The sequence below is a fragment of the Aricia agestis genome, chromosome 17 (genome assembly GCF_905147365.1).
Source record: "Aricia agestis chromosome 17, ilAriAges1.1, whole genome shotgun sequence".
NCBI lineage: Eukaryota > Metazoa > Arthropoda > Insecta > Lepidoptera > Lycaenidae > Aricia > Aricia agestis.
In genome coordinates, this window is record NC_056422.1 from 11,859,893 (window position 1) to 11,920,840 (window position 60,948).

At 35.8% G+C, this 60,948-nt stretch overlaps 1 protein-coding gene across 1 annotated transcript; it reads left to right on the plus strand.

The window, feature by feature from the left end:
• The first annotated feature begins 23,155 nt into the window (after nucleotides 1-23,155).
• On the plus strand, nucleotides 23,156-60,540 carry LOC121735351 (protein jim lovell). Its single transcript, XM_042126151.1, has 3 exons — nucleotides 23,156-24,128; nucleotides 55,511-55,639; nucleotides 57,244-60,540. Exons 1-3 carry the CDS (start codon nucleotides 23,408-23,410, stop codon nucleotides 57,879-57,881), a joined length of 1,488 nt encoding a protein of 495 aa, XP_041982085.1. The 5' UTR covers nucleotides 23,156-23,407; the 3' UTR covers nucleotides 57,882-60,540.
• The last annotated feature ends 408 nt before the right edge of the window (nucleotides 60,541-60,948 follow it).

Sequence of the window (60,948 nt, forward strand, 5' to 3'; positions counted from 1 at the left end):
CGTTTTGTCTCTACAGCTATTCGATTAACATGACTATAGTAATATTTTAAACAGAAAAAAATTAAACGCCAAAAGTATAACATTTATCGTAGCCGTATGTGCTACGTCGTAGCGCTACGGTCTACGTCACGTAGTCATATGTGAAAGACCTCAACGAGCTCACACATGTGCGGCTCGCGACAGAATCTTTGTCTATTTTTTTAACAGAAACTACGGAAAGCCTAAACAAAAATGAGCTGTAGTGCAATAGCTACGTTCACACTGTGCCTTTTTTGTTCATCAAGGCATGCATCATAGCGCAGTCAACAGTGCACGTAAGGCATGCCCGCGACGCATGCGCTCTGACAGTTCAAATCGTTGCGCTCGCTACAGCTCGACGAGGCTTTAAATGAACGTGCCGAAAAAAGGAACTAACGCTGCTATCATACAAAAACGTAATTTTTGACAGTTCTCCTTTACGAGCAGCGCCACCGCCTACGTTCATTGAAAGCCTTGTCGCACTGTTTGACTCTTTTTTCCAACGCGGGTGGATTAGACACATTTAATTATTGAATATTATAGAAAGTTGAATAAAAAGAAGATGACGAAAATTGAAGATGAAATTGCATAGTGTGGACTGTGGAGATAGCTAATACTCGTATTTGATGTTTTTGGCACCGCTGTCAAACAGCTGTTATTATTACATACAAGAGTAAACGTTTATCTTTTTCAATCATGACATGACTAATTATAATTAAATTGATAATTTTTATTTACGGCAACAACTGATTAATGAAAAACATTCAAATGCATTTTTCTACCATCCAATCATCACCATCAAATCATATTATTATTAAATCTTAACTTTTACTGTAATGTCCTTTTACAGAACCATAATAAATTATAAATAAATAAATATCTATGGACGCCTCACACCACGTCAGTCTGGCCCCGTGCTAAGTTCCTGAAGGACTTGTGTTACAGGTACCAGACAACGGAAATATAATTGTTTAATATGTACTATACATATATTTAAGATTTTATACTATACATATATTTAAGATTTTTTAATGTAACTAGAGATCGCCCTATGGTCGAAATTCGACCTTAGTTTCAATGACATTAGGAATACTACCTACCTATATTTTGTAAAAAAATATTGATTTTATCATTTTTTTTTCAACTCTTGTCTCTTGGACTCAACTGATCTGAGACTGGCCGTGTAAGCATTGTCTAATAGTATCTCAGATTCAAAAAAAAACTATAATCCATTTTCAATTTGTCGCCTAGTTGTCAACAGACTTTAATTCGTATGTATAGGCTTGTCACTCAAAAATCTGACATTTTTCTTAGTGTGTGTGTTGTAGAGTGTGTAATGTCTTATTTGTTAAAAAAATGTATGATAAAAGCATAATTTCAAAATAATATTAGCTCGATGCACTCCTTCACCATATAAACTATAACTGTGCGAAATTTCATTCACCTACGTTTCCCCATTTTTCGTAAAAAGGGATACAAAGTTTTTGGCTCACGTATTAATATATATATATATATATATATATGATACACATTACACATATTTAATGTTGTAATTTTATTTGTGTTATAGTTGTACATATTTATTTGTGTTAATTTTTATTATATCATACACAAAATATTTTGACGACCTCTGTGGCTCAGTTGGTGGGCTGTTGGTAGCTCAAGCCGGGGGTCGCGGGTTCGAATACCGTCGACGGAACAAACATTTTTCAAGTTCCTGGGTCATGGATGTGTATTAAATATGTGTAGCATGTAATAAAAATCTTAAATATATGTATAGTATAAAAGTATTAAATATATTTCCGTTGTCTGGTACCCGTAACACAAGTCCTTCAGGTACTTACTTACTACGGTGCCAGACTGACGTGGTGTGAAGCATCCATAGATATTATTATTATTAATAGACATCCAGACCCGGGAACATTGAAAACTTTTTGTTCCGTCGGCGGGATTCGAACCCGCGACCCCCGGCTTGAGCTGCCACACACTCAACCAATTGAGCCACAGAGGTCGTCAAAATTATAGAAAGTGCTAAGCCTTAATTAAACTAATGCCCAGTCTTCCACAATTAAAAAAAAAACTTACGTCAAACATATACACGTGCTACGTCGTAGCGCTACGGTCTACGTCACGTAGTCATATGTGAAAGACCTCAACGAGCTCAAACATGTGCGGCTCGTGAAATATTTTTTTACGTATTTCATTTTATTTGCCATGTTTTTTTATTCGATTTTCAAGGATGTTTGTTAATATATTTGCCCAAATTCATTCGCTAAAAACATGTTGTATTTAAATTACATAATATTGAATTTTTTGAAGTCAATTAAAACTAGGAATTCATATAAAATAGTACAGTAATGGTAGTTTATATATTACATTTTGTCGTTTATAATTAAAAGTATTTGAAAGTGTCCATTTTGGGTGACTAGATAGAATACTTTTTGTTTGCTATCGATCAGAGATTTCTAATCACCAAACATTGAGACACGGTGTCGAATTAATCTCAATGTTCCAACGAGAACGTTTTTTCCCACCCGCCACGTATGATCACTTTTTCCGTAGCATTACAACATAAATTATAAACAGTAGATCACTTTCTTACTGGACTGCTTGAGACAGATGCACGCAGACATAAATGGAATTTCAGATAACTTTAAATAGCAAAAGGTTGTAGGACGTCGCACGCGCAAAAAACTTATTTTATATTGAGCGCGTTCCTTTTTTAGGACGCATCTATGTTAGTCTACTATATGTTTATATTGTGGTACTACGGTCACAATAAGAGGCCAATGTCCACCGTGATCCATTGATTCGGCTTTCTTTAAGAAATCACGTCCTACGCCGGAAGACGATTCGACGCGCATCACGCAGAATAACTCCGAAACTACCCGCCAAGGGAATTTCAATCTTAAGTAATTGCAATAGAGATTAAAGTAATTTTAGTGAAAAAATCAACTTGACTTTCCATGATGATTTATTTTGAGCTTTATGCGGATGACATAAGGTTGAAAATGTATATATGTGTGTGAGTGTGTCTTTCTGTTTTTCACGCCCGAGTGATGGGGGTGTAAACGCCAAGTCACTGACAGATGACGTTCCGCCCTGATAGATGTGATTGCTTGTTTTTTTTTCTATCATCAAAATGTAATACACTCAAAAGACTTAAGCTTAAACTTCTTATCTTAAAGTCCATGGTTTTCTCGGTACCGAGACAATAAATAGAAAAGGGAAAAAGTAGAAAAGCTTTTACAAATTAATTATTTTTACGCATAAGAAACAGAGCAGTTTCTCACAGCAAAAGAAGTCATTCTTTTGATGGACGATGGTAAAAGCATTATTATAATGGAATAGCAACACACTAATTATTTTGCGTAAGCATTACATGTTATTTTTATCTCAGAAGCATCAAAAACATTATCAACAACATAACCTTAAAAAAACACTTCCGCACCACCTAAATTTCATAACCCCAAACAGCGTAATATAAAAAAATATACTGCCAAACCGTTCCCGCCAAATCTCGTGGGTGATTCCATTTTTAAAGTGCAAAGTGCCAGTAACCTCGGGAGTTCTTTTTAATTTCAATAGTGGGGTCGGGCTCAAGGTCGCCGCGGGGGGAGGGGGACAGTTTACGATCAGCTGATACCGTCGGACTCCGCTAAAAATACCTACGAGAAGTTTTTAAGAATCCCGGGAGTTTTTTTTTTCTATTTTCGGCCAGTGAATAACTGGTAAGTCGAGAGTCAAGTATTAAAAAGTAATTGATGTATTTAATATGGTATAGTTAAAATATGATTATTGAATCATAAAATCTGAAATATTTATTGTTTATTTATTTGAGGTAAAGAAGGCGTTGTTTGTATTTATGTAAAATTTAAATAAGTTTATCCTATTACTATAATAACATTATATTAATTTACAACAAAATATATCAAAATAAATCCGCAAATAAACGTATTTACTAAGTTACACTAAAGGCTTATTATCTACAAAATAGAAAAAAAACTAAAATTCTAAATTTAAATTTAAATACGTTCATCAATCATAGGATCTCGAGTGGGCAGCGGGCGGTCATCCCCCGCCCTATTTTTATCCCAAGCCAAGGGCGCGTAAGGCAGGTCTGGCTATTGACATTGTGCCGATGTCCGGAAACTTTTTAATGGCCAGGTCAATGAACTGGTCAGCTGACTTTTATTACTTTATATTTTTTGCGTAAAACGGTCTGTTCTATTTGGGTGCTCCTTAGAATTTATATTGATACACTTTAACTTTGTGGTATTTTATATTAGAACTATAGTTAACGGCAACACATCATGATAATAACGTACCTATTGTTTTTATCAATGTTTAAATCGCCTTGTATCTAATTGTATTCTTTTTTTCTTAAATAATAAAATAGAAAAAAATTGACTATCATGATATTATTATTATGTTAAACCAAATTTACAAAAATACTATGAAGTTTGGAGAATATTTAGCCTTAGTTTTTAGTTGGCTTTTCTACCAATGTTTCGTTTGTAAAAGTAAACTGAAATCGAGCAAACAACGCGGTGATGATGATGAGCCGTCAATATCAAGATCGACTGATATGATACAACTTAATACCAATATAATTATAATCGCCCGTCGCGGTGCAACCGTGAAATCAGACAATTTATAAACTTCCTGGTATTATATAATTTAATAGGCTTTTACGTAATCTGAATTAATATTGTGTACAAAACAATCGCTTTTAATGTTGGAAAGCAAATGAAGTGATTTTGATGCTAATAAATTAGAAACTTTAAAATAATAATTAACTTAGCAAATTCACAATACGGAATCAAATTTTTATTGAAATGTACAGTGTGTGTATTTGAAAAAATAATAGAAATATACAAGTTTCACGTACACATTCTAAGCAAGTTTACTACTTTTACATCAACTTTTATACACCTAGTATACAGGATCACCTAATTATAGATCATAACAAGTTGTGGTGAATAACGCGTCGCCGCGGGGACCGCTGGCCGGTTGTTACGGGCATGTGCATAATGGCGGACTGGCTGCACAATAAATATTGCCAATTTACATGGTATAACTAGACAAAATAAAAAATAATGTGAGAGTCTAGCATGTTACATTTAGTTTGATGTATGGTTACAAATTTTAATATACGACACGTCAACGTATTTGACCACATCGTAACGCAAGAATTTTTCATTTACAAAAAGAAATTATTTTACGATCGTCGATCATAGGCAAATATAGATAGTATGCATCTCTATGACTCTCTCTACAAATGTAATCGCCTATATTTGTCTATAGCCAACGTTGAGAAGCCACATAAGATACCAAAATAATAAAAATGACACAACAAAAATAACTTCTTCTAAACCGGACATAGCACACCTCAAACGTTTTCAAACACACCCACAACATACCCAATAAAAACCCCGAAATGTTTGAGTGACACGACCGCCGGACCATCGATATCGATGGTCGATAAGTCGACAAAGCGGCCGACCCATCTCTATCGACAGAGCGTGTGCTACGTGTGAATGTTATCGACTATCGACCATTACTGGTACAAAATATCATGAGGAACGGCGATGTAATCTACATTGTACTGTCTGACGGTTCGGCCGTCATCTCGCCGACATATGCCGCGCATTCCTGTTATTAATTCTGTTTCCTGAGTGTTGCGAAATACCTATAATCTATATCGATATAGACCGTCGTTTCGAGCACTACTTATGCAACTTGGCCTTTTTAACTTTCCAAAAAAGAGGTTCTATAGGGTGTAACAAAACAAAGTGATGATAATTTAGGCTGTGCAAGTATCCCTCGACTATAGGCTGATATGGTGATGATGATGATGAAGTATCCCTCACATGGAGTCCACCGCGAAAGTAGCAGAGTTAAATGACATGCTACGTTTCTATGGGGAAGGTCTGAACGACACGAATTTGTCCATACAAATTTAAAAAAAGTAATTTTGTTATCACTAATTTATGTATTATGTAAATAAATGTAAATGTTGGCTGTGGATTTTTTTGAGTATATTGTGTACACTTTATATTTCATAACATTCATGATAGAAGAAAATTATTATGATTTATGGTCGTGGCAAGAGGTGCTGATTCTGATTATAATGATGATAGTAACTTAAATTATTCATATCAAAATAAAATGTCTACCAAATGTTATGCCTGTGAACTACAATAAGTGTTTTTTTTTTTTTTTATATAGACCTCACACAAGCCTGTTTCATATTTGGAGCTTTGATGATGACGATGATGAATCCAAATATTGATAAAGCTTAGTTCTTGTTATTCCCCGCAACTAGGAGCACAACTTATCGAGTATTCCAGGTTGAGTCAATAGTTTTAAATTCTTTATGACCATCTACATTGTTCTATCCATTATTAAATCAATTTTCATTGGCCACTGTGATAATATTTAGGTAGTTATCATTTAGAATTCATAGTGGTTCCATGTAAAATGAGGTTCCATCTAGTACCCTATAGATATCCATATCCATAGTCCATACTAATATTATAAATGCTTAAGTAAGTCTGCATGTTACCATAGGCCGTAGCCAAAGTCCCTTTCGTTAAAAACGATGACGTAATTCGTTATCAAAATGTATGGGATTTGACATTTGTCTTCGCAAGCGAAATGTCATTTAGCGATGACTTATGTCAAACCGCATACATTTTGATAACGAATTTCATCGTCGTTTTTAACGAAAGATACTTAGTTTAAGGGGGCCGAAGAGGTAACAGACGTGATACAGATGAAGACGCTTAAACTACTGATTCGATTTTGCTAAAATTGATCATGCAGATACTTTGAATCCCGAGAAAGGACTCAGGATAGTTTTTGTAAGTACTGGAAAACTGTACGGTTCCCGCGCGATAAACTAATTGATCAATGGATCAACGGAGTTGCGGGCGTAATCTATTTGCGTAGCTAATTTACGTAATTTTAGTCAGGTAATATCAAACCCAGTCAGAAGACCATATATTGACTTGACATAAAAAAGACACTCGACATAACCCGGCAAAATAACGTAGGCTTGGTACAATCCACAAATAGATACATAATTAATGATTATGTTAATGTTATCACAAGATACAATATATAGATATAATATTATAACAAGGTACATTATCATATTTTATACATCCATCCTACACATCAAAATCTATTAGGATGCAAAATTCAGAAATCAAACAGCTCTTAGACTTAAATAGTCTAAGAGACACATAAATGTTAATATCGGGTTGAACGACCGCTCTCAAGAGCGGCGCGTGCGCAGCCCGATAGTCGTAGATCTATAGATCTGGATTATAGTCACTATAATTACTATAGTATTGCATTGATCATCATCATTTTTGTATAGAGATAATAAGTTTATTTTATCACGTAGTATAAAACAAAGCCGTCTGTCCCTATATGTTCCGGCGAAGAAATTGATTTATGGGCAAGTGGCGTCATTTGGTCGCATTATGTCAATTACAAGTTAGTCGTCATCTGTCGACTGGGTTTAAATAACACGACTAAATTACGTAGGTCCGCTATCTGCCTCTGAATCAACTTCTCCGATCGTTACTGCTTAGATCTTAAAAACTACACAACAGAGATTTATAAGTTTTTAATAAGAAAGCAACGATGAATGAAGAAAGCAAAAGTGGTAGAACATCACCTGCCGGGTCAACTAGCAATCCAACGCGGAAAATTTGCGAAAAACAAAGCGATTACATAGATCAAACAAAACATAAGGTCAACGAAACGAGACGTTCACTCCGTGATGTAACGGTAGGCGTGCATCAGAAAAAACATACTCCCAGTCATTACGCTAATGACCTCATTTTGAACCTTAATGCCTCGTAATAGAGGCGACACATCAGCACAACACCACGCCTCAACCCGTCATTGGCAGAAATAAAAACGGCGACCACGTTCGTCACGAGCCGATGGACGGAGAAATCGAGTGACAATGTGTCAAGTGACCAGCGTATGTTGACCCGCCCCGGCGCCCCCGCGCGCCCCCGCCCCGCCGAAACCCTTCTCCGGACAGAGGTCAGCGTACACTGGCCGATTATGAAATGACAATTGAAGCTTCAATGAACAAGCCGCAAGATTTCATCGATCACGGCGAATCGCCTACCGTTATGAAAAAATCGATTCCGAATCGATTAACCGCGACCGTCCCACGGTGTCACACGGTGTCACTGTGACACCGGCTCTAATGTGCACTACTGTATAATTAATTACCTGCAGGCTTTAGGCATACTTTAAGAATTAACAAAAACGCCACAATGTAAACAATAGTAAACCAAGTTGTTTCGAGACTTCCCGAATCGGGCACATTAGAGATTCTATGCTGGGCGAGTTTCATTTTAATGATACGACTAAACTCTACACGATATATAATATTATGCACCATTCACCACATTTTAATAAACTTTGCGAAGTTTTTCGAACGATCATTCAGACGCATTTATTAATACTAGAGATTGCCCAATGGTCGAAATTCGACCTTAAATTTAATTATGTTCTTATTTTGGCTCCCAGTTTAAAGTATTGACTATTTCAGATTTAATTTAAAAAACAACAATCCATTTTTTTTGACAACAGACTTCAACCATAAACAAAAGAGTATAATTCGATGTATATACATACATCTTTTTTAATGACAACCTAATTTTTTAATTAAATGGTTGTCATTAAAAAAGATGGTAGTGTGCAGTGTGCACATTGTAGTGTGTGTGTAATGTTTTATTTGTTAATTTTTTTTATCATAAAAGCATAATTTCAAAATAATAATATTAGCTCGATGCACTCCTTCACCATATAAACTATAACTATGCCAAATTTCATTCACCTACGTTTCCGCATTTTTCTTCAAAAGGGATCCAAAGTTTTTTGCTCGCGTATTAATATAATAATATTATCTTCTTTATATATTATTTTCTTTTTCCAGAACAAAGTTTAGTTTCCAGAACAAACACAGACTGCTAAAACACGGGTTCAATATATACCTTCTTTTGTAAAGTCGGTTAAAAACTCCTAATCTGTTTTGCCATAACCACTTAAAAATAATACAAGGATTAGCTGCTGATGATTTTTCAATCAGTGTCTAAATGGAGCGTTAAATAGTTTTCGTCAGTGTTGCCACACACTAATTGCACGATCTTGCGGAACATGTTTTTAGATATTACCTAAATAAGACGGATTTTACGCCAGGAGTTGTCAACCTACGGCATAAGTGCCACTAATGGCACACGACTCTAAATTTTGGACACGCCACTGAAGACAATAATATAAGTCGTAAAGTAATTCCATAAAGTTAATATACCTAGCGGAATAGAGCAACAATCTCGAGCTGTCAATCGTAACCGAAATTGGTTTCATCTGTGTGTAAAAATATGTGTACGTATACACTTACACAAGCATGATTGAAAATGATTTCTATGAGATTAAATTGTCAACGTGCGGCACGCGTGCCGACTGGACGTCAAAAAAGAGTGCTGCTGACATGTATCACACGCCTCTTTTTACCATGCAGTGTTACTGATAGTGACATCTCTCTTGCTCAGACCTTTGTTTCTCTATTCCGCTAGGTATTAACTTTATGAGTAATTCACAAAACATTTTTTAAAATGTCATTGATGTGTATGCACGATCGTATTAGCCCGTTATATAAAATCTTTAAAAAATAAGGTAAGACATTCTGATGGCACTTTAAAAAGAAAATCCTATCATTGGCAATTTATTCTTTTTTAAAACCGAAATATAGGGTAAGTACCAATATAAGAATTACTAAAAACTTTAGAGTAGTTTCTTCTACGCATCGCAATCAGGAAGACAAATAAATTGACATATCTTTAATCACAACGAAAATGGCACGTTGACGTAAAAAGGTTTGCGATCTCTGTTTTATGATAAACGCGAGTAAATCTCATGTAAAAAATCCATTACAGATATTAAATTGATATTATAACTTTCTACGATATTGTGGCGGTAGAAATAGTACCTATATTGAATACACTGTCATTTTATTTATTTTTTAATTCCTGAGACTTTGCAATTTAAAAGCAAGCTCATTTAATACATCTAATTCACCCTTGCTCAAAACTTCCGTGTACAAGCTAATAGCCAGTCAAAAAATAAAAAAATAAAACTAAACGAGGTATCAGTAATCATACACACATGGAAGACAAGCAATTATACAGGGTGGTGCCTGGTACGGCGGGCCCGAATTTGCGCTACCACTACACAGCGTGTGTTTTTTGGTGCTCATTAAAAAGTTACCACAGTTTGGAAATTTTGGGTTATGTGAAGCGTTAGTTGAGTGGTAAGATAGGTATGATTGCTAAGCTTTTATACACCGCTATGTATTGCGAAATAAGCTAATTCTTAGAACTGAAGATATTAATTTTTTTTTTTTTCTTTATTGAATACCAACAGCGTATTACAATTTGGAGCTTAACACTAAACATGTAACAATTAGTATGGCCAGTAACAGGTATTACATTGTTTGTCAAATTGTAGTGCTACGTATTTAACATTATAATAAAAACTATTTAATTAAAATTAGAAGACCGTCATCGTTATTATCGACACAATAAGGTCTTGACATGGTTACTATTTAATAAGCTAGTCAACTCCCAGTATTGTGGTTTTAATAAAATGTAAAATATTTTTGTCTTAGCTAATTAATTATATTAATATAATGTATGTGTGTGTGTTTGTGTGCAAGTAAGTGTGTATGTGTGTGTGCATGTGCGGCACCCTAGCCCTACGACACGAAGTCTTGGGATCAGTGAAAAATACCACTAGGGTACCGCATGTAAGGTTTGTACATACGAGTACAACATGTTTATGCAAATTCATTCCTCTTTTTTTTTCCTTAATTAAGTATCATTTTTTAATATTTTTATAACTTCACTCTTGAATTTCGTTTTAGTATTGTAAGCAAATAGGTCTACAGAATTAAAATTTTTTGTGTATGAGCGACTTATACGTGATATAACAGAGTTCTGTCCATAACTAGTGTTTGATGCAGGTATGTGCAGTAGGGGGGTGTTTCTAGTGCGGAATTTCGGCGTGCGGAAGGTAAGTTGTGACACGAGATCAGGGCAATCTATTTTACTATTAGCGATGTCGTACAGTAAACATAAGTCAAAAACAGTACGTCTCTGCTCCAGGGGCAAGAGATCAAACTCAGCGCAGCTTTCGGCGTAGGAATCAAATCTTTTACCACAGCGGTAAGTCAGGTAAGTTATAATTTTTTTCTGAATGCGTTCCAGGCGACTTTAATAACAATTAAGATTTATAAATTGTTATTAATATCGCATTCTTTAATTGACGTATATTTTGACACAACTCGATGATAGGTCAATAATCATGACCCAGGATGGATAGTAATGAATTTTATGATTGCGAAGACACTACACGTCAAACATAGACGAATGTTATGCCCTCAAACATTTGTTTAATCGCTTAAATTGGTCCATTGGCCTTTTCTCAGGTGTGGGATAATATAGGCTAACATAAAAAAAATAGTAAGTTATGGGCTAACGTGAAGATAACACATTATAAAGATAATAATAAAACCCACAAACTCTTTTCTGAAACACCCTGTACGTGGTGGAAAATTAAAGCTATTCATTTGCATTTGTCGTGGATAAGTCACGTGTGCTCGCGTGCGCGCGATGTATTATCAAAATCCGCTGAGAATAACTAGTGGGGTAGAGGCGACATTGTTTGTACCTACGTATTCAAAAAGAATAACTTGTAATACACAATACTTATAAAGATTAAGGTTATCTAGAAAATGCTAGTTTAGAGCCAGAATTATAACATATTTTTTGCATTTCTTGATTATCAACAACTGTATTCTCATATAATAAAAGCGAATACTGGTTAAAATTTAAAAAAGCAACGTATATTATGATTTTGAAGTTTTGGGGACTTACTATTTCAAGGGATAATTCTAAATGCAAGATTTTATTGAGGAATGCTTTTCTAATCTTTTTCTTATTCAAATGCAGATAATATGATGCGATAAGAATAACAAACAAAAGGCGCATACATTTTTACAGATACTATTTTGTTCAGTGTTTTCTCCTTAAATCCTTTCATTTAATTTTTCCAATGATGATTTCACGCTTTTCACCGCTAGAATCGGACGAACATCAAGCGTATCAGTAAGAATTTTTCTACACTTTCCTACCTACCACCAGGCGGAGCTACATAGTATACCATAGCGTCTTTCGTGCCAATCGTTGTGTCAAACATGTCAGTCTGTCATTATATTATGTCACGAACCTAAAAACTCTCAATCTGCTGAGTCGTCCTATCTGTCCGCTACTCTATGCCACTTGGGAGCATGTATCAGGGGTACGTAAGCCGCATTAATTGTATGATCGATACCGGCCGTGTCTAACCATTTATTAACTCCGTGGTTTTCGTATTTCGGATTTAAATGATTGGATTTTCGACTAGACAGCCTTGAAATTTTGTTAGATGTGCCAACGATAAGTAATTTTGTTGTGTATTTTATAATCTGTTTTAAAATGATTGATTATTATATCATTCATCAGCAATTAATGTGGTCTCAATATAATAAACCTGTAAATTAACATGTGAGACTAGTTAGATGACAAATGAAAGAAAATTAATTTCAATTCATTAATTCTAGCCCCGATTTTCAGGGACTGGGCGTGAAGAGGTAAGAGACAGACAGACAAATAGACAGACTTTCGCATGTAAAATATTATTATGGATTGGAATTTAGATTATGGATATCAAAATCATAGTTTCCCTATATTTAGAATTCACCAGGTGTAAAATAGTTCAATATATACAATCCACACGTCTGTCTGTATGTAGGCAGAAACCCATACGTCTCCCGGACAACGCACGTTACAAAATAACGACCCGACGATAGCATCTAGGGTTGCCAAAACCCCTTTTTATATTCTAACATCAAAAATAGATATATTATTTAATGACCTCCTTTCTCTTGTAGTTTTCTTTACATTTTAAAATTAAATAAATCAGGAGTTAACTTGGCAGGTGAACTCTATTCTCTTATTTTTGATGTACGACGTTATCTAGAAAATAATTGCACATACACCTGCTATGCACAATGCACTTAATATACTTCTATTGCGATAACGCTCAAAATAATAATCATTACAACAAGTATCTAAATTCTAAAGTAAATCAAGCCCTAAGTACAGTCTTAAAATCTGGAAGTATTCCAGCCTCGAAATTTTCTATTTTTGGCAACCCTATTCCCTTGAGGCATTGAGGTGAAGTACAAAGGCACAGCGACAATAACACGTGCTCGTCGTTTCGCCACGTTTTAACAAGACCATGCGGCGCATGCATGATGCATATAGAGTTCCGTGTTGTGGGTGTAAAAACCATTCCGATTCTAGTAGCGTTAAACATTAATAATGACTTTAAAGAGAAAGTTAATGTATGATACTAGTGTAAAGATCTGTCAGTATGTTTGTTACCTTCTGATGAATTCGCTAACCCAATTTTGATGTTTGGTACTTGTTCTAATAATTAGTATTTAATGTGATTTGGTATGAATATCTGTACTTTTTTAATGAATAGGAAATCTTTTCCTACTTCCTAGGCTAGTTTCTACAATAGGATTTATAATAATTTTATCTGACCCGGCAAACATTATTTTGCCAAATAAATTATTTCTAGAATCAATACAAAAAGTAGATAAAAAGCTATTCTCAGGCCTAATCAATAAAACTTCATTAAAATCGATTGAGCCGTTTTGGCGGAATTCGCGCACAAACACCGTGACACGAGATTTTTTTACAAGTCGTAACAAAACAAAGTGATAATATATACGTGTTCCTTGTCGAGAGTTCAGTGTGAAAGTAGCAGCGCTGAAAAACAAAAAAAATCACTTTTGTATGGGGTAACTCGCGACACTGGGGCGCTTGCCCATACAAAAGTGAAAAAAAGATTTGGTATATTGGCTTCAACACTGAATATAAACACAATATTCAGTGTTGAAGCCAAAACTATGATATGGCATGACAACGTCCATATTCAATTTTGTTACTGAACCCAGTTCCACATTAACCACTTTACGCTTTCACACTTGTCAGTGGTGTTTTGACTATTGTGTTGGCAATTTTACAACCAACCCTAAACTACAAGGGAGGTATTTACTGTTACCTATTAACATAACATGGGTCAAAATGACCGTATACAGGTAATTGTGTAACTCACTCTGTAACTTCAGTTAAAACAATGTTTTGTTTTTCGATACAGATTTTTTAAGTAGATTTCTTGACCAACTCACCCGTTTATATGTATTTAAAGGTAAATAATTATTTTTTATTAGGCTATGCTGTCCTACTGCTAGGCAAAAGCCTCCCCCAGGGTCTTCCATTTTTCTCGCTCCCGCGCCACCGTTGGCCAAGCCAGCTGGTATGCCTCCAGCTCATCGCGCCATCTCTTCCTTGGCCGGCCACGGTTGCGTCGTCCGTCTTCGGGTTTGGAAACCCCGAGTTGGGACTTTTGCGAATCGGTCAATCACAAAGTTTGCGCACCGTAGGTTAGAATGGGCAGAATACTCATCGACGAGTCTGCGTTTCAGGAAGATTGATAAATCTCCCTTCATCAGCGTCTTCATGGATCAGTAGCTCTTCCAGGCGTTTTCGATTCGTCGATCAACGTCCTTCCCTTGTCTGTTATAAAAAGAAACCAAGTCGCACATGTAGATGTAGGTACTCGTCGACATAGTGTATTAGGTATTATCATGCTCGTCTACCTCGACCCTATTATTTACAAATTATTTATAAGTAGCGACCCGCCCCGACGTCGCACGGGTATAAAACGGGTCGCACGGGTTTTTCAAATCGGACCAGTAGTTCCTGAGATTAGCGCGTTCAAGTTAGCCCTTTCTAATAATTTTCCCCGTTTTTTCCACATTTTCCTCTATTTCTTCGCTTCTATTAGTCTTAGCTTGATAAAATATATCCTGTAGCCTTTCTCGATAAATGGGCTATCTAACACTGAAAGAATCATCAAAATCCGTTGCGTAGTTTTAAAGATTAAAGGGAACAAAGGGACATGAGGGAAAAAAGCGACTTTGTTTTATAATATTATGTATAGATAATTAGTTTATCGTTAAATCTAGTTTTCTAGTCTTGGTGCGAACAGAGGGATGTTATAAGTTGATGTATTATTATTGTAGCTTCCAAACGGATGAACTGACTTTAATCTAGTTTTGTCTCTGTGAGAAACAAACTCGTGTTCAGAAGTATTCTTTAGCTTCATCATCATTAAATTGCTTATTGACCATCAGCAGCTCAGGGTAGTTTTAGGTAGTAATTTTGTTTCATGTCATTAACTAATAAGAGTATGTTTCATGACGCTTTAATAAACTTTTAGTGGGTCAAATAAATATTATTTTATTATGACGTATTAAGTATTATAACGTTACGTTTAAAGAAAATATTAACATCGCGGTAATAATTTACACTTTATAATATATTCTGTAATTTCAAACCTTGTAAGCTTTATCGTGAAAGACATAAGGTTGAAAATACTTCATGGTCATAAAGACCACGCTGACCCAGAAAGGTCATCGCGTGTGCACACATGACCCCGAGACAAAGTCTGAAGAAAATAATGCCCGATCCCTATCGCCTTAACGTGATTCGGACCACGCATACACCGAAATTTCCTTCGATACCATCTGATATATCCATCCAACGTACCCAGACCTCTCGCGTCCCGATAAACCCTCAGCAAGACAGGTCACGTTAGCCTGGATCAGATACGATCGTCCAATTCACAAAGAGCTCTACCGCTCAACATTCAGAAGGAACAGCGAGGTCATGTTAAACTAGATATAGAGGCATGCGAACACTTGAAATATGTGAAGTGACGTCACTTTTATGTCAGCCAATCCATTAATTCTTATCTGGACTTCCGAAATCGTGTTAGGAAAGTATGTTTTATGGCGGGCGAACATGACACAGCATACGTACTACATATAGGGTTAATTGGGGAACAGAAGGGGTCACGAAGCCATAAAGACTAGTATTGATGGAAGTCGGTCTTGGTATGTTTGGTGAATACCACGATATTATAGGTACTTTGTTTCAATCCATACTAATAAACAAAAGTGTGTCTGGCTGTCTATCTATCTGGTACCTCTTCACGCTAAAACCACTCAACTGATTTTGCTGAAATCGGGTATGGAGATACTTTGAGTCCCAGGAAAGGACATAGGATACTTTTTATCCCGGCAAAGGTACGGTTCCCGCGCGATAAACTAATTTGGCACAACGGAGTTGCGGGCGTCAGCTAGTAGAGCAGTGGTGCCCAACCGGTAGCTCGCGGGCACCTGGGTACCCCGCGGCCTGTTATCAAGGCGCCCGCGAACAATATGGGTCAAATAAATTAAATAAACAATAACTAAATTACCTAGTTTCCTTTATATCGCATATACTTTTTTTAAATTTCGTTCGTGTGTGGCTTATCAGTTATCGGGTTTTTCAAAATAGCCCTTAGAGCAATACCAGTTGGCACCACTGTAGTAGAGTATATTGCGATGTTTTCACGCCATTGAGATTTGGGATAAGACTTAGTTAATATTATACCTAATAGGATTAGGAGGTATTACAATAACCACAAATACCTGTTACTAGACCATACGAGAGCACCTAAAATATGTTCTAGAAAAGCCGATCACTTAAACTCTACCTACTTAAGACTTTATGATAACACAATGTTCAACAAAAAAATCTAACAATGGAAACTTACATTTGTAACATGTCGGAAAGTATTAGAATTGTGTGTGAGTGTGTGACTCAACAGGACATAGCCAATAAAATGAGCACACAACATACCCTAATGTAAGTACACCCAGGTAAGGACCATTGTTTAAACGTAAAACAATACCTTTTTTGTGCCGACTACGATAATAGTTTTATTGTGGAATGCTAAAATATTAAATTCGAGGAAATTGTACTTATATGTGCCGGCAAAGAACGTGTAGGTAACGTTTTGAAATACCGTTTCACATTCCTGATATTTTGGTAGTAAATTTTTTACAAAATTAACTCAATGCTCGTACAGTAGGGTTCGAAGTAATATAGTATTGAATAAATTCGTTGATAGGATCTTTAATAGGATTCGGATAGTCAAGTGACTTCAATTAGGACCCCAAAAAGTCACCAAAGTGGTAATCAAAAAGTAAATTGAGTGAAATCACAAACTTCTATGTACTCTCTTAAAAATTTTTCGTCAGACGATTTTTTCTACATCCACAATTAAAAAGACAAAACTCCGAATACGCTGGCTAATTATAAACTTAGTCCAAAACCACATAAGCACCAAGTAATTAACAATCATGCGGAGTGCCGTAATGCAGCCCCATTGAGAATTTCGGTGCTTATCAGCCACAAAATTAAACTTTTATTTTGAGCCGCGGGCGGGACTCGTGTGCCACAGACTATAGACTTGAAGAGCGTCGAGTAGTTCCAAATTAGAAATTCGAAAATTAAATTCGAATTGAAATGAGCGTGAATAGAATTAAAAATTAAAGCAAAAGACTTGGCCGTTTTGAGAAAATTCTGGCAGTTATTTTTTTATTTGCGAAATTGTGAAGGGTGTAAAATTTTAATTATGTTCTTATTACGCTGTAATTACCTTATAATATACTAAAATTGTTTGTCGTGGATATCTTAACAAGACAATGTTATAGGACGTACAAAGTAAATTTAAATAAAAAAAAAATGCATATCTGTAACTCCTTACACATTACAAATTAAACATCTTTTTTATCTTCTTATAGTTACGACTATAATAAAAACAATATCAAAATTTTTATCACAACAAAAATGCGTGAAAAATACGTACATATATTTTATGCAAGTAAGTACATTAAAAGATGCTAGGACAAAGAATTCATTTTTGTACTCAAAGTCAAAATCATTATCATTTTCATCTCATGTGACTCTCCGCACAACGTAAACTCTATCATACAAAGGAAGATTTCTTTTGGAGTGTAATTTTTGCTCATATACCTACATCTACATTTTAGCAGTAGATCAAGTATCTATAGTTTATTCTAATATCATCTACCACATCTTAAATAAGGCCATGTCTATACCTCAAAAGGTATACTGCACACGCGAGGTAATATACAGCTTGTATTTCGGCCGTGTGTTCTCACACGTAGCGATACACATCTGATTCATTGCTGCACCAAAACCTCTACCTCTACGGGCTCTACCTACCTCTTCATCCTTATAACACCCTGTATAGAGCACAGGTAAAAAGGTATTCTCATAAGGTAACTGACGCGCTTTTACAATTACAAATTACGAGCTCTTGCCCGCGGCTTCGCTCGCGTTAGCAAGTACTATTATATACAAACTTTCATCCCCTATTTTGACCCCTTGGGGGTAGAATTGATTAAAATCCTTTCTTAGCAGATGTCTACGTCATAACATCTACCTTTATGCCAAATTTCAGCCCGATCGGTCCAGTGGTTTGGGCTGTGCCTTGATAGATCACCATGTCAGTCAGTCACCTTTGAGTTTTATATATATATATATATATATATATATATATATATATATATATATATATAGATTGTCTAATATTATATTTCTTAATCTCAGATTTAAAAAATGAACCCGATTATATTATCACGTGTATGTTACGAATAATAAAAACTAAGGAAAAGTAACTCCGTCAAAAACATGCTCCACAATACTTGTCAAAAAAGTGTACCTTAGGTACACATTTCAATACATTTGCAATATTTAGGTGACCTTGAGCGGTACTAGGTTGACGTCACATGACAGATCAAAAGGAACCAAATTTAAAACGGTAATAGTATGGGAGTTACGATTCTTTAGTTTTTATTATTCGTAGCGTGTATGTTTATTTCCTTCAATAAATCATCGTTCTAAAATAAAGTTGGCTAAAGATTGTACACGAGGTCTTAAAAATTATGAATAGTTTTCACATTTTACCGCAACTACATTCAGCTATTTTTTAATTAAGCTGACGCAGTTGTTGTAGTCTCTATACTCCACTCGGGCTAACTTGTCGCTAGCGGTCGTTGACTCCCTGTCAAAATCTTGTCATTTTCCATATAAAACCACGATAAACAATATCTGACACTTCATTGTCAATCGCGGTTTATATGGAAAATGACAAGTTTTTCACAGGGAGTCAATGACCGCTACGACAAGTTAGCCCGAGTGGAGTATAGTCTAAAGTATTCTTCAGACACACACACCAGCACTAAGCGTACGTAAAACAAATCCAATCGCAATTCCACCGCTGCACAAGTAAATTACCTTTGCACAAAAATACAACACCCCGTACCTATCGGCGAAGTTTTGCGCGCCAGTCGGGAACTAATCTAAGTACTTGCAAGTTGGCAGACAAGTGTCTGCGAGTTTTTTTTTCACTTTCCTGCCAGCACTGTACCAGTGATATGAACATGCATCACCGTGTACAGAGTAAGGAATACACAGAGACTGTTAAGTGCAGTTTAAATTTCCATAAACAGTACAGTTTTGCCTCTGTTTGTGAACCAAGTCCTAAATAAAGATAAAAACAGTACAGTTTATGGTTTAGTATTTATGAGTATTTTTTCGATAAATAAATAAGGAATGTTTAATTTATACCCATTTCTAGTGATAAAATATATTTACATCACGTAATTGTGCTTGGTACTAATGAATATAATTATTAGAAATGTGTTCAAATATTTAGGAGTATAAATTATTAACGTTATAAAATAGGAAATGGAAGACATTAACAAAGCTACAAGAGAATTCAAGTTAAATGTTAAATCGCTATACAGGATGTAAATACTCAATTCATTATATCTCAAAGAAGAGGCTTCCTAAACTGATTTGAAATGGTTATCTGAATCAACTTATATGAGGTATGGTAAAATAAACTTGTTTTTCCTAAACATCTATATAAGCACTAAGCAGTAAATCAAAATCCCCAAAACACAGATATTTCATGATAACATCGATATTTTAAGCTCTCTATGTCTGTCTACTCTACGTAGCGGGGAAGACACTGTGGCGTCCGTATTCGAGCATTCATTTTTCCCGGCTCGTCGCCTCCGTTCGGGAGATTGTTAGGGATCGACGGACACATTGTTACAGCTGAAATATTATCACCCAGTGTGTGCTGCTCTTTATGTTTCATTCTATCTCACTCTTAATGTTCTTTTCATTAAATTAAGTTGTGAATTACAAAATATATAACATGTAAAATGAAGATAAAATAGCTACCAAAATTTGAAGAAATTAACCGAAGATAGGAGAACATAAACCTGCTGACCGCCAAACTTAAAATATATGAAGACGGCACGTATTGATGATGATTATGATTCTTACTTAGGCAGAATGACGAGCATGCATGAATATTGACTAAGTAGGATGGCTTATAATTATTAAATTGTTAGGCTATTATCTTAACTTTGGCCTCAAATATCCCACTTCTGAGGTTTTGGTCCTTCCTTAATTTCGAAGCATCATGACTAATGCAGCATGCTGCATACAATACAGTTATGCATTTAATGAAAACTCTTCGTCATATTATGTTAGCATAATAAATTTATTAAGATTATATTATGTGGAACTCTATTCTTCTAAACCCTTATTCAAATTAAAATCGATAGATTTCACGGTCTATAAAACATTATTTTTATTTTGTGCCTAATTGATCAAATTAATATCTACATAATTAGTATGATATATTTTCGATAACACTCATTTGTAATAGATTTAAATTGTCTTAAAGACGGAAACAGGTAAAGTATAAACGGTATTCCTAACTGCACCCTAGGGGATGGAATTAAGACCCCATTATAGTCAGGTACTTAACAATTAGGTTAGGACACTATTGAGGAACATTGGAAGACATTGGGGTTGATTGATCTATCTCAGAAAATATCAATGGGAACTTTTTAAAAGCACCAAAACAGCTGCAGGAGGAGTGATTTCTGACTTCTTTTTAAATTAGGTACTCTTGTAATGAGAAAACCGTAGACATATTTTTATTTGTCGTGCTTGTAACATCGTCGCATTTTTGTTTATCGCACAGGAAACATACATTTTTACGGGGTATGACTATTCTGTCCTTTCGCGATAGTAGAGGTATTCTACTAAAATCGAACACTTTTTCGCTAGTATGGATATCTTTAACAATTGATCACTTTCCTTCGTTTCGTCTTTACAATATAATGTATGCATACAGCATACAGTCTCAAGAGCTTACGCATTGTTTGCCTCCTTTATCGTGAATCTTATTCTTCATTGCATTACCATAATGTATTTTTAAGAAATCATTACATCATATTACTATAACCATTCATATTATTACTCTTTTGACGCAAGAGTTAGTAGCAAGGAACTATTCTATTATTTTATAATTATTATTTTAATTTTCAGGTTATATAACATTATTCTCAAAACCTTACAATATTATTATGTTCATAAGACTTGACTGCTTCTAGAAATACCCTTTTATTCTTTCTCGCTCCTGTCGTATGGTTTCTTTTGAGAATTTTATTCAAACTCCGAAAACGTCCAAATCATTAACTTACTTACACCTTATTATAAATTATTTACTCATGGTACATTTGCAGGCATTTCGTAATCTCTTCTTTTACTTAGATACAGACTAAAGTCCTGTATTTTCCATGATGATGTCATAGTTTTAAAAACATTATTTTGATCCAAACTTTTTACGTCTTCAAATAAGCTGACCTTACCATGCTTGATAACTTCTGTCTTTTCTAATGATGTCTATAGTTCTCGTTCCAATTTAAAATTACTTTTGTGAACACTTTACACCTCAAAATTGGGTTACTCGTGCCCTTGCGTGTGTGTATGGCAGTACGTGTGGCCGATAACATCTGAACCCCTATTAAACCTTTTTCGTAACCTTAATGTGAACATGTTTATTTGTTCGTGATTTATTCTGAAAGTTCATGTGGAACACCGAACACGCCAATATTACACAATTTGATATATTGGGTTAAATGATAGCAAGTGTAATTTTTGGAAGAGAATTGATAGGTACGAAGAATTTTTAGAGGTTTAAGCTGAAGCTGTGTCCAAGTTTAAAACCTGAAAGAGTAGTTTTTCTATTAGAAGTACTATTAAGTATTTTATTTACCAAATCTAGCACCAATTAATCTCGTACAAATGCTATTTAACAAAGATTGATAATACAAACATACGTATGAAATGATAATGTGAAAAATGTTTTTTTTTTTTTTTATTCAAAGTATCTAATAATATTATTCTCATGTAATAAATGGTTTCCTTAACTTATTATATTATAGTAATTTAATTGTTTCTATGTAGCTCCGAGTGGACTGACTAATAAAGTCATAAAATTCTCCGAGTCCTAGACGCCAATAAATCTAAAAATAGCGGCAGCGGCCAACCTTGACCGAGGGAAACTTTTGTAAATTATTGACAATACTTTTTTCCGACTCAACACAATGGCGCGAAAAACTTTTTAACTTTTTTTCTGTATTTTTCGGGCAGACAAAAGAGATTAGGAGTTTTATTTAGAAAAACATATTTTTACCTTTATTCGTAATATTTAGGTTGTACTCGTATTTAAGTTTGAAACCAGGTGCTTAACGTTCTGATTTATTTAGTATTTATGTATTCACGACTGAGAATAAAGTTTGCGATAGTGTGCAAATTTATACAATTTATGAATTAACTAAACGACTGTTAAATTGATAAGAAAAACGCTCCAACTTACAATGTCCACGTGAACACAAAGCAAAATATATCACAGCTCATGATTTGGCTTCAATATGTTTCGTGGATTAGGTGCTGAAATTTTGTTGCAAGCCAAATGTGGCAACATACAGTAGGTAGATAACATATCAGCAACATAGTAACTTTGTACCGAGTAGGTATTGGTGAAAAATTACATAATGTGGAGTAGGCGTCACGCGTGACATATGTAGCGGTCGTGTGTGTGTGAGTGTGTGTGTGTGATGTGTGGCGCGTGTGTGCGCAGGGCGGGGCCGGGGGCGGACCCTGCCACCGCCAGTCGGCCGCCGCCGCTGGCAGCGCGCCGCTCGGCATTCGCGCGAAACCGCCGTCGAGTGCGCCCGTCTCACACCGCGCCCGACTCTCGACCGCGACGCACGTCCGCGCCACCCAGTGCTGTGCAGTGCTACCGAACTATCTCGAGTGATGCCAACGTGCCGTTCCGGGGAAGCGATCTGAGCGAAAGGGTTGAAGCGGGCGGAGGGCGGCGCGAACCCGCGCAAGCGCCCGCGGGCCGTCGACGCCGAGACTTCTCACACGCGCCCGCACCGGCCCGCGCGATGGACGACAAGCCGAGCGCCGGCGAGGAGCACTACAGCCTGCGCTGGAACAACCACCAGGCGCACCTGCTACGGGCCTTCGAGGCGCTGCTGCACGCGGAGACCCTCGTCGACGTCACCCTGGTGTGCGCCGAGCGCCGCGTCCGCGCCCACAAGGTCCTGCTCGGTGCCTGCAGCCCGCTGTTCCGGCGGATATTCAGCGAGAACCCGTGCAAGCACCCGGTTATCGTGTTGAAAGACTTTCAGGGATGGGAAGTGCAGGCGGTCGTGGACTTTATGTACCGCGGGGAGGTTTCGGTGGCCCAGGAGCAGCTGGGCACGGTGATCCGCGCGGGGGAGTCGCTGCAGGTGCGCGGCCTGGCCGACCAGGAGGTGGCGGAGTGCGCGGAGTCGGAGCGGTCGCCGGGAGGCAGCCCGCCGCCGGGCCCGCCGCCCGCCACGCCACCGCACAGCCCGCACAGCCCGCAGCCACGCCGCAAACAGGCCCGGCCTCGCCGCCGTTCCGGAGAATCCGACACGCCGGAGAATCTGTCCATGAGGCGATCTCCGAGCGGTCTGAAGGCCGTGCGGCTGTCCCGGGGTAGATCTCCTCACAAGCAGGAGCCCGAGGAGCCGGAGACAGAGGCGCCCCCGCCACCCAGGATGTTCCCATCGCACCAGGACATGTTTCCTCCGGTGCCTCCACCTGCAGTGTCAGCGATGCCGCTGACGCCCCCCCACAGTAAGTACTCGCACACATTACACACACAATTTAGATAGGAGCAAAGTTAAGAAAATTTAATGGGTTCCAATAAATGGGCACTTTCTATCTAGGAGGCTCGAGCATCGGGGAAGCGGGTGGACTGCTGCATATTTGTGATTAATTAAGTGATAAGCGCCAGGTAGCGAATACGAGTTTGTTCGCTGATTGCGTCTCGACGACCGCCTGATTGAAATGAGATCTTTGACATTTACAATCTATAGGAAAACCAATTAAGGATTGCATAAAATGTTAACTGAAATGTTTTGCGATTTTATTTCGCTGAATGAATTATGCTAGGAACGATCTATGATCGCCACTAATCTCAAGTGACAAGATTAACATTTCAAAAGTTTAAAATCCTCCAATTTTGTGTGGACTGTACAGATTAAAAAATCATCTACATAAAAACTATTCTCGTTGTTTTGTTTAACAACAATCTTCGTAAACGAATATTTGTTTCCAAATCTGTGTCATATTAATTAATAACATGATTTATGTTACCTAACATGACAATTATTGAGTAAATTGGATCGTAAAATATGTATAAATTGTCTAATTGCCGCAATATAAATTATAGTAACATTGAACTAACTATTTTGTGAAAGCCACAATCGAGTCGGCGACACGGCCCATGTACCTACAGTCTACACACGCCTAGATATTATTCTGCATTCTATTCGTTCATTCATTTACCACTTTGCTTATAATTTTGTTGCTTCTATTCTAATTTTGAATTCTAAATGTTAAAATGAGATCATTCTTACGTCCTACTCTGGTCCTACTGCTTAATTCCATTTTATACTTTCGGATAATTCAACAAAAGAATTTAAACACACTTTATCCACCATTTTTGAAATCTTATATAGTTTTAAAAAAATAACTTCACGAATAATTTTTCTCAACATTTAATTATTATTTTTTGAATAAAAATGGCGTAGGGATTTCGTATTCATTCTTTAGGGTTGAGTGCATTAGCATTTTAGTTTACGATAACATCATTAAAGTTTATAGCGTATTTCATAAAACATTTTACGGTTGTATTTTTATTCATCTTTTTTGTAGCTGCATGTAGGTACCACTAGGTGTTTTCTTTTATTTTAAGTGTCCTGAGCTGCACTATCAGTGGAATATGATATTACAAAACTTGAATAAAACATTTGTTTGGATTTTAAAACACTTATCTATGATACAAAATCAAATACATTAGTAAAATATAACTCTTTTATAAAAATCGTTTAATAAAAATATTTCATCAAAAATCAATTCTCAAAATAGTTCAGAAATTTAGTCATTCACATAAAAATTGTGATTTCTGTTGTCCATGTATTTTTTTGACAATTAAGTATTAGTTATTACGTTCGTGAACAGGTTTGAAGCTTTTTGCTTGCTTATATTGTTTTATCTACATTTCTTTTTCGTATGCTACCTTCTATCATTTTTTCGAACATATCGAATATTTACCATATTTTATCGAATATTCTGATCGTTCAAATGTTTAGGCTCTATTACCTTCGGAACCAATGTCGTTTTTTCTACTCATTTGTCAATTGTTCATCCAAAACGGCATTGTCACCGACCTTTGAGTTATCGACAATCATAACATAATAAATGGTACAACACTTTTTATCAACGGCTATTAGAATGGTCAAAAGATCATCATGTAATATAAAATCATGAATCATATTTGGATAAATGTCCTTTTAATGCCTTATATATACAATATTAATAATGGGTTCTATATTATAAGTAATTATTAGACCCTAATAGGCTGATGACTATTTTTTTTTCATATTGGTAATTGAAAGAACCTTAAAAAATAGAAACATCGCTGAAACAATGACTCTGATAGCTTAAAAATTCACCAAGATATGACAATTCAAACATCTCATAAAATAAACCTGCCCGAAACGCTCCATACAAAGTGCTACGAAAGACTGACGTCACTCTTTCGTAGTTTGTACGCATCGGGAGAGAACTTTGTTCGATAGGTATATTAAATATTGCGTTTATGAAAGTGGTTTCATAACAAAAGTTGCTTTTAATTGCATAATTTATCAATTGGTATACAAATATTAATAAATTTAATTGAAAAAAAAATCGACTTTGAAGGCGCATAACAAAAAAAATAAAAATGCTATCGAGCTGAAATTTTGGGAATACTTATTTTTCACCGTGATTTCTTTATTTTATTAACAAAATTCGCTAATCTTTGCCTTGCCATCATCCCTATTGTAGCGCCGAATATCGTTTATCGCGCAGGTGTTTTTTTTTTTTTTTTGGTAAACATAATCTTATTCCCTTTTCCTGCTCTCAATAGTATCTCCATACCAAGTTTTATAAAAATCAGTTCATCAGTTTCAGCTTGAAAAGATAATGAATAGAAAAATAAACAGACTCACTTTAGCTTTATAATATTAGTATGGATTTAGATACCTATATTGATATACGCAAAGTTCGACATACCAAGCTATATCTAGGTCTGTAGGTACTAGAATGGCCTAGTTTTGAACTGATCGAAACTCCCTATGGGCTCAGGTTTAGGGTGAAAATGTCTGTTGAAGACTTGGCAAGGGCCCCGCTGCGTAGGGAGACTCAACCCTTCTGTTTAAGCTACAATTTTAAGAGAAGCCCTTTCTTTTTTTATTTCAACCTGATAATTATTTTACTGCTAATATATTTAATATAAACGTTGCCCATGATTTTTTGCGGGAGAAAATGGATTTCCGAATAAACGATTAAGCTTGCGCTGATAAAAAATAATGTACGTTCATTCGAGGTTCTCTTTGAAATCTGTGTTCAAAATTCAAATTCATCAAAACTGTCCCAGTACTTTAAAAGCCTTTCTGGTGTAAACAAACAAAATATTATAGTACGGGAGCCCTAGAACATTTTTTTTTATTAAGATCAAGCTAATTTTTTGTGAGTAGCTTCATTTTGATAAAACGAACAACATTTTTATCTGCGAAAAATTTTAATAGTGGTAGCTAACAGAGATAGAAAGGATTTCATACTTTGACTTGGTGGTCCTATAATATGGATTGTTCTATTTGTAGGACAATGTTACTCTAAAATTATATAATTACCTAACCTATCAATATATAAAAAATCAACTTGTTAGGGTTCCGTTTTAGTGTTCAGAAGTCAACCAAGTTTTATTGATCACATAACCCTATAACGGAACCCTAACGAGCTGATTTTTTGTATATTGATAGATTAATTGTCATATAATGTTGGTAAGAGTAACATAATTGTCCTACAAATAAAACAGTCCATATTTTAGGACCATCGTATCAAAGTATGAATTTTTTTCTGTCTCTGTTAGCTACCACTTTCGAGATTTCTCACCAATAAAAATGTTGTTCGTCTTATCAAAATGAAGCTACTCACAAAAATTTGCTTAATAGTAATCAAAAAAAAAATTTGGTTTAGGGCTCCCGTACTATTGTACTCATAATATTAGTAAGTACCACTGTAAGTACTTATTATAAGCACACCATACTTAAAGCAAATGAGGCTGGAGGCTATATATTATTATAACAGTATATTATGTAACACATAATCCTACTATACACAATATTTCCGATAGTAATGGGCCCTTATCGATATAAGTAACGATTAGATAGTGTGAACCGGAACCTCTCGGCTAAATTAAGTCCACCCATTCATATGTCGGTGTCGACTTTATACGCTCTTTATACGGTCTATTAACGCGGGAAATGTAAAGATTATACCTAGTTTATGTAGAGTATAAAAAGTATTACAGTTTTAGAGTTATGTTTATATTAAGATATTGGTTTAAATTATATCTAAGATTTATTTTTACCATTCTTATTAGACATGTTTATAATTTTCCTTTAATTAATAAGCACAATATTAAATAAAAAAAAACAATAATATTTGTTTCACAATATAGTTTAATTGTAAATGAGGTTTTTAAAATGTTTATCATTTTTTATATTTATATTTGATTATACTTACGAAAGATAACGTTTTGCCAATTTTTTTACTACTAAAACTGACACTATATATTCTTAAAATCATTTCCAAAACAAAGACATTTAGAAATAAAATCCACAGTCGTAAACCCTTCACATAACTCCACGTTAAAATTTATGATAATCTATATCGTATTTTACTTCGGCAGGGGGATAAATAACGCATACATTCCAATAATCACGTGTCAGTGTAAATTTTAGCAATAATTACTTCGCGAAGCAATCAGGGCGATTGCGAAGCCTTCTAGACCGCGTACGAAACCTCTTAGTTTCGAGGAATTTGGTTACAAAAATTCTAAATTTAATATGAATTCTAATAGAATTACATAATTTTTAAAAACTTAAAAAAGTTAAAGGCCTTCTAGATCGCATAATATGAAACCTCTTACGAGTCGCAAGGCGTTTTGTTACAGCAATTCGAAAAAAATAAATTCTAATGTCGATTTCTGAGGTTTTAACAGGAGTCTATGAACTCACTGAAGCTTTTAATTGGCTAACGGTTAACGCCAACACATTGACCAAACAGCAACGTTGTAAAATAGATAAACTCCTGTCAAAAAAAACTCAAAACCTGGGAAAAAGCAGATAACCCCATCCCAGTTTCTAGATACATTGTTATTCATAATTATTTTCCATGCCGCTATGCATCGAAATTTTTCGACTTTTTGAGTCTTTACTTAATCAAAAACCTAACCTAAGTTTTTAGAACCAGACATGATGACGAGATCTTTTATACCTCTGATAGAGCAGTTCTCACATGGGGAAGTACGAGTATAAATATTAATTTTCTCGTTGGCGTTTTTATTTGATCGTAAACTTATGACATCTTATTCCACCCTTATTGTTTTAGTGTTTGGAATTACGCATGCATCCTTAGGCAGTAAGTCTTTTACTACCCATCTTGGAATAACTGGAAAAGGTAGCAAGAATCAAGATTGAATCGTATAAGCATAAACGGAAAACAATTTGTTGTAAAGTTCGATTGATGGCATTTTTAAATTGAATGCTTGCTTTTTTTCACCAAAACACATACACACATCTCAGCTTTTAAAATGCCGCTGAAAAAATCTAAAGTACTTATTAAAAACTTAGATGCGCTATAAAAACTTTTGCGATGTCACTAGGGTGAGTTTAAAATATTTTTAAGTTAGTTTTCTTTCAATATGAAATAGGGGGTGGAAAATCCAACGAAGGAAGTGATTATTGTAGTCATTGGACATCTGCAACATCACAGGACTTAACAAGACGTGTGAAAAAAGTTAAGAATCACAAATAAAAGAACTTACCCGCCTACGAAATTTTTTTTTTCTTAACATTTTGACAGCGTTACGGACTTTGGTCTAAAATCATACTTTACACATACATATGTGTAAAGTATGCGTGAACATACGCAAAAAACTGCCAAAATCTTTAATTTTCCTTTCCACTTACCAGTAGCCGAGTGAAATAAAATACACATTCGTCATTTTCCCGTATGTGCCGACAATGTAATAACAAGGGGTTGAGAACACGAAACAAGGGGAGTAAATTTCTAATCGGATTCTCGAATTTAAACTTGGAACACTTGTTTGTGGTTAAAGCTAGTATGTTTCATATTTATTTTATTTCGACATTTTTTAGACAAGCAAAGCTAAAAAAGAAATAAAGTGATGCCTAATTTTATTGCGCTGTAATTTGTAAAAATAGCATCTCTATCAACTATGCAATTAATTTTAAATAAAATGAATTTTGACACCATGTTGTTTTACAGAATGATTGATGAATAAAAAACATATTAAAATCGTCAAAGACATCCTCTATAGCATATTTACCTCAGCAAGCTATGAGTGAAATAAGTAACGTCCAAATATACTGAGTTAACTTTAAAACCAAAAATTGTGCTAGTTTAATGTACTTATTTTTAATGTTTAATTTTAATGTGTGCACATATTTGTTACGTTACGATCTAGATCTTACATTTAAATGTATATTATATTTGTGTTTAGTTGGGACTGTAATGTGTTTTGTGCATTTAAATAAATAAAAAATGTTTTGATAAGATTTATCCTATGAGAAAAAAATATTAACTCAATATAATAATTATTATAGGTCTCCCAGGATCTGATGGCAGTTTTTGACATCAGATTTTTCAAAAAATTATCCTTGATCATTAGATAAATTTTTATATTTGCATGTTTAACACACAGAAGCAGCCGCTTTAAGAACAATAAGGATCAAAACGTTTTATTCCTATTACCCCGGTATTGCTAGAGTCAATTTGTTTTCTCACTTTTTGCCATCAAAATCTGGTAGACCTATAATTAGTTATAATAATATTATGTAAGTATTTATATTTTCTTCTATAAGTCTAAAATTATCAATCAAGTGAATAATCGTTTTCATCCCGTTCTCAATGAACATAAACGTCGTTTAGTCCGGGACAGGTGTAATTGTTATAATATTGTTCATCTCGTGTGTGAGAGACCTATTATCACTAATGGCGGGGTATGGATGTATGGTGCGTTTACCACCGAGGGGAAATAACTCTTATGTGATCGTTATAAAGGTTATAGCAGGGGCAAATTAAGCCTTAACGAACCATAATAAGGGCTCGCAATCATGTGGCTTCCTGATTGTCGACTTTTACATGCATTTATACTACTGTAATACGCGTTTGTGTTTTGTTGTTTAATTAAATTTTGTAATGTCGAGAAAATTGAAAAAACTTTTTATCACACAATTTTTTATGGTGTCTTAATTGATATACTTTTAAATATGGACGTGACAACTGAAAACGTGTCACTTCACCATGTTTACAATATATCACATCGTCGCTGCGCGTGCGATACCGCGTATGAGCAGTTGGTAAATACCGCGTAACAGCAAAATGTGCAAAATTGAGATATTGTGCCAGCCGATTCGAAACGCATATTGGCTTATATTAGGCTTCACAGAATTTAAATGATCTAATTAGAAACGTACATTTTGCCATCGAAACAATACCGCGGAACAGTAGGCGGCTGGAAGTTAGAAGCAATTCCGCGTATTTACTACAGCGGCAAGAAAAATATATCAAAAATAGTGAAGTGCTCCCAGAAATAACTATTTTTCTGAGATAAACTATTTTACTATTTTTCTGAGATTGTTTAATATTGTTTATAATATGTATTATATTCATGCTAGAATGTTTCAATTAATTTACCACCATTTTCATTGCTTTGAAGATCAAGGAAGGTTACATGACGTAATCATTATATCTTCACCTTAAAAATACAGCGGCAACCAATCGCCACGAATAATATGATCACCAGGTTGGGGAAGTAGCTCAGTTAAGCTAAAGCACCCCGGGGATATGGGCGACTAGTTGTGCTAACCCTACCCACTAAAACCACCTGCGATTTGCCTTTAGGGATGTTCTGGATTTGTCAAACACAGAGGCTCCCTCCACGACCGGACGGTCTTCTTCAAAAGGGAGCACACTACCATCACAGTAAGAGAACGCTTCGGCAAATTGAAGAGTTCCCTTCGGCGTCGAGACTAGCAAAGCCGGGTAGGTTCCAACCTCACCGATTTTCCTTTAGCCGTTTACGGAGGGATGTTCTGGGTTTGTCAAACACAGAGCTCCCTCTACGACCGGACGGTCTTCTCCAAAAGGGAGCAGACTACCACCAAAGTAAGGAAACGCTTCGGTAAATTGTAGAGTTCCCTTCGGCGTCGGGACCAGCTAAGCCGGGTAGGTTTCCAGCCTCACCCAGAGCCCCAATTATATTGAAATTTGGAGGTTCGCATAATGATGCCTCCCCACTCCCGATGCGGAACAGAGAATAGCTCATTATCTTTGTTACTCTATGGCCCAATGATCGTATGCCTCGTGGCTGCTTTTACATGCCTTTAAACCCTCCGGAACTCCTACTGCAGGCCCTGACGTCCTCTCTGGAACGAGGATGAGCAACTTGGCGAAGACCTTCGTAACCAGCTGTCACGATGGTAGAGCAATAGCTGCCGCCTAGGAGACCGTGCAACACCTCCTGGTAACCCTCACCACTACATTGCAAAGAGTAGCTGCCGCCCGGCTAATGCCCGCCTTATTACTACGAAATTAGTTACGGAATCTGCCTATATTGAACCACCGTACAGAGCTAAGCTCTGACAGACTGAATTCTGGCGGCTATACTCTGGAGAGTATAGCTGCAGCTGTGGTCCCTACATTTAAGCGTCGGACTCATTTTGACCTTCGACCCTCTGATAATAAGTGCTCCGGGCGCTTTTCTTCAGGTTCATGGAAGAGCAGGGCTTCAGTATGTACTTATGTAATATATCAATATATGTTTTTTATTTTAAATGATTATTATGATCTTTGTCAGATAAAGTCAAAATTCTATGGAAAATTGGGATATCAATTAAAAATTAAGAATAGATAATATTGTTAAATGATTTTGGTAATTAACACGTCATAATAATAGCAAAAGCTTAGTTACAGTGAAACAAAATATATAATATTTGAATTTTCTAATAAAAAAATGCAACCTTTTACTAAATTGTTTGATTTCAAAACCGCGTATCTTTAATATTAAGCCTACTTATTTTGTAACTACTTAATACAAAAAAGCGTAAGTGTTTTTGACTTGACTTTATACAAAACCTAAGCCAATTGCGAACAAATTTACGTTACTAACTACTAAAGGAAAGTACAAAGAACTAGCTGTTAAGTTCAGTCGGTAATAGGAGTCAAAATAGCTGAGATATTCAGTTTTTTCTCCCTCCTGTAAAATCATCAAAAAGCAGATACGCGGTATTTACCAACTGCTCATACGCGGTATCGCACGCGCAGCGACGACATAAGATAGCATTACAATCACTTTTGAAAATTATCTCTAATCGATGTAAAACTATGATGTGATGTTTTAAGTATTCTGTACATAGGCTCTGAGTCGTAGCTCATTTCATCCTTTTCGGTATACCTTAACCTTTAATTTCTAAATGTGTCGATTCTAGATTAAGTGAAGAACTAGACCTAGACTTTGCCCTGAAGTTGATAATCCCAATTCAAAGACGGAGACTTTTTTGTCGCACGTGGTTTGTTTAAACCTCTATCTTCACAACGTCAAGGTAACCAACATTAGTAGTACACGCGATGTGATGTACCGCGTCTCAAGGGTGGCAGAAGACATAAAAACTCCGACATTGGCACGAAGCTGCGCGCACGCAAGGGTGACTCGGTGCACCATGATTTGCACGACAACTATTTATCGGTGATGAGAGATAATGAGAAGGATCTAGAAAAATATTAATTACCTTTTTCTTTTACCACTAGCAAATATTTTTGACGCAAAACCTATGGCTTCTAATCTGATTAAAATAGATATTTGTTTGCCGTGAGACCTTGTTGGTATAGTGTTAAAAATCCGTTATTTTATCAGAAAAAGTTATGCATAATTAGTAGTACATAATATAAGTATATGGCGGATTAAAATTACGTTGCATTATTTTAAAAATACCTAATAGATCACAATTTACAGTAACACTAACAATAAATTGACGTAGCCCCACCAAATATTATACCATGGTTGACCATGGATGCCCATGTTGTATATGGATTAGTTTTATAATAGCAGTTATGGTTTAATTTATGTAGCTAGTTGAACACCAAACATTATATAAACCACTATGCTGCTAACTTTTAGTCTCAACTCGTCCCACATGTAAGTACACAACTGGTCACCCTAATCGAAGATGACAGCGAACGTTGCGCGTGCGCATTTACATTCAATCGACACCGATGGTGCTTGTGACCTACTTGCTGTGAACATTGTCGTGTAAACTGCCCTTTACAACACAAAGTATCACATTAGCACAGTATACGAAATGTTTGTGACTAAATTGTATATGGTAAAGAAGAACGTATAGAAGATTCAAAATTGATTTCATAAATGAATGCAAAAGTCAAGGAAATATATCAAAGCGTAAAATAACTGACTTGTTTTTTTTTTATGAAATAAGGGGGCAAACGAGCAAACGGGTCACCTGATGGAAAGCCCATTCCATCGCCCATGGACACTCGCAGTATCAGAAGAGCTGCAGGTGCGTTGCCGGCCTTTTAAGAGGAAATAGGGTAAAAGGGGAGAGTAGAGAAGGGAAGGGAATAGGGGAGGGTAGGGAAGGGAAGGGAATAGGATAGGATTGGGCCTCCTGTAAACTCAGTCACTCGGCGAAACACAGCGCAAGCGTTGTTTCACGCCGGTTTTCTGTGAGAACGTGGTATTTCTCCGGTCGAGCCGGCCCATTCGTGCCGAAGCATGGCTCTCCCACGTGTAACTGGGCACAAAGGATAAAAATTCTTTATTATTTAAATCTACCTCACCAAAAAATAAAATAAAACATAGGCTAAGCCGTTCGCTTCTTCTTTAAATTACGTTTTGCCATATTTTTTTAATTTCCAGCCAGTGTCATGGACCATGGTATTCTTTTTATTGCCAGTAAGTGGCGACAGATAAACACCGTGTATCGTGCCAAGTATTAATTACACTGTGTAGCATTGTGTAAACTGTTTTTGCGGCGTCTAACGTGTGTAATATTGACTGGAACTAGTTAATTACTTATTGTTAAGATGAGAGTAATAGTCTTAGGTTAAGATTGTTTATCTCGTCAATAATATTAATCTCATATTGAATTATATTGAATATATTGAATTTGATACGTAATAGAATAAAATATTAAAAATACGCCATAATAATTATTTTTTATAAATAATTATTATGGCGTATTTTTAATATTTAAATGGTTGAATTGTTAAATTGTTTGCTTTAGGATTCTTCAAATTAACAAAGGAAGAAAATGTGGAAATATACAATAGGTGAATCACTTAAGTAAATAACAATATAACAAATAGTAAAAGACTCGTCTCACAAGTTCACAATGCAACGCACGTACTGAACATTTGGACACCTGCAAGAAAAAAAATTAAAACACCAAAAAAACAGATAAAAATGTATTGAAATAGTAGCTTCCTTACTCCTTAGTAATAAAAATATTTAGGCAGCGTAAAAGCTATACACATTAACGTCTGATTGCTTTGCTTAGCATTTGGAAACGTCACAATATCACAGACAAACTGCGGACGCTGCTTGAATATCTATATATTAATATGTGAGCGAAAAACTTTGTATCCCTTTTGACGAACAATGGGGAAACTTAGGTGAATGAAATGTTGCACAGTTATAGTTTATATTATGAAGGAGTGCATCAAACTAATATTATTTGAAATTATCTTTTTATCATATATATTTTTAACAAATAAAACATTACACACACTACTACACACACACTAGGAAAAATGACAGATTTTTGAGTGACAAGCCTATACATACGAATAATACTCTTTTATTTATGATTGAAGTCTGTTGACAACAAGGTGACAAATTGAAAATGGATTATAGTTTTTTTATTGAATCTTAGTTACTATTAGATTAGACAATGCTTACACGGCCAGTCTGAGATCAGCTGAGTCCCATAGAGAAGAGTTGAACAAAATATGATAGTCAATATTCTTTTACAAAAATATATAGATAGCAGTCCTATTAATGTCGTTGAAACTAAGGTCGAATTTCGACCATTGGGCGATCTCTAGTTATATTTACTAGTTACTAGTTAAAAGGCATTTTGTAACACTTTCAACAATATCATCTAGGTATCGTATTTAAATGCCCTTAAGTCTTAACAAGGCTGTACCTTTGCGACGCGGTCGTTCTTTTTTCAAATTGACTTTTATCTATTTTACACAGGTTGGACACGCGAGCGAAACGCGATACTGATCTCGCGCCTATCTGGTCGATAGCGGAGTGACTTAAATGGGCCCTTGCTAGGGCTGCCACAGGCCCGGAAAAACAGGATAAGGGTTAGATGACATGCAATGTGACTAGAGTGTTAAGCCAAAAAGTATTTGCCAGTATTCGATAGCGATGTTAGATGTCAAGATGTATCGGATTTGACATAACGCTTCGCTAAGTGTCATGACGCTTCCGAAATCCGATGCGTTAGGGCCTAACATGGGCCTAATGGCTGGAATTTAAATGTATAGCCTAACGGTTAGGCTATACATTTAAATTCCAGCCATTCAAAAGTGCGTTACTTAATACGGAAGACATTGAATTTGCAGATTTGGCGCCCGTTTTGGACTGCCTATTTCAGTTTCTATGGCTCATTTAAAAACGCAATGTATCAAATCATCACGTTGCTTTGTTACTGACTCTTAGATTGGGCTATTTTTGGCAAGTTTCCTAAACATGTTATTCTTACATCTTATCTTCACCTAGAGGTTTCCCCTGATTATTCAACTAAATTAACTTTACTACGGACTTTTCTTAAGCCTAGCAACCCTAAGCATAATCTACACATAGGAAACTCGGGCGTTTCGCATTACGGTAGTGTTATAATAATTTATTGTGTACATTTCGATCGCAATTTATTCCGCAGGTGGGAGAAAGCGGGACAGATGTTAGCTACTGTTCCTGCACTAGATATAAATCATAATTAATTTATGGACGGTAATAAAACATTTGCATTTGCGCAATACGATATTGATATCTGTATACTATGTTTGATCTATGATCAATCTCATTACTGAACAGTACAGAGTGATTATAGTTCCTATCAGGTAATCAGTCGATAAATTGGAAAAGAGGGGTAACATGAAATTTTTTGTTAATACAAAAGATAGCAGACTTTTCTCATCACTCATAGAGAAATTAGACAGTAGGTACTGAGCATCACTGTTTTTATCTAAAGACTTCTTTTATTTAAAAAGTTAAATATTTCTTTCTTACATTTAGGGCCTGTTTCACCGCTTTCTGATAAGTGCCAGGATATCCACCACTTAACTTGACAGATGGAGTATGGAGAGTGAAGAATCTGTCAAACACCTTATCCTCAGATAAAGACTACACTATGTTTGGTTCTACCTATCAAGCGATTCTTCTTATGGATAAAATGAGGACAAACATTGTATAACTACATCTTTTAAACTGTCTTTATACATCTTTAAAGAGGGTTAAAAGTCACCAATTGTTGGACGTCCCAAAAGCCTTATGACAGATCGTCATTTAAATAAAAGTAATACGAAAGTACATTACAGTTTCACATGAAAGTCGCCGACGTCGACAATCAGGGTAATGTATGCAATTTAAAAACGCTAAAGAAAAAGATTGGATTGTTAACTGACAGAACTCATAGAGAACAAAAATTCCCATCACGCAACCGGAACTGGAATCACACATTACATTTAATTTTATACGAATTTAATAACGAGTGAGATGCCATTGTCTGCGGTGACCATGTGAAAAAACACGATTTTACCAGCGATAAAGAGGCGCCGACAATTAGAATGCGTACCCGCTGTGTGCTTAATATAATCTATAATCCATATATCTATCCCTCTTACTCATTACCTTCATTACGGTAGTCGTCACACGTTCCAAATCCAAATTGATTCCCGCCGTTAAATTAAAAAAAATACCCGATACGCGACCTAGCATGACCGCGACGCGAGATCTCCGATAAAAGAACGAATCGAAAACTTACGTGTCATGCATGTGCCAGTCTATTTCACAGCGGCTATCTTGGGAATCGAATTTCGAACGTAATTATATTCAAAGGGCAATCGACACAGTATTACCATAGAGTTATGATTGATTTTTTTCGCGCCGATTAAAGAGGGCAGTGATGGAAACGATTCGTCCGAGTGATTTGACAAAAACCGTGCAGTCGAAAATGCTGGGTGACAAAAACCTTTCATACTGGCTGGATAATAAAAAGCGCACTTTTTGTGTTCCGTTTATAACATTGAACCGTTTATTGTCTACCGTACTTTTTAATACTCGCCGATTACAATTTGTGTATTCGAGTTCATTAGGAAACCCATCGAGTGCTCTAGATTCCAGATTTCACAATTTTTTTCTTTTCTCCTTTGACACTTTTATGTTACACCAAACAACTTTTTTTAATCTATTTTTGTAAAAGGGATTTCATATTTTGTAGGTTATTTCTTCATCGATTTGAAACACACAGGTAAGTAGGTATAAGCTTCCAAAAACGATTACACGAAGTTTGTGTGGCAGACCGCAAATGCGATGGGAACATGTATCTAACCACATTCGTGTTTTGCTTATATCTGTTACTCCATAAGTTTTTTGTAAGGTTTTAAGTTTTTTGCTGGTAAAAACGAATGTTCCAAGTTTAAAACTAGCCAAGCGAGTGTCGTGCTATAATATATTTCTTTCGGATTTAAAATTCAGACAAACGGTACAGCCGTAATTAAAACTATCCGAAATTGGAGTAATCTCCATACCTATCAAAATCTGTTTAAATTTAAAAGCGGGAACAAGTAACATACAGGTAGCTTCACATTTTATAACGTTACTTGTAATATTTGTAATATTAAAAGTACCTACTAATATTGTGTAATATTAATATTAATCGTACACACATATTTTTATGAATGAATTTCCACGTGATGTGGGCGTTATTATTCATATGTTATGAGCGGAATATACATGGAATTGTATCAATGTGAATCACCCACTGAGTCACTAGCGCCGGCAATTTAGAATCAATCCGACGTTTTTGCTGTCGATACTTTCGATATGTGATCAGGGTTGTCGCGAGAGAGAAGTCGATTTTTTTTGTTTTGATATCGATATTTTTGTTTCTATAATTAAAATCGATATGTGAAAATTTTGTATAAGCACTACTAATGTGATGTATTTTACTCCATAAACGGCTGAACCAATTTAAATAAAATTTTGTATTTAGATGCTTTAATGCCGGAAAATTACAAATAAAGTTTTTATCGCAAATGTAGCCTGTTGAAATACGAGTATGTTCCATTTTTTAGTATATTTTTAGTTACAAAATAGAATTAAGGTTAAAAGTAGCTCGTATAGTTTTACGTCATGAATTTCTATCACTACTGAAAACGTAAATGTCAGGAACTGACTCACCATACGTACATTATACATGTATAAAACCATACAATATTCCAATAAATCAACCGCAAAATAAATGTGTCATAACTTACACGTAAATAGAAAACGGAAAACATGGTGACTCGTGAGGTAGACCCATGTGTCTGAGAAAAATTACAATCTTAAAAGAAATCTTACGGCCTCACTTTAAAGTTAAAACTTAGATACTTAACTTTAATTTAATGAAGATTTTAAAATAAACTCCTTTGTACACCTTTTTGTATATAATATTCATGAAATTGAATAAATAATATTATCCATTATTTTATTTTTATTTTTTTGATTTTTCGATGTACCTACTATAGGTCTACCAGAATCTGATGGCAAAAAGTGAGAAAATAAATTGACTCTAGCAAGGGTTTTGTTTTTCCTTATAGCGGCTTATTCTGTGTGTGAAACATGCAAATGCAAAAAAAACCAAAGATCAAGGATATTTTTTGAAAATCTGCCATCAAAATTTGCCATCAGATTCTGGTAGACCCTATAGTTGTCCTAATCTGAGATCTGCAGGAGTAATTTTATAGTGTCAAAAATGTACGCACATGAGAACACCCTTCTTGTTCTTTTATAATCGATAATACAATCAATAAACTTTATTAACAACGCTTCGACAGCCCTAGCACACATTGCAACATATTCATATATTTTTTTGTTAATGAAACAGTAATTACACTGTAATGTGTATTGTCATAACAAAAGGTTGTTAATGTATAATTAGAGATCACTTTCTGTTTCATTATTACGTAATGTTTGTCTAAAATAGCTTGACTCACTCGTAATAGATAAAATATGACATAGATTTAACATAAATAATTAATTCCTTCATTATAATTAAAAATACATAACAAAGATCTCATGAAACATTCTCATAAAATTTAATCAAAGTTTGTATTATAAACAAAAGCTTGTATGAATCTTATATCTTTAAGCAAGCAATTCTTGTATACTTATATAATATAACGAGCTTTTGCCCGCGGCTTCGCTCGCGTTATGAAGTATTATTATATAAAAATTTTCATGCCCTATTTTAAACCCTTGGGGGTAGAATTGATCAAAATCCTTTCTTAGCGGATGCCTGCGTCATAACATGCTGCATGCAAAATTTCAGCCCGATCCGTCCAGTGGTTTAGGCTGTGCGTTGATAGATCACTATGTCAATCAGTCACCTTTGAGTTTTAAATAAATAGATTCCTTCATAACAAAGATCTCATGCAACATTCTCATAAAATTTAATCAAAGTTTGTATTTTAAACCAAATCTTGTATGAATATTTTTTTTTTAGTCCATGAATGTTGCACGGCGGCTCCTATGGAAACTGTTCCCGTTAAAGGGGGTACCCTAATTTCTTACCAGTGTTGCCATATATACAGATTTCTCCGTATTTATACAGATTTTTGGTGAGTAATACACATAAGTACTGGATACAGATATTTATACAGAATTACAGAATTTTAACAAAATTATAAATTTTGTCAAGATTCAACCACGAAACAGGCTAAATACAGACACCATTGAAGGTCTTTTGCATTCAAAGTAACTGTTTGGTGCAAAGTAGGTGCAAAACCATGCTATAATCTAGAGGTTGAAGAAATTTAATAAAATACAAATGAAAATAATATTTATATCTTATTGCTATATTTTTTAGGGTTCCGTACCCAAAGGGTAATTTTGGTTTTATTTTATTATGTTAAGGGCCTGTTTCACCACTTGCACTCCCTGATAAGTGCTGGATACTTAACTTGACAGATAAAGTATGGAGAACCATGTCAAAGAAGCTGTGGATAGCCTATCCGGTACATAATCAGGAAGGGGTAAAACAGGCCCGTAGTGTGTTTAATTTTTTCTATCAGATTTAAATTTTTTAATTGAGATAAATTGTTACCAATTTATGTACATATTTTTATTTATTTTACGATTATCACCTTATCACATTAATACGTATCCCTTTTTTTCATAAAAAAGCATAGATAATGATTAATAAGTAATTTTTTTGTTGACTTTAATACAGATTTTATACAGAATATTGAGACAATATAACATACATATTTTATACTGATTTTAGCAGTTCCCACTACAGATAAAAGGTTGAAACCATCTGGCAACACTGTTTCTTACCTTTTATCGCGATAAAAATTCTACTGTATACCCGTGGCAGAGTTAAACAAAATCAGTCCAGTATTTACGTAGTAAAAATTGCTGTTTATAATTTTATATAATAATATAGCTTCCACACCGGTTTCGGTGGCCGGTTTCATTGAAACCAGGCTAGCTACGCAGGAGTAATTTTATAGTGCCCAAGTGTGTGCGCAGTACACAAGAGCACTCTCTATTCCTTTACTCTCATACTCGTAACCCAGTGGGACGGAAGACCGACACGACTGGCGAGAGATCAGGCGCAGGACCGACTTTTTACATGCCCATCCGACGCATGGATCATCTTACTTGTCAGACAATCAGGTGATCAGCCTGCATCGTCCTAACCAAACTTTGGAATAACATGTTTCCAACGCGGGAATCGAACCCACGACCTCCGAGTAAGGAGCCGCGCTCTATACCACTAGACCACGGAGGTGTTTAATAATTTTAGACTAGTACTTAACCGCCGTACTCAGAGACATTTAATTACGATTAGCCTTCAATTAAATGAAGAGTTTGACAGATAATGTACGGGGCTTATGTCAAAATTTTGAATTAATTACATTTAAGTAGGTAATTAATGTTATGAGACTAGTATTTAATCGAATTTACATTATTAAACCTAATAGCATAGATATTAAATTGGTTGCCTACAGAAAAGAGGTTGTATTGTATGTAATTTACACACGCCGCTTACTTTCTCTGCAACGAAATCGATTTTTTATTCCACATTGTTACCACTCAAATCGATTCTGGACCACAATCGTTTTGGGTATACACTATACGCGATAGACATACGTAACGGAAGTGAATTGAATGGACCACATAACGTTTGCATACTTTGATTCATTTTATCGATATACTTTTCAATTATGTTACATCACTAGCGAACAAGCTCGACTTTTTGGCGTAGACTCTGTGGCTCAGTGGTTAGCGTTGGCACTCTAGCCAGATGTCGCGAGTTTGAACTTTGAATCAGGAAGACCAAAAATATTTTATTGACACTTCCTAATATACTTAAATAAACCTTCCCAGGAGTTCCACAAATATTTCAGGACTAAAATTAACCAAATTGGTTCAGCCTGACTAACAACTTTTAATTAATTTTATTTATAAAGATTGATAGATACCTATTTTTATATCTTATCTTATATCTTTAAACGAGCAATTCTTGTATATATATCGGCTCCAACGATTTTCATGTAATTTAGTATATAGGGTGTTTCGGGGGCAATAAATCGATCTAGCTAGGAATCATTTCTAGAAAATGTCATTTTCATCGGATACCGAGCAAAGCTCGGTCAAACAGCTAGTATATACTATATAAAAAAGCCTTCAAGAAAAGAGCATATTCCCTCTTAAAAGGCCGGCAACGCACCTGCAGCTCTTCTGATGTTGCGAGTGTCCATGGGCGACGGTAGTTGCTTACCATCAGGTGAAACGTTTGCTGGTTTGCCCCCTTATTTAAAAAAAAAGCGTGTTGTGTTGAATAGGATCCGAAGATACTTTTCCGTTTTGTAACGCGCTTTATGACGGAAAAAATTACTGTACGCCACATAAACGTTTAAGTAGCCTGTATTAAATTTTACAATATAATATTTCTAAAAATCTTACAATATAAAACTTTATCATATTATGTGAATAGCGCACATTCGTAAGGAAACTACGCCTCTAAAACGGCTTAGTGTGTGTTTTACGCACAAACACATTAACATTAACAGCCTTTGACAAAGCTGTCCTCTTTTTTATTCAGTCTGAGTGTACTATAATATCAGTGCTTGCAGTCGTACTGCAGCGAAAGACGCATAAAAACGATAAAATCTAGCCATGAAGCTTTTACTGCCAACTCATAATATTTCCGCCAGTTGTTTTCCCGTGCAAGTATGTCTGTATATATAACATCTCCTTTATTATTATAGAGTGGAAAGATTTGATTTTATTTTGCATAGACTTTAAAACTATTAGAACGGTTGATTATCTTATATCTTTAAACGAGCAATTCTTGTATATATATATATATTTAAATATATATATATATATATATATATATATATATATATATATATATATATATATATATATATATATATATATATATATATATATATATATATACAGTGTGTAACAAAAACTAGTGATAATACTTTAGGGTGGGTACATGTTCCTTGTAGAGAGTTCACTGTGAAAGTAGCAGCTCTGAAAGACGAATATTTTTTTTCACTTTTGTATGGGCAAGAGCCCGAGCGTCACGAGTTTCCCCATACAAAAGTGAAAAAAAATTTTGGTCTTTCAGCGCTGCTACTTTCACAGTGAACTCTCTACAAGGAACACGTACACACCCTAAAGTATTATCACTTGTTTTTGTTACACCCTGTATATATATATATATATATATATATATATATATATATATATATATATATATATAATTGGAATCTCGGAGTCGGCTCCAACGATTTTCCTGAAATTCAGTATATAGAGGGTTTCGGGGGCGATAAATCGATCTAGCTAGGAATCATTTTTAGAAAATGTCATTTAATTCGTGTTTTATCGAATACCGAGCAAAGCTCGGTCAAATAGATAGTAATTTACAATACATCCATTCATACTAATATTACAAATGCGAAAGTTTGTTTGTTTGTTACTTCTTCACGCCCAAAGCGCTGAACCGATTTTGCTGAAATTCAGTATGACGATACTGAGTCTTGGGATCTTTCCCAGGACCCGAAGTATGTATTCGAACACGAAGAAAATGTCATTTTATTCGTGTTCGAATACCGAGCAAAGCTCGGTCAAACAGCTAGCTCAGTCACTAGGTTCTATTATACAGTTAAGGCCATCCCCCGAGCAAACGACCTTGACCATACATTTGACGCGTTGCCGTCTGCCGAGATCGCACAAAAATCCTATTTTTTTTACTTATATTAGTTCAAAATTGATCTAAAAAAAATTAAAACGGGGAATATGTAGTTAATGAAATTGTCTATCTATTGTCGTGTGTTTCAAATAAACGTAATTTGTAAATACTAGCATAATATATATTCTGTGATACTAGGGAGATGCTGAAAGTATGCTTCAATTTTAATAAATTGGCATTACAACAAAAATAGAAAATTTAAAACGGGGAAAGAATGTTGATATACCTACTGAAGATTATTGCTGTATTTTATTATAACTTTGTAGCTTTCAAATTATGTGTTTATAAGGCTCTAAATACGGTAAATTACGGAATCACCGTAGGGGAAGGGCCTTAAGATACTTTTATTGCGGCAAGGCGTACGGTCTTCCTGGCCTATTTTTATATTGACTAGCTATAGCGAAGTGAGATGTCAAAAATCTATGGGATTTGACATAACGCATCGCAAGGTGTCAAGGCGCTTGCGATGCTTTATGTCAAATCTCATACATTCTCTAACATTCCACTTCGCTATCGAGACTGGCGAAAGCATTTTGGCTAAGGGGTATTTTGAAGTACGATAACGGAAATAAAAAGTTATACAATACTAGATGTAATGCCATGACCCAGTAAGTCGGTTATCAGTCATCTCTAATTACTACTTATTATAATGTAGTTACATGTAAGTATCAATTTAGGACATGTAGGTAGCTATTACTACCAACTATCGTTGCAATGCTTCAATGTTAGTCATTAGAAACAACTAAATATATGCTTTAGGCAATACTAGATGACGCCCGCAACTCCGTCGTTTTCCCGCAAAACCGTACATTTTTCCAGAATAAAAAGTATCCTATGTCCTTTCCCGGGACTCAAGGTATCTCTATACCAAACATCAGCAAAATCGGTTCAGCAGCTTGGGCATGAAGAGATAACAGACAGACAAACACACTTTCGCATTATTAGTAAAGAAAAGAACTCTCTTCAAATAACATACCTCCTTTTTTTTATGAAATAAGGGGGCAAACGAACAAACGGGTCACCTGATGGAAAGCAACTTCCGTCGCCCATGGATACTCGCAGCATCAGAAGAGCTGCAGGTGCGTTGCCGGCCTTTTATGAGGGAATAGGGTAATAAGGGAGGGTAAGGATGGGATGGGAAGGGAATAGGGGAGGGTAGGGAAGGGAATAGGGGAGGGGAGGGAAGGGAATAGGGTAGGGGATTGGGCCTCCGGTAAACTCACTCACTCGGCGAAATGTGTGAACGTGGTATTTCTCCAGTCGAGCCGGCCCATTCGTGCCGAAGCTTGGCTCTCCCACGTCTAAAAAGTATTACTTTTTGACTGACTTAAAAGTATTACGATCGATTACGTAATAAGAAAGTTTTGTTACTTTACCTCAATTAAGGTTTTTCTTTTTATGAAAATCTGAAATCTGATCCAAAGTCGACTTCAAAATTAAAACTTAGCGCAAAAGAGTTTTAAAAATAAAATTACCTATTCCATATTCGAAACAAAACGCTTTATATTGATTGTTCCGTATTAAAAGGTATTCCATTTTAACCTCCAGATGGAACACGAAAATTCTACCAGATAAAATAGATTCTGAATAACGTCTATTGGCGAGTAATGATAGTAGAACAATGAGCTTTCACACGCGTATGGAAAGTACTAAATCTTTGCTCAGACGCGAGCTTGTAAAATTAATATGTTGGCCATTCATTTATAATTATTTTCTCAGGCCGTGTGTGATCGGTCTTATGACTCTTAGATAGACTTTTTGATAGGGTTGTCACACAAAAATACAGTTATACAACGATAAATAATATACATAATAAATAATAATCTGTAATTTGGGCCCGTACCACGAAACTGTTTTGAGACTCAATCGTACGAGAATGTTGCGTCCTACTCTAACAAACGTGAAATGACGTTGTTAGAGCAGGACGTGGCATTCTCGTCCGATTGATTGAGTCACAAAACCGTTTCGTGGTACGGGCGCTGTAACGTTTGGTGATAATAATTTATATTAATAAATAAGTAAATAAATCAATATTTGGAAATGGACGTGAAGATGTAACAGACAGACAGACACACTTTCGCATTTATATCAGTGTAGATAAACAATAACGCGACGCTTTAAAAATTACACCAAAATTAAATCAAGTACATGGAAAATCTTGCACCAGTTATTTGGCTGATGCAAGTGAAAATTCCACGTGCTCGTTATAATGTGAACTCACGAGTGGTGAGTGGTGTTGAATCGAGGGCCCTCCTGATGATCAATCTCTGACTTGCATTATATGAAGATCGTTACTTTTCCCGATAACCACTTAAAAACATATACTTAAAGTACTTTAAAAAATTTGATGAGCGCCAAGTTTTATGTTATGAAAAATTGGAAAAAAGTTTATAATGATTTGATGTGTGTAATATCTTATTTATTTATTTAAGTATTAAACACACAGATTAACAAGATTATTTTATTTAAATTACAGTATTATTTTTAATGTAAATATAGTCATTACTTGTTTTAGCATAATGTTTCGAAGGCAAAAATAAAAGGAACGAGGAAATATGGGACACATTTCCTCATTTCTTTTATTGTGTTTTGAAGATCTAATTTCTAACTCAGCAATTATAAATCATTTCATTACAATATTTTATTTATCATTCTATGTTTATGAAAAACTTTCATCTTTAATTATATTAAAAATAAAAACAAAACGAGGGCTACTACCGAACCCTAATCGTAATTTCGTTCTTTTCATTTGATCTAAAACCCATACCCACATTAGTATATTTTATGTAGATTTTAATCAAATTCTCGTCTATTGTTCGATAGTAATCTCGAAATTTTCATGTGGCAGCCCTATTATCCAAATTGCGGCCGCTAATTCGAAAAGCTTGTGTGTATTGTTACGTATAGTCCGTTCAAAACTATCTTACCTCTGGTAACAATAAAATAAACCTTATGTCATCAGTATAAAGATCCTGTAACTAATTATGAAAGGCTCGAAACGGATTCAAGTATAGCTGATTATTTTACAATTTTTACACGCCAATCGCGATTCTTTAAAGATTTTACAATGTGTTTACGACGCAATCGCTACTGTTAATTGGAACTATACTGGGAATAACGTGTTTCTAATTTAAAATTCCCTTTCGAAACAATTAGCTATGTCATCTATACTAATATTATAAATGCGAAAGTATCTCTGTCTGTCTGTCTGTCTGTCTGTCTGTCTGTCTGTCTGTCTCGCTTTCACGCCAAAACTACTGAACCGATTGCAATGAAATTTTGTACACAGTTATTCTAGAGTCTGAGAAAGGACATAGGCTACATTTTGATGTGGGAAAATATCTTATTTCCATGAAAATATCGATGAAAATTACTTCGCATTGCGCGTGGCCAGCGCTCATCCCGGGGGTCCTGGGTTCGAGTCCCGCAGGCGGAACAAAAAGTTTTCAATGTTCCTGGGTCTTGGATGTATATTAAAATAATATTTCAAAAATCTTAAATATATTTTATGTATAATATTATAAAAAATCCAGAAATATATCGACGCGATGCAATATGAACATTTTAGTTCTAATACGATTCAACAGATGGCGCTTTTTTACTTCGTTGTAACATAGAACTAATCATACTTATTAGTTATTATGTTTTTGTTTATAGTTTTTAATACGTTAGAATATTATGTTTAATAATATTATCACTTGCTATAATAATAATCAATCTATCTTATCTTATAGAACTCCTACTGCATTTCTAAGGAGTTCGAGTGTGTTGTGTTGGCCTATATTCCATCCAGAAAATATATCAATGCAATCAACATTTTAATTCTAATATATGAAAACAGATGGCGCTTTATTTTTTACTTCATTATTATAACAGAACTAATCATACCTACTTTATTATATATTATTGTTTTTATTCATAACTAGCTGTTGCCCGCGACTTCGTCCGCGTGGACTTTAGTTTATAGCGCGCGGTGTCAACAAAATTTGTGTCAAATTTAAAAACTTTTTAAAACCCTGGTAAGTGGTACCCCTCTTAGGGCCGCGCAGCGCGCTACACCGGAATGGCAGCGCTGAAAGTGCTCGCCTCGCCGCTGCCATTCCGGTGTAGCGCGGCCCTTAAGAGGATACAACAGCGGCTAGAGAAATGAAAAAAAAGTACGTGTAATATCTATAGCTGTCTCCCTTACCTCAAGCCTATACCGCAGAACGCGATAGAGACAACTGCAGAAAATCCAGAAAATCAACGATTCGTTGTCCCCTGATTCCTTCTCCAAAACTTAACCGATTTAAGTACTTTTTTCATTAAAGATTAAAAAAAGGCTTGAGCTGTGTTCCTGTTTTGCTTTTTTTGTATAATCTAGCCAAATCTGTTTTCTGGACGTTTGAACACAGTGGAAAATCTGGCCATTTCTTTGGGTTTTTGAACGTTCATATCTTATTTAATAATTAAATTATGAAAAAAAAATAAAACATAGGGACATTGTATTAGTGGCCGTAGATATTCAGGAAAAAAAATATAACTCTACTAGCATTATCCAGGGAGGAAACAGGGACAACGTTTGTATGGAAAAAAGGGCGGTGTGGAATCCTCTTAATTAATCAAAATACCCAAAAACAGCTGTGCAGTGTGCACATAATCTGTACTAATATTATGAATGCGAAAGTATCTCTGTCTGTCTGTCTGTCTGTCAGTCTCGCTTTCACGCCAAACGCCAAAACTACCGAACCGATTGTAATGAAATTTTGTATACTGATAGTCTAAAGCCTGAGAAAGGACATAGGCTACTTTTTTACTGGAAAAAAGGGTTGTAAGGGTCGTAAATTTGTTCAAAAAATTCATAATAGATGGCGCCGTGCGTCTTCTACATCGCGCTGACGCTTGCTCAAAATTCTTTCTATAAGAGGTGGTATCATCTTACATTTAAGTCTCGATTTTTTTCGATTGTTATATCTATTCTACGGTATTAAATAACTCAGTACTTTATCTGTGCAGGCAGTGACGTAACCTTAATACCAAATTTCACCAACGACTGTTAAAGTTAATGCTCGAATTAGTATCACGTTAGCTGTTTCGTTTTTCATATGTATGAAAGAGAAGACAGGATATTTTAATAAGCTGTTAACACTAACAGACGTTGGTGAAATTGGGGCTAAACCTATCAATGATAAATAGTTTATGGGTAAAGTTGTGTAATTGGGGGGCTAAATAAGCTTTAAAATTTGGCATAATATATAAAGTTTAACATACAAAAATGAAGTACTTATTGTTTGCACACTGCACAGCTGTATTGATTTAATGGGTACCAGGGTTTTTTTATAAAAGCTTTTGACACCAATTTTGTTGACATCGCGCGCTATAAACTGAAGTCCACGCGGACGAAGTCGCGGGCAACAGCTAGTAATATTATACTATTATCAGAGTAGACAGTATGATAGAGTATGCCGACTTAGAACTGATGTTGAAATTTTTAAATTTGACGTATTATGACGAAAATCGTCGCTAGGGTTGTTAACATGTTACCTACGAATTTAAAACTACGACATATTCGCTGGACGTGTTCCTCTTTGGTCGTATTGTTGTTTGTGTTTTGGCACATGCGGTTAAAATTGTCAGAATCCAATTTTGAAATCTTTATTTTAAATATTTAAAAATAAATTATACCAGCCAGCGCGAGGCACATTCCGTTCATAATCCTAGTGAAACCCGACGAATTTGACAGATATTGAAACCTGTCCGTTTCTTTGCAGTCGAACTACTGGTAGTTGTCTATTGTGCTATTATGTATGAGTTATAACGTATTTGTTCAATGCATCTATTAGGAACTACTGGATCAATTTTTTTATAGAAAAGTAGATGAAACCACGGAGATGGACACAGGTTACTTTTTACCACGGAAATTATTACTACGCGTAACACACATAGGTATCCGCGCACCGCGCACGCAATAAATTTGACAAATTTCGTTGAAATTAAAAAAAATAACTTTTGTACGAAGACGCTTATAAAATACTAGAGGACGCCTGCAACTCCGTTGCGCCAAAACTCGTTTATCGCGCGGGAACCGTACATTTTTCCGGGCCAAAAGTATCTTATGTCCTTTCCCGGGAACCAAAGTAGCTCCATGCCAAATTTCAGCAAAATTGGTTTAGCGGTTTGGGTGTAGTGGATTTTATAAAGAGTGATACAGTAATATTCTACATTGGGCGTGAAGAAGTAACAGACAGACAGACAGACAGACACACTTTTGTATTTATATAATATTATAAGTTTATTTATTTATACATATATAAGTTTATATGAGTTTAATATAAGTAAAAAATATTATGAGTATGGATGTCTCTACGTTTTTTGCGTGACACACGCATGCAATATTTAGACAGATTTCGATTTAAAAAAAAAACAACTTCTGTACGAAGACGCTTACAAATGGCTCAAGGTCTCCTCCATGTCACTAGTATACACCATGATTTATGTATCGGGGACTTACACTGGACACGCGATGTCTCGAACAATGCAAGGATAGATCGACCTTATATCTAATTACTAACATCGACACTACAATAAACCCGATTCTTCTACTTTCGAGTCCTTGTACACTATCATGAGATTAGAGATAATTAATGCTGATTCCATACGACCTAGATTCGGTTAACGTTTACTGTTATAGACTAGACCGGATACCGTGCATTTTGTGTATTTTTTTTTTAAGAAATTATAAAAGTGGCGAATTGACACACTTAAATGTCATATAAAATGTCAAAAATTATGTTATATGAAATGAAATAGTTTATTATATCAAGTTACATAGACTCATTTGTTAGTAAAGGCTTAAATAAAATATTATGTTAGTAAAATTATCTTTATGCCTCGTTATTCTATAACCGTGTAACTAGATGAATTAACGCTTAACGTAAACGAAATGATAATTTAGCATTATGGTGGCCATGCTTATGGCTATTTGTGTTTACGTTTTTGTGAAGAGTATAATATTTTCAATTGCAAGATACCTGGTGTTTGTGCCAGCGATACAGTTATCGCTCGATTGTTTAGCAGAGCCGTTCATTCGTACATACATACACATAAATTTAAAACGTATCATTCATCTCCACAATGAACTTAATTAATTTGAAAAAAAAACACGATGGTATGAAAAAATTGCGAGATCACAACATGAGTTATTTTGTTGTTTACGCATAGAAAACAGGATGTGTAAGGATGACACGCGCGGCCTGACCGCCGACAACGTCCCGCCGTATGAATGGGCCCCCCTTAACCTTAACCCTTCACGTGAGGGGGACACGCGTGAGGGGGAGACTCGTGAATGAACGTGTGGAAGGGTTGAACTTTCCATTTCATATGGGGCGACGTATCGATCGAACTCTAACTTTGTTATAAACAACGTTCACTCTCGGCTGTACACACAAAGTGCTCAAATATGGAACAGTGTTCATAATGTTGTTTTGTTGTGTTCCATATTATGATCGCTTTTCTATATTTGAATACACTGTGTTGTTATTATGGATCGTCTTGAGTTATCATAGAAATATTTCCCGAGTATTTTAGACATTAGTGATTAGAGGAGTAAAAATAATAGGATTTGACGATTGTTTTTAAGATTTGACATAACTCATCGCAAGCGCCTTATTATAATAATATTTAATACCTTTCCCATATTAAAAAAAAACATTGTTATTTGCCGAGGATCATTGAAGGATAGTTACTCTGTAAAAAGGCCCATTCATGGCAGGACTGCACGGCAGTCCTGCAGTGAATGGGCCTCTTAAAAGATTTCGTAATTTTCCTCTACAATAAGTATCGGAAAAGGCGGAAAATGCTGTGTCGTAATTGTTTATGCTCGACCAGTTTCGGAGACAATTTAGAAAGCAGCTGCCTGACTGACCGCAAGCTACCTATTCTAGTAATCTAAACTCATTTAAAAAACTAATTTTGAATAGAAAATCACTTAGGTCTAGAAAGCCTGAAGCCTATTCTCACTTTCGTGATTCGTCGCTTATTAGATTAGTTGTATTAGGCATTCAGTAAACGGTGCATAACAATAAAGTTGAAATCTCTTTTAGCATTCGACTCGAGGTCGTGGGTTCGATTCCCGTTACAAGCAAGGTAGGTGAGGACAATGCTGGCTGATAACATACAAAGAAATTAGCCTGACATTAAATTACCGTACGTAACCCATATTCGGTTTTATAGATTTTAGTCTAACACTAGATAGGTACTTAAATATTCACCTTGCAATGATATAAAGTTCCTACCGTTCACATTAAACCTAGAATTTTCTTTGACAGCAGTTTACAGATAACGTACTTAATAACATAGAAGAAGAAGGATATTTCATAACCACAGATAATATAAATACACACATTAGACCACAGAGTATACGTACACTGTGTTTATGCAGGTGTAGTAAACTTGTTAATTAGAGCCTACGACGATATATGTGCAGGAAGCCAATTATTAGGAGTTTTAATACATATTGTATAATCGCCGCGGCCATTTTAGTGTTTATTTTATAGGCCGCCGTTCACTTTGCACACCCGGACCTTCCAGGACAGATAAGCGAAGCCCACATGTTTTGATCTGCAATTTTATCCTATGCAAGGCATTTGTATAGACGCATTCATTGTGAATGCAATATAGATTATATTGCATTCACAATGAAAATTTAAAAAGTAATAATTGAAAATGCTACTTAAGTTGTTATAATCTTGTAAAATACTTTGCCACTAATGTATCAAATTGAAAAAAAATAATTGGACTTGTCTTGTCAAATAATTTAAAATAAGAACTATGTTGTGTTTTTTTATAACAATAACTAAGTAGTTGTCAGCATTCAGCCTTGCGCATTGGCGTGTGCTGTGTTTTATAACTTCAATAAAAACGTTACCTTCGTACTGACACGACACTGTAATTTCTTTATTGTATTATTTTACTTCGATATTACATTTTTATTTAACATTTTCTCGGTACGATAAATGTTTGCTTAAATTTCTACAAACGACCGTGTGGTAACAACTAACACCTAAAATGAAATACTTAGGAATTGTTGTAACCATTCGGTCTTTGCATTTTCATGGTCTGAGGTCTTTGGAAAATCTATTTTTAATATCGTTTTTTTTCGTTTGAGAATCGTCGTGATCGAGAATAATTTCTCACTAATTTATCATCGTTTATTTACACATGTCGAGGAGAAATACGTGTTACCTAAAGCCCAAAGGACTTATATCACGCCATGAGTCATTTTTACGATGCTGGAAAAACAAATGTATTGTATTATGCTCGGGCCGCACCTGCGTAGCGCTTCGTGCTTAAAACGAACGTATCGTCTCATAGCACGAAGCTTCGTACGATAGACGCATGTGCGGCCGCGGCATTATTGTATTACCTAGTACTAGCTATGAATGCAACGCCCGCGACCCCGTTGCCACCAAAATTCGCGAGAGAACCATACATTTTTCGAAATAATAATAATAAAAGTATCCTATGTCCTTTCCCGGTACCAAATTTGAGCAATATTGGTTCAGCAGTTTTGGCGTGAAGAGGTAACGGACAGACAGACAGACACACTTTCGCATTTATAATATTATTACCTAAGTATTTATGGATAGATAAGTTACTATTCAAATTACCGTAGCAAATAGCAACAGTATTCTTGGAATCCAAAACGCAATCAAACTTAGGAAAAAATTAAGACGCAATTATATTGTCTGTCACTTGTGCGTGTTTTCCTTTGCTAGTTTGTAAAATAATTAGGTTTTAAGTTTCAAGTACTGCTACCATAATTTTATCCTCCTGGGCCGTAGCCCGTAGCTCATCCTTAGTTCCAATTTCACCAACTACTAGTGTTAACGGCTTGTTAAAATGTCGTGTCTTCTCTTTCATTCATAAGAAAAACGAAAGAGGTAACGTGATACTAAATACTAAACTTTAGTCGTTGGTGAAATTGGGGCTAAGTATTGAAATCTGTGCAACGATAGCTCAAAACACCTGTACCTACTAGTAAGTATACAATAGCGAAGGTATCGATTCGTCGCATTTGGTTCAACGGACGACACCTACAGTTTACCGTCTCTTAATCCCGCATTCATTATTTTAAACAATGAATCTTTTTTACTTTATCGGACTCATAATTGCTTTTTCTTTTAATTCATTCGAATGTTTGAGGATTCCGTAACTTTGTCAGTTACGTAAGTTTTTTTTAATTTGCAACTTAGTGAAAAAAGTTAAAAATATTGTTGAGTCTGTTGTTGTTATCGCAAAATTAAAGCTTAATTAAATTAATCCAAAACTTTTTAATCGAAAGATTTACCAAGACGTAACTTTTAAAACTGGACAATACAATACAGACTTATTATGTCGAGTTTTCGACTGCAAATGGCATGCAATCCATATTGATATCTATACAGAATGACTTACTACTAACTTAACTGAAGTAGTATGTAAAACTCCGCTATTTAGATAGCATTTTCATTAGTACAATCTGGAGAGGAATGAAAATATTTATTTTCCCCATTCGCCGAGTATTGTGGGCGGACGGAAGTTATATGTTGGCTTTCCTCTTCGTGCGCCTTATTACAAAACTTTTGTTAAAATATTAAAATATCATTGGTTTAAATAGGAAAGAATTGTGGTAATACGAAACGTTTCGGTTAGTTACCCGTTTGATGCACGTTACGCCATCTAGTATCGAGTAGACGAACTAGAATTCTCTTATTATAATAACTTATATGTAAATGAAATGTAATCGAGATTTCACATATTTTTTCGTCTTAAAATATTAAATAGGTTACGTTATTAGGCTATTACGTATAATATTGTATTTTGTCCATTTTGTTGACATTTCCGTCTACGTATGACGGTACTACGCGTAACACTGTAATAGTTATGGAAGGGCGAGTCCACCTGACACAAGTGCCTCAAGATACTTACTAGGTGGATCTCATCTCTTTTGTGTATGTAAAAAATTGTGAAATAAGGAAATAAATTATTATAAAAGTTCGTCGTCTTGCACCTTCATATTAATTATATTACTAGATGACGCTTGCAACTACGTTGCGCCAAAATTACTTTATCGCGCGGGAATCGCACATTTTTCCAAAATAAAAAGTATCCTATGTCCTTTCCCGGGACTCAAAGTACCTCCATGCCAAATTTAAGCTAAACGGCTCAGCGATTTAGGGTAAAAGATAGATAGACAGACGGACGGACACACTTTCGTATTTATAATATTAATTTCCACACATCAGCTTGCTTTTTTTACATACTTAATAATAAAAAATATTTGTCTGTTTGTTCCAGTGTTCGGCATGGACACCCCCCTCGGGCTGTTCCCCCCCGGCATGGACCACAAGATGTACCCGCTGATGGATGTGGAGCACCGCGCGCCGCCGCTAGACGCGCAACTCTTCACAAATGTCAAAAAGAAATGTAAGTTTAAAAAAAAATAAAAAAAGAAGGAGAAATGAGTGAATGATTACAATCTGTCAAAAACAAAAAGTAGACTTTCAATGACATTTTAAAAAAATATATACCATTCCATTGGGAATGGAAAAAGAAATTTAAGTGTCATAAAAAATTATAGACGCACAAAAATAACAAGGAAAGAGTGAATGATTTCAATTTCTTGTCGAATGACATTTCATTCTCATAACTTCCAATCCGAAAACCTTAAGAAGCTCTCGTATAAGTAATGTAAATCATTAATCAAAAGAATTTATTGCATGTACGTCGTGCGCGCTAAAAAAGACATGAAAAAGTTCAATTTGCCGTCATTTTCTAACTTTCACACTCTACCTACTTGAGATTCCAAAGTGTCTAGTTTCGTGCGTAACATTTTATTTACGAACGGCGAATGCAAAGGGCCAAAGCGTTAAAACTAGGTAACGATTATTAAAACACAAGGCTGTGTATAGTGTAGACAGTAGAGTGTAGATAAATAAATTTTACTTTAGAAATGCAAAATAATCATTTATCAATTAAAATTCTAAATATTTGATTTATAAATAGGTGATATAAGTTTCGTAAAACTAATATTTACTAAACTTATTAAGTTTACAACAGACGTTAAATTAATAGGTAAGTATTTAATAGTAGTATTTAAAAAGCATGAGAAATTGACTATCCTTATTAATCATACTAGCTATCATCATTTGACGATAGTAAATACGTATCGCTAATTTATATTTCATTGGAGATCATTTTCCAGTAGCATTAATGAACGGTCGTAAAAGGCAACTATTAAATTCGCTATAAAGTATAACTACCATTATTAAACTCTAATAGCCCACATACACAATATATTATTAAATAATAAACTGATTCGAAGCGGAATAATAGGCGAGCAGCGACGTCGCAATCGCAAAATGTTAAACGGGCATTGTTTCGAGGGAATGTTTATTAAGACGATCTGATATACTAGGGGGGCAGACGGAGGTAACGTATGCTTACAATGCTGAGCGGCGACGATAGACAGCGCCCGATCGATCGGCCCATCCCTACGAGGCACAACACTATTCATTTCCGCGAGCTCGCGTGACCCGACAACTATTAAAAGAAAAACTAATTTCCATAAAATTTTAGGTAATACGAGGCCATCTTTAAATTGTCGGGTACGATCGAGTTTTACGTGGCGACGTCTCCGGTGTACGTTTAGCGAATAACCACATCGGAGCTAAATGCTAATGGACGGTTTATATGGTGGCACCGACTGTACGTAGAATTGTCGCGTGTCTCGGTGAACTAATGACGAGTCGCCGTGTCGCGACCTGCTCATTTCGCCGTGTGTCGCTGCCAAAACACGGTCATTAGATAGCTAAGTACTACCTCCGCACGGCATATACCGTGAGTCTTGGGGGGAACTGCACATTGTTGCAGTCAAACCTCAAATTACGGTTCTAATCACTGAAAATATTCGCAAATAGGGACTTCAAGTAATATAGGGACATCAAACTTGTAACTTGCTACAATAACTCCATTTTCCAATTTGACCCTGGATAAAGTTATCACGAATCTAATAGCCTCCTTCCTTGCAGGGCGACCGAAAGGACAGCACAGCGCGCCTCGCGGGGGCCCGCCCCGGTCCTGGACCAACGCGGAGCTGACTGAAGCCCTTCAACACGTCTGGAACAAGAAGATGACCACGAGTCAGGCCTCCAGAATATTCGGCATCCCCTACAACTCCCTCCTCATGTACGTCCGAGGGAAGTACGGGAAGAGCCTCAAACTGGAGCAGCTGAGGAAAGACTGCATCGGCGGACCCCTCGAGGTCCTCAACCTCAACTCCGGCAACAACAACAACAACCACCCCAATAAACACGACAAAGACGAGCACCAGAACTCGAGCCAGCGGCCGTCGAGTTCGGAGCCCGACATCACCTCGAATCCCATGTTCAACCCCTTCCAGCAGGGGTTCTACCCGGAGTTCCCCCCGGGGTTCCCCATGCCGCTCAACATGCTGCATCTACTGCCTCACGACAAAACGAGGGAGCTGTACCAGTCCATGCCCATGGCGCTGGACTCGCTGTCGGGAGTGACGAAGGAGGAGGACTGCAAGAGCGACAGGTCCAAGGAGAACTCGGCGGACGAGGAGGGGGACTCGTACCGCGCGCCGGCGCTGCCCCCGCACCCCCCCGACAACCGCACGCTGCTGCACCACAACGGCCAGGAGTAATCCGCCGGCTGCTAGCTCGCCGCACCACACGTTCCCGGGGTCTCGCGCGACGCGACACGACATGCAATCGCCAAACTTAGCCAAAACTTTATTGTTAGTCGAAGCGACGTAGTTTTTTTCACGCATCGTGTACAGACGCAAGATGTCCATATTTATATATTATTATACTAGTGAAATTGAAATGTGTTTATATTGTAAATGTGTAGGGCGATTATTTATTACGAGTGCAATACGACAGACGGTTGTTATCGCCGAGTTTTAGGGCCGTGTTTTTTCATGAAGAAACGTTCGCCAGCACCGAGGACGTAGATTTGATGTTTGATCTCTTTGCCGCTTTTTAGGTCCCTAAATTCTATTCGCATTATTTGGCATACGTATCGTTGTATTATATTAAACTAGGACCCGGCGGTTGTTGAAATTCCATTTTACATTCCATACGATTAATTCTCCTAGGTAATAGTTCATATCATCTAAGGTTACGATTTTACTCGAAGACTCTTGCCCTCTCCCGTGCTCTAGCACTCTATACTGACGCATGCGAGCGCACGTCACCAAAGTTTGTAAATGTTCATTGTAGTTATAATCGAGGACAATTTTAAATGTAAATAGTTAATTAATGGATTATAAATTTTAATTAACCATTAAATAAGAGGACATAACGTGTCTAAAACGGTAAATAGTAGTGTATTTGTAATTGTTGTAGATTTAGTGAAGTGAAACTGTGCGCCCGTCGCGGTCGCTCGCGCCGCGATTCGCGCAGTCGGTAGGTCCGCGACGCACTAGTCAACAACACGATCTGTTGCACCCGCTCCACGTGACTCCTCCCCGAATAGACAACAGTGAAACTAATTATCTCGTAATCCGAAAAGACCGAGTCCCCGACCGCCGTCCGCCGAGCGCCAGCACGGGTGGTCTGGCGTGACGTAGGCATTATTTTGATTACACTCCGATAAAACAAAGACCCCATTATTAGTACCGCAATAGAAGGACAGTGCGCGCCAGGTATAGACAAATAAAGTATCTGCACTCGATGTTCAAATAAAAAGGAGCTTTCAAGATTTTAGTGAATAATGTGAAAGTTAGTATAGGCGTGGTCTGACACCCCATGGCTTAGATAATTGTATACAATGATTTCGTATTGAATTAGAATTAACGTGACGAATCACAAGTCTCATCGTTACTCCTTAATTGGTTCAGTTCGAGGGACATTTCGCAACACTAGTTCTTATTTGTTTTTACGAGCGTCTACATCACTAACGAGTAGTGCAATAGACGATTTATTACAAAAGTAAATTAATATAGTCGTGGATAAAATGGAACCGTATAACTCTTAACAGAAGACTGAACACTATTTTCGACTCTATTTTGTATTGTTATACAACACATAATCACAGTCGTGGGTCCCTCGGCGTAGAATGTCCACTTCGCGAATGTAACATACGCTATTTCGCTCGAAAATGACCCTTATTAATATACTAATGTTCCGTTTCAAGGTAACATGTTTCTGAAACACATAACATATTGGTACGTCTTACATACAATACATCAAATGTAATGGGCCTTCATTTTTTCTGAGCCCTCAAGACAAAGGTTCAGCTGTCTTACAAAATTTCGAACATATCAAGGTGTTTTTCAGAAAAAGTTACTTTCGGCGAGAGAATTTTACGAAGAAAGTTTTCGATCTTTGCAATTACGAATTCGTTAATTTACGAAATAAATATTTTGCGCCGAGCGGATTCCAATTTTGAAAATGCATACCGGGTTGTAGTCTTCATTAGCGTCACGTCACTACAATATATTATTACAGGGATTTTATATAATAACGAATTATATTCATTGAATATGTATACCTAATTACATTTTAACAGAAATCTGTTAAAAATACTTTTATCTAATGCCTTTGTTTTTCGTTTTTAATAGAATGCTATATTATTAGTTACAATAGATTAAGGTTCATCCTATTATTTTCTGTGTATCCATACTAGATAAATGTGCCAAAAGGTCAAAATCCATCGGGTACTTTGTTTTCAGTAGCGATCTGCGAAATTGACGAGTTGTTGTTCTCTTGTGACTTGTGATCGATGATATCAGTCGATAGATTTACCTAATTCGTACAAACTCATCAGTATTAGTGATTTTGTTAAAGTTTTAATTGAGACGTTTTAATTAAGTTTTGTTATTTGTTATTGTGTACGGTTACGTGATCGGTGTGGAATTCTCTGTAAAAATCTCATGTTTCACGATTGCAAATTTTCTTTGTAAATAAAATTTCCTACGTTCATAATGTTACCGAAGTTTTTCAATAAAATACCGGATATTTGTGAATTTTTGTCAGCCAAATCTATATACATACGTATAGTAATTTTAAATTCAAAGATCGAACATTATTCGGCCGGATTGGAATTCTGGGTCCGTGCGTCACATGTTTTTTTTAATAAAAACTATTGTGACGTCACATTAAAATCGGATTCGTCGCTCGCTCGACCTATCCGAAGACTTCTAATATCGAAGTTTTGCGAAGTTTACTTCGGTCGAATGATGAACGAATGAGTTAGTTTTATGAAATTGTGATTGTAATTATTTAGTGAATCGTTCTTTAGTTCCTTTATTTTGTTATCGATATTTATATTGTAATTAAATTTAATTTCTAGGTTTAATATAATTAATTGAAATATAATATATACTGTAATGAGTTGTGTAATTTTTATTTGTTGTATTAATATAAAGATACAAAATAAATTAATGATATCGTTACAATCTAGGATGTAAAAAAGATAATCTATTTGATCTTAAAAGTAATACGAAAAATATTTATGTTCTAGTACCATTCTATCGTGTAATTTAAATTGATTCATTGAGCGATGTAGTTGAATAAACATTTACGGCGACCGGCGTAAATCGAAAAAAATAAAAAATCAAACACCGTTACCTTCTTTCATTGTGTTCACCTTTCTCCGACGCACTTTCATTGCTGTATGCTGCCCGTATCTACTACAGTGAATAGTCTAACTTCTAAGTACGGCATATTTTATAGTTAAACTCCTTAGTTATACCTGCCCCTCTACCA

Coding starts and splice junctions, on each gene's coding strand:
- LOC121735351 (XM_042126151.1), top strand. CDS start 23,408: ATGGACGACAAGCCGAGCGCCGGCGAGGAGCACTACAGCCTGCGCTGG. Junction 24,129..55,510: donor GCCGCTGACGCCCCCCCACA/GTAAGTACTCGC, acceptor TGTTTGTTCCAG/TGTTCGGCATGGACACCCCC. Junction 55,640..57,243: donor CACAAATGTCAAAAAGAAAT/GTAAGTTTAAAA, acceptor CCTTCCTTGCAG/GGCGACCGAAAGGACAGCAC.